This window comes from Melospiza melodia, chromosome 11 (genome assembly GCF_035770615.1).
Source record: "Melospiza melodia melodia isolate bMelMel2 chromosome 11, bMelMel2.pri, whole genome shotgun sequence".
Lineage (NCBI taxonomy): Eukaryota > Metazoa > Chordata > Aves > Passeriformes > Passerellidae > Melospiza > Melospiza melodia.
Genome location: NC_086204.1, coordinates 19,743,253 through 19,804,200, shown reverse-complemented (window position 1 = coordinate 19,804,200; position 60,948 = coordinate 19,743,253). Strand labels below are relative to the sequence as shown.

The 60,948-nt window shown below is 39.5% G+C and overlaps 1 protein-coding gene and 1 long non-coding RNA gene across 7 annotated transcripts; one reads left to right on the top strand and one right to left on the bottom strand.

The window, feature by feature from the left end:
• Positions 1-17,825: 17,825 nt before the first annotated feature.
• Positions 17,826-32,356, bottom strand: LOC134422796 (uncharacterized). The gene is made up of 4 exons (XR_010028944.1): positions 32,154-32,356; positions 23,127-23,253; positions 20,584-20,630; positions 17,826-17,873 (listed from the first exon to the last, which is right to left on the bottom strand). It is a non-coding gene; the product is annotated as an uncharacterized LOC134422796 (long non-coding RNA).
• Positions 32,357-36,198: 3,842 nt separating this feature from the next.
• PTGFR (prostaglandin F receptor) lies at positions 36,199-56,810 on the top strand. 6 transcript variants are annotated; one of them, XM_063165845.1, is made up of 3 exons: positions 36,199-36,295; positions 38,136-38,983; positions 54,578-56,810. In XM_063165845.1, exons 2-3 carry the CDS (start codon positions 38,195-38,197, stop codon positions 54,881-54,883), a joined length of 1,095 nt encoding a protein of 364 aa, XP_063021915.1. In that variant the 5' UTR covers positions 36,199-36,295; positions 38,136-38,194; the 3' UTR covers positions 54,884-56,810. The 6 variants fall into 6 exon arrangements, with proteins under 6 accessions (XP_063021915.1, XP_063021913.1, XP_063021911.1 ...); XM_063165843.1 differs by lacking the exon at positions 36,199-36,295 and adding an exon at positions 36,687-36,763; XM_063165841.1 differs by lacking the exon at positions 36,199-36,295 and adding an exon at positions 36,938-37,025.
• Positions 56,811-60,948: the final 4,138 nt, after the last annotated feature.

Below are 60,948 nucleotides of genomic sequence, written 5' to 3'. Positions count from 1 at the left end.
TTTTCTATACACATAACTCTGTGTTGTTCACTGAAGCTTTTTTTTAGTTGGTTTGGCAATTTCAAATCCACAATATCAAACATAAAGAAGTACAAAATCCTGAGCACTCTTTCCTTTATATTATTAAGCCATTCACCAAATTTTTAATGTGTTACTATGTCAAAGTTGCCCTTTTTATACAAAAAAGGAGCAAAAAATAATAATTTTGAAAATACTCAGTGATTTAAAAAATAAAATTAATTTTCCTAAACAATTTAAAGTAACATCCTGTAAGGATGATATTTTACATAAAATGCTAAAATTCTATGGATAAAACACTTCCAGCACCTTATGCTTAAATTTTTTTGGTCTGCTAATGGCTAAAATGTAAATAGTTGTTTGTAATTTTTGCATTTGAATACTCTTAAAATTCCTCTTTAAAAGAAGTATTCATCTTGCATAATTTATCATAACTAATATTTGCAAACTATGTCCTGAAATATCCACCCAGTTACCTTGAAAGGTGCATGATATATGTATATATAGATACATAGTGCATGTATATATATTTATAGGTGCTACAGCACAAGCCAGGAACCTCTTCAGTAGCAATTCTCTTCTGAGTGGAACCATAGATCAGCAGGTGAAGGCAGACACTGAGTGCAGCAGGGACTGAACCTGCTTTTATGGTCTGCACAGCACAAATAATATTTAGTGCTGGCAGATGGAATGGAGCGCTCAGGCCTCGGCAATAAGGAACAAGAGCACAGCAGATAAGGAAACCCTGAGTGTGGAGGGCATAACTCTGCAGCAGACACGGTGTTTGGATGAGGAGCAATATAACAAACCAATTATGTGCCAGTACAAACAGTCCTGGGCAGGAATGCTTTGAGCCAGGCTCTTGGAGCACGTGGCTCGTGCAGCCCAATTTACATCAGCTCGTTTCTGTGAGTGACTGACCACCTTACCCTGGAGCTGCTGAGCTCTGAGCATTTCTCAGACAGTCCCAAAAACTCACAGCTTGAAATGTTGTCACCTTTTCGACCTTTACAAAAGAGGACATTCCAAATTTGCTTTTGTCAGCTAATAGGAATATATTTATTACCAAGTAAAAATGGATGAAAATGAAACTGAAAGTTTTAGAGCAACCTCAAATTTTAAAATTTTATTCTGTGAAATAATACAATTGTTTTACCTCTCTGTCTCTATTAGAATACTTTAGCATGATTCATGTGATGGGAAATTACTTTTTTGGACAATAAGCAAATCATTGGTTTATCTTCACAAATTGGCATAAATATTTGTATTCTCTGGCTCTTGGAAATTTTCCCCAAGAAACTGCTCAATAAATCCTCATTTGAAGCTTCACCTCAGATTGTATTTTTTAATAATGTATTTTTTAATAATGTCTCATTACATGAACTTCCCTGTCTGCGCCTTTGAGTTCACTTAGACACACAGCAATTCTGTCCCTTTACTCTGCATTAACTCCTGTCACATAATGGTATGTTAGCTTTTTTTTTAAAAAAATATTATTTATTTTCTCTCCACTGGTATGTCATGTAAGAAATGACTGCAGAAACCAGGGAATTAAAACTGCCAAGATGTGGTTCCTCTGGTTGGAATTAAACAATTGAAAGAAAACGCATTCCTAAACAACAGTAAGAAAAAGAAATTCTCCAAACTTCAGGAATAGGATAAATGAGTAACTGGAGTTATGGCATATTTTAATGTGTACAGGAAGTTCTTTACTCATGAAGAAAAGAAATTTACTTTGTGATATCCCAAATGAGAGGTTTCATTAACCTGTACTTGAAACTGAATGAAAAATAGACTTTGAACTGTTGATTCAAGAAATCTATAACCTTTTTCAGTGTCTGAAGACTGCACAGGATTACTGGGTTCAATTTTTGTCTGCCACTGTGTATGTAATACCATATAATAACTATGTATATAATACCATATAATACCAAACTCTGAACCTATAGTAGCACAATAGGCAAATTTAAATTTCTATAGCTGTAGTTTTTTTCTGTACACTGTGGTTTTCTTATTGTGAAAATATGATAGTAAAAATAGCAAAAAAAATAAAATAATCGAAGAGAAGAAAAAAAATGCACTCTTTTAAATGCTATTTAATTTTCTGAATTCTGAATTTTGCCAGTGGCTCGAATGGGAGAGGACAGTCTGCCTCCTGCTGAAAAGGAGTAGGTTAAACTTTTATTGCAAGATTACCTTTAAATTTTATTGTGACTGAATTGTAGTCAGAAAATGTCCTGGTCAGTTTTTGTTTGTTCCAAAGTATCAGGCAGGTATTGGGGATATATCTCAGTAAGTGCTGAGACAGCTGAAAGGCTGCAAAGAAATTGGCTCTATAAATTCTGGCATTAGGGTCCCAGTGGGGTCCCTTGCTCTGAAAATAAGAGAGAGCTCACAGTGTGAGTGTTGTAAGTCAGAAGGTTCTTGTGGGTGTTTGGTGTGCTCCCTTTGTATTGTTTTACCTTCATGAAAGTACAACACATTGAAAAAGGATGGAAGAGACTGTACAACCTAACTGTGTTCCTGAGAATCCTCTACTTCCCATGTCCTTCCCTAACAGCTTGCTGCAGAAATGTTTGTTAATGTTTATTTCCAAACAGCTCGCCCTATATTGCCTTTAGAACCAGCAGATAGGGTGACACTCTCCAGGGGACAGGACATTTTGTGTGCTAAAGTAATTAAATTCAGACAGAAGTCATTCTTAAAACAAATAAATTCCACATTTAGAGCCATGTACTTGCCTCTGTGGGAGAAATTAAATAATGATGCATTGATGGGGGACCAGAGAGATTTAATGGAGCTATCTGCCAATAGTCCCTTTCCAGTTGCTGCCATTTCACTACAGGAATTTCAGGGTTTCTTCAACTGGGATTTTTTGGGTGCCCTTTAAAATCTTTTAGCTGAGATAACTAGAATATCCCTTTGGCTCTTAGTTTTTTGTAATAAAATATGAGAATGGAGGCCATGCTGTTTGAAGCAAGTAAGTAAGGAGAAAAGAAAATCAAAAGAAAAAAATGCAAAAATGTCACACAGTGAATCTTAGAGGATTCTTTCTTTTGTTGTTGAAATTTTGGTTTTGTTCAACAGTTTTAAATAGTTGCTTCATTTCCAGGCTTCAGAATCACAGAGAACAGTCAGTAAGATTTCTTGCATTTTCTATGTGGGAAATAATTACTTGCATATACACCACTTCCAGTGAACTCATATTTGTGGGTTGTCAGTGTCTCTTCTAAGGACTGGATGACTTTACATGCAGATTTTGAGAGTCTTCCAGTCTAGAGTATATTGCATTTTTTTAATGTGCATGTGTGTGACTAACTACAGTATCTATTGAGATTTTTGAATGTGATGCTTAAAGATTTCCAATAATCTCAGCAGGATTTACCAGGTCTAGAAACAGATCAGCACTATCTATGCAGAGCACTCCAAAATTCAGATACCCCAAGAATATGAGTTACTGAAGAGTTTCAGATTGGATATCAGGAAAAATGTCTTAACTGGAAGAGTTGTCAAGCATTGGAACAGGCTGCCTAGGAAGTGGTTTAGTCACCACCCTTGCAAGTTTTTATAAGATGTGTAGATTTGGCACTTTTAGTGGTGGATGTGGCAGTTCTCGGTTCATGATTGGACTCAATGATCTTACAGGTCTTTCCCAACTGAAATTATTTTATTATTCCTGCTGTCCTTTGCTGCCTGTTTTGTGTTGTGGTTTTTTTTTTCCAGATACTTAGCATGTTTATTCAAGACATCTCTACCTTGAAGTTTGTATCTCAGCTGAATTGAAATTTGATGGCTGAGGAGCTTAACTCAAAAAAAACCAAAAGAAACAAAAGATGCTAATTGTAGAAAAGGCTTGAAATCCAGCCTTGGTAGGGTGTGTTGCCCATTTTTTAGTAAGTAAAATGTTCTCTTTGTGGGTATCTTTGTTTACATAGGAAAGCAGCATTGCCAAAGGAAATGCAAAAGGATTTGTACAGAGAAAAAGCAGCTCTCTAACTGCTTATGAGTAGTAATTATGTGAATGGTTTAATGCAGAATGCAATTGTCTGGTGAAAGGTAAATGCATTGGAAAGGCTCAAGCTCAAGCAAAAGCCCAGTTCCCATTAAAATACATGTGAATGATACACCTAGAAACAAAAGAAACTGGTTTTGATGGTACAAAACTGGTAGCTGATAACAATGAAGGCATTTGGAGCTGCGCTTCTCACAAATCCCATCCCATTTCCCCTCCTGCCTGCTGCTTATCTCTAAGGCTGGGCTCCCACTCTGCATCATTACTGACTTCACCCAGAGTCCTGAACAATGGGAGAGCAGTGACAAAATATTCAGGCACTCACAGCAACTGCCAGAGTGGCAGCAGCAGAGGGAAGGGACCGAGCAGAGCAGGAGGAGCTGGTGCTGACAACAAGGACACATCTGACATCTCTCTGACATGGGCAGAGCCTGGCCAGGTCTGCCTGCCAGCACCGACTGTAAACTGGCACCCGTGCGCTGCAGAGAGGGGCAATAAATAAATAACATTGTTTTGTGCACAATGAGGATGAGTCAGGATGCTGATGAGGCAGGGGATGATTCATGGCCAGCCCTCAGAACTCCATCAGCTGGAAGCTATTTTGCTTGCCCTCAGGAATTCATTAACTGGGATGGGGAAAGAGATAGTTATTGCTGTGTTACTGTTGTGCTTGGCTACTATATGTTAATTTACAATTGTGCCATGTTCAAGGAAATTGCTGCTTATTCCTCAGGTGGCTGTAGCAAGGATACTGCGTGGAGTTGCATATTTTAGGATGTGTGTCCACTAGGTTGAATCCTTCTGCCATTACAAGCCATGGAAGTGAGCAACTAAAAACAAATTAACTGTAGTCTGACTTCTGCTCTGCCACAAGTGCTAATATTCCACAGTATTTCTGAGGAAATATTAACATGTTTTTTCTCAGTCCTGCACCTAATATTTTAATTCCTTTTACATAATTTAGTACCTTTTTCTTCCTAGAATGTGACAGAATGCCAAGGTCCCAAGCTACACTTGTCCTTCTCACTGCAAGAGATATGCAAAGCAAAAGTGTAGCTCAGTTTGAATTATAATTTCCTTAAGCTGTGCTTCTTCATGGCCATGAAAGAGCTCCATCCACTGCTGCATCCTGTTCTTGCACATGGATGGAGTTTGTTGGTCCTGTGCCTTTTCTTTGTTCATCAAGTGTAACTCTAAATAACACAAAAACTCATCAGATCTGTCACAAATGCCATGTGAGGGTGCTACAACTTGGGGAACAGAGGCACAAATTTAGAAACTAACTTGTGTGGTAGAAAAATTACGCAAGTGGTTATTCTGAGAGGCCACTAAAAACTCCAGGCTCATTTTCCTTACCTGGGAGGATTTGAAGGGAAGGTTCTAAAGGTAAAAGAAAATTCTTACGTGGCCATATGTATTGTTTAAAAGTTCTTATTTTTCTATCTTTGTTACAGCTTGACAACTGCGATTAGAAGCAAATGTCTAATTTGAGAAGGCAAATTGGGCAGTGTGGGATCCAGATGGATCTTTTTGCTGAGTCTGGGATTTTGTTTACAAATGTTCCACTCAAAAAAAACCTCAAAACAAAAAACAAAACAAAAAAAACCCCCAAACAAACAAAAAAACCCTTAAAAATTCCCTACATACAGTTAATATAGTCATTAAAAAATGCATTTGAATTTCATATATATTTAACACATGTCCTCAAGGTAGAGATGCTGAATTTTCCTGCTAGATTTTAACTTCATTTTAACCTTTTCTGTTCCTTGGTCTTATTTTCCCTTTGAATATGAATTTTATCATGCTGTCTGAGTATTTTTCTTCAGCTGAGCTTTTTTCCCATGTTTCCAAATGAAAAGAGCCTCCTTCTGCTTCACTAGTTGCATTTGTGTGTTACAACACGTCACTGCAGGAGGATTATGTTTGTCAAACAAAATTAAAGCATATTTAAAAAACAGACTTCTCCAGTGCTCTCTAGGCTCCTGGAATAAATTTTGTGACACAGGAGGCAAATTCAACATGCTTTTGACTGAATTTTAGACAGAAGATTTTTTTATATCTACTCAGGATGTTGCTCAGGATGGTGTGTCAGTGAACAAGTCTAATTTCTGTGGCAGTTTATTTTGTCCAAAAGTTTAATTTTAATAGATAGTGAAGTTTTTTATTCCCTTTCAAGTTGCATTTGATGCATAAGTTGTGTACTGCCTTACAGGTGGCATAACTTTTTTAGTAATGTATGGGAGAAAAAAGGCTGGTTAGTGGTAAAAAGAAGTTAAAAAAACATATATGGAAAATTATTTGAAAATTAATTATATGGAGGAGATTGCAAGAAAAAAACCTGGAGATTTGGTGGTCAGGACAGGGAGAAGGATTTGAGACAGAAACATGCAGAAGGAAATAGGTGTTAAAGTAACTTTACCTTTTACCTGTGTAATGCTAAATCCGAACAGGTGCACAATAATCTGGAATTTGGTATTTTAAAGATTGTGACATTTCTTTTCTTCATCTCTTTCTTTCCTAGATTAATGTCCATTGAGTCTGACCAACTTTGTGTGTTGGCTGCTTTTTTTGGGAGATTCCATTACTATTCATTAATCATATTTAGGCAGGATGAATTCCCATGTTCTTGCCTGAACAGTAAGTACATCCAAGGCTGATTGGACACCCCAATATAGCTCTCAAATTGTTTTGATCTGAGTTTTTCAATGAGTTTTTCAGTTTTTTGTATATTGTATGATTTGGGAGTTGATTGAGCAAGCCTGACTCAATGCTTATGTTTCAATTCTTGTCAGTGGAAAAAATGGAACAAATGATTCCTGATACAAACCAGAGTCTGCCTGGGGTCTAATTTTATATCACCATTATAAATGTTGCTCTTGCCAAGTCCCATGCACTCCCTAGAGTGGCCACTTGGTTTGCAATTTTGAGTTTATGCTTGTGCTGAAGGATTTCACTGTGTGCTTTATGGTGAGCCTCCAGCATTCCCATCTTTAAACTCCTTGCAGCAAACTCTCCCTTTGGAAAGCAGTGCCCATGCAGTGAGAGGTTAATCACCTCCTGCCACAACAGTTACCAAACTACAAGGTGGGAACATGCTCAGCAACTCTCTGTGTGCTGTAGGACAAAGGCAAACTGTTTCTGCAATGTTTGTTTATTTCTCCCGTGTCTGTTTAACAAATATTTTTGAAATATTTGTAGTCACCAGTTCTTCACGGTTATTGAGTGTGCTAACTCTGTGATTGGAGTCAGTTGATATTAGATTTCTCTGCACTGTGTTCCTTGTTCCCTTTTGGAATTCTGCAAGAATAATTCACACCTTCTGAACTGTCTGTAGATGCTACTTACTGAAATCCTCACAGGCAGGTTTCATGGTCAAAAGATATTTTCTGTGCTTTTTGGCTGATCCAGCCTACTGACCTGCAGGTAGCCCCTCCAAAAAGCCAGCTATGCTTATTACTCTGTCCAGATTTGGGGTAAATGGTCAGTACAGACATTAGGTATGCATGCCTGTTGGTTTTTTAGCAATGTATGACAAAGTTCTTGGTTTGATAATAGTTACTAGTGAGTGACTTCATAATTTAAATTTACTTAGATTTTTTATTTCCCCATTGATGTCTAATTGTTCAGTTGTTAATTGGTTGGGATATTATGTATCTTCATCTTGCTCTGACTCCATTTACACCTTGGCAGACAAGAGCACCACTAGTCCTCCTGGATCCCTGGGGTGCCATGGCATTGCTTTTAGGAGTTGGGGAAGGATTTTGTATATACAGAAGTAAATGGCATATGATCCCTGTCTTTTTTACTCAGCCTTCAAGGAAAGTGATGAACAAATGGTTGTATCTTGCAGGGAATGAGAGACCTTTTGCAGAAAATGGCTAGAGAAAGGTCAAATTTGTGACTATTGTATCTTGTGAAATATACATTGTGAAACTAATGAAAAACTTATGGAACTGGTTTTTACTGAGCAGAGGAAAAGCAGAATCAGGCCCACAGGGAGAAGCAATAAGTATGGAATACGAACAGTACAATAATTTTATTTACACAAAGACTTAGTAAAACAAGCTGTGTTATTTTAGCTGAGTCTGCCTGATTTGCTATCCAAACACAATATTAATGATACATAATTGGCACCCAACCAGTGCCACAGCAGAGGAATGCTGTTGTGCAATGTTCTGCTCTCAGACCAGCTCCATTTCACGGCGCGTTACCGGCAGGGGCTGCCACACAGCGCCGAGAGAGAGCAGCAGCCCCGCGTGTGCTTTTGGAAGATGTGTGGCAATCCTCTGCGAACATGACAAACCCAAGGTGTTTCAGGCTGCCTGTGCTCTGCTCCAGAGGCTGCTGCAGCCTTTGGTGTGAGGTGGATCAAGCACTGGATGCTTGCTCAGGTCCCAGATCCCCTCTGCCTTCTGCTGTGCTGGTTCCCATCCAAGAGCTCCAAGGAGCCCAATTCTGGCAAATGCCCCACAGTTCTGCAGGCACCACTGCAAAGGAGCACAGGAGATCTTGGTTTGCTCAGAAGCAAGTGGGAATAAATATGATCCTTTAATACTTCATTCTCTGACAGTAATTTTCTTCCATATTTCTTTGTTGATTTTTTTGCAGTTGTATTTCTTAATTTTCTTCCGTTTTTTTTTTTTGTACTCTTGTAATGCCATATTAATGGCATCCTTTAGAAACTGTGGTGTTCTCTGCAATATTTTGAGTTTTTCAGTACAGTCAGCTTCTATTAATATGTTACAAACACTGTGTTCACTCAAGATGATGGAAGGAACAACTCTGACTCTGTGAAAGGGCTGCATGCTGTGCTCACTAGCACTGATGGGGCATCATTCCTATTTTTACTGATATAACTGGAAACCAGTTATATCTGGAAAAAATAGGAATGATGCCCCATCAGTGCTAGTTATATACAGAGGCTGGCAAGCCTTCATCTTTTAAAAGACAGAGGTTTGAAAAAAAGGAGAGCTGCTTGCTAGAGGCAGGCTATAATTCTGCTCTTTATAGCTCAATAGTTCTGTTTAAAATATTTTAGAGTTAGCAAGTTCAGAACTTGCTAATTCTAGGCTGTGACTGGGACACCTTTAGGAAGCAGCTATTTGTGCTATGAGTCACTGCAGAGCTGGCAAACAGAGCAAAGGTCTAGACTGCTGCTTGTGGTCCTCCCAGGCTCCATTTTCTGTCATTTTCCTATTAGCTGAAACCTGACATATATTTCTGGGGGATACAGAACTGGGTTTTTTGGCACTTCCAACAGTTACAGAGGTTTGAATGTTCCTCTGCTCTCCTCCCTCCCACCCCCTGTATTTGGAACCTTTGCTTCAGTGTCAGCCACATTTGACAGTTGTTTCTTGCACTTCTCTGCAAGTACAGATGCATAACACTGCTGTCACCAGGAAAAATGTGGGGTTTCACTTGTGGTCAGAAAGAGCTTTGAAGTTCGCGTGATGCTTTTCTTTCCTGGAAATTTTTTTGTTCATACATCATTGTATATCACTGTGATTTTGTAGCACGGCTTGTGGTTTACTCTCAGGACACATTTCATATAGGAAAAGGTTTCCACAAAACTTAAGTGCTCTGAGGGACATAGATGGAGTAATTTCCATTTTCCTTTTAATTCTGGGTCACAATCAGGAGCAGTTTTGCTCTGCAGCTGTTGCTGGTTGGGTTAAATTCTGAAGCTGCTTCTTATGTGTATCATGTCAGTGGAAAGATACTGGAACTCCAGTATCCCACTCTACAAATAGTCAAACTTGTGCTTATTTTGGACTTTCTCTAAGAGAGAGCTTCTAGAGGAAACAAACTAAACAGGTTCAAATCCCTTTTGGAAAAGAAAATCTCTTTTAGATTACATGTAACAGATGACACTTGTATTTGCTCTGTTATAAATGTAGACAAATGAGCCAAAATCTTCAAGGGAACCTGTGCACTCTGGATGTAGAGGGAGAAAAGTAGGCTGGAAGGAGTTGAACTAGTGCTTATATGCCCCCTAAATAGATTATATTAGATCAGCCACTGGCAGCAAAGCCATGAGTAGCAGCTTACCAAATAAAAGCACTGTCACATAGAATAGTGCCTGTGTGCCTAGAGCTTTACTCGGTCTAGAGGATATGAATATGGGAAATATTGAGAAGGAAAATATTGTGTATTTTTGTAGTGCTCTTTGCTTTTATCTGTTTGTTTTGTATAGATCTAGGATATGCTTGGGAGCACCAGCCAGTCCTTTTGCACCACTGAGGTCTGGAACATTGACAAGTCCTCCCAACAGGGGTAACAGGTTGTTCACACAATAATACCAAAAATATTTTTCCTTAAACCATGTTTTTCCTGAACTCAGTCTTGGATCTGTGGGGAAGGGAGAGGAATGCAGCCGTCACTTCAAATCAGACTACATTAAAGATTTGAGAGCTGCAAATGGCTCTCCAGTTTCCCCATTTTATCCTAAGCTGTGTTCAGCATTTCCTGCACCTGAGGGTCTGGGTAGCTTTCCCTCACAGTAATGCCATCAATGTCAGCTGTCATTACTCAAAACTGTGGCCAAGCCTGCCCTGTTTGCAGACATGCCACAAAGCCACTCTGTTTTATTGACTCAGCCATTGATTATAGACCTAGGATGTTGTAGGCAATACTTGCATAGTTTAAAGTAGTGAAAATTGTATTATAAACCATCTCATTTCTAGTGTTCAGCACACATCAAACTTATTTCCATGCTGAGGGCATAGGCCATTGCACCAGCTGTGGCCAGTGAGTGCTGTGGGTGTGCACTACAAGGAAACCCACAACAAAATCTGCTAAATTCACACACACTCTTGTATTGAAGCAAACATGATCTCTGCCTGAGTAATGCTTTAAGTTAGATAATACTTCAATTTAAGTGCCACTTTGATATCAAAAGGCTTCTTTTCTATCACATGAAAATTCATAGAAGTCGTTCTTGAAATTAAAGAGGAAAATCATCAAAGCCTTCATTCCATATTGAGATAAATTCAACTCCTCATTCTTTAAGTTTGAAATGAACAGCAAGTCTGCTTTCTGCTTTTTCAATGCCATGCAGTATCATTTTGCATTTGACAGTGAGCCTGGACTGTTTATTCCACAATGTTATTGTGTAGCATCACAAGCTGCCATCTCCAAGTGCTGTTCTTCCATTGGTGGAACTTTTTTCAATGATGTAAATCACAATTACACCCTGGGAAGTGACACTGAAAGCTTCTCATGAAATACATTTGTTTCATGTCCTTGATCAGTGTACAACATATTTTGTCCAGTTCAAAGGGGCAAAGATGTTATTTTCTAAACAGCTGGTGTTGCTGCTGGGCATGAACATCTGGGTCTGGAGTTCTCTCCTGTTTGCAATTCATCAGCTGCCACCTTGGTCTGGCTGGGGCACATGGAGCCATTAAATGGGTCAGGTAGATGATGCATTTTAAATACATGAGTTCATATACACTGAAATAACTACAAGTAACACATTATAGAACTGTAATACACATTGCAAATATTTTCAGTCTGTGTCTTCCCAAGGGCATGTTGGCATTTTCTGTGCAGCACCTTTCTTTGAGTGAGTTCCATATCTCCACACAGGCTGGGATAGAGCAGTGCTTTGTATCTAGAGCCTGCTTCCTGCTAATTTTTTGGGATATTTAAAGGTCTTTTGCTGTGTTTTATTTTATTACTATTAAATTTATTACTAGAGAAAGCAATTACCTAGGAAGAAACATAATTTCTGAGCCCTGAAATTAAATGTCAGTTTTGGGAAAGCTTCCAGATAGATGTAAGAGAATTAATTGGAGATGGAAAAGACTTTTTATGTCTGTGCAAAATATTCCTCTGCCTCTTACCCTAATTCCTCCTGGTTATTTTCTGTACATTTGCTCCTATTGGCATTCAGAAGCTTTTCCACAGTTATTGCCATTTTATCTGTGCTTGTGTACCACTGACTGTAGCACTGTTTGTCATATCTGACCTGTGTGCAACAGGTTGCCCATTGGTGACATAAAGGTTTAGTTAATATAAATTTTATAGCTTCGTGAATGAAATAAACATGTCCTGATCAAGCAGACTGTAAGCCTGGCAGGATATAGGATGCAGGTAACGTGTGTTTATGCACCACCAAACAGAAGTATCTCTACAACTGATTGGATTAGTACCTTTGGGCACTAACTTAACATAAACATTTGATAAAAGTGATGAAACTAACTCCATCATATTCCAGCCACACTAAAAATGTAGCTTGGGAACACTTTTGGCATTGACCAGCTCTTTTGAACTGCTCCATAATGATATAAATGTTTTTCTGCACTGAATAGTGTTAACTTGTCCTGCTGGTTTTGGGTGCAAAAAGTGTCTCAGGTGGCCACAGGTGCCTACAGTTATCTGGGGCCATTGCTGTCTCAGCTGGGCTATAGGAACCAGATACACATCTTCACATCTTTCTGGATCAACCAGAGCTGCCTGCTGCCTGCATGCTTGACTATTACTGCTAAAGGCTAAGTGGGAAATATTCCACACCTTGAGCATGACAAATATGTTCTATCCCTCTGTTGTGAAATTCCAGCTGCAGATAGTGTGGACTTGAGGAATTACACACAACCTCAAGAAACCACAGCGTCATTGCAATATTTTATTTTATCTGTTCTGCTGTTTATCAAGTGGCTGCCAAGAAGTAGGAGGCTCTCATCTTGATTTCTCACTGAAATTAAGAGAAGTAGTTTGTGTACGTCTTCCTGAACACTTTCTGAAACATTCCAGCTGGCGTGATAATTTGTGAGCTATTCTAGCTTGCCTAAAATTCAGCTGCTAAATTGTTTGTCAACTGTATTCCTTCCATTCATTGTGCTCTGGTCTCCTAAATGAAACAGCTGTGGATGTATTTACAGTCTGAGAAGGCTGGAGCAGTGATGGAAGTCTGCAGTTTTAGTCATTGCTCATCAGCTGACGTAAAGGCAAAACCAACGGGGAGCATGTGCTTACATGCTCTCTAGTCTTTAATTATGCCCATGTGTTGCCATTTAATTTGGATGGCTCAGAGAAGTCATTATTCAAAACTTCTGATAATTCAGGTCTGTGGGGGCATATTAAATCCCAAAAATTATATGGAAAAATTGATAAAGTCTCCAGAAAGTACAGCTATGTATAATCATGGCTGTGGTGAAATTTAAATAACTTCTCAAACAAACAATGAAATTCAAAAACCAAAGATCACAAGTTATTTAATGATGTCTGTAATTAGAAAATCTAAAATATACTATTTTCAAGCATCCTGAAATTTTGTTGCCTCAAGCAGGCCTTCCCACAGATCCTTGTACAAATACACTTAAGTTGCTTCTGAAACTTTAGTGACGAAAGAGAAAATGTTCCCGGATTTGTATTTATCGAGAGAATTCACTTTATTACCACAAAGTCACAAATGTCTTTAGAATACTTTATTCTTGTGTTTGGTTTAGAAAAACAGCATGTAATTGACAGCAGTTATCTTAGAGCGTAACCAAAAGATGGCAGCAATCCAATATTTTTTTCTACCAAGCAGACAAGAGACAGTTTATTTACAGTTTTATGAACTCTGCTGTGTTATGGGAAGGGAAAGATGCTATCGATTGTATTTCCTATTGGAAAGGAAGTAATTAAAACAATTTGAGAGGTAAAATAATACTCTGTATTTTTTTAAAATTAATGTAAGGAAACAAAGCAGAGGATGAATGATATTGAGATGAAGAACTTGCTAGACTAAGAACAAATATCTTTTGTTTAAGTTCACCCTGGAATGACAAAAACCACAAAACCAGGCCCCCCTTGGATGTCCCTGGATGGAGGTGTGTGCTCAGCCTGGGCTCAGGGATGTCCCCAGGGGTGTCCCTGGATGGAGGTGTGTGCTCAGCCCTGAGTCAGGGATGTCCCCACGGGTGTCCCTGGATGGAGGTGTGTGCTCAGCCCTGAGTCAGGGATGTCACGGGTGGGTGTCCCTGGATGGAGGTGTGTGCTCAGCCTGAGCTCAGGGATGTCCCCAGGGGTGTTCCTGGATGGAGGTGTGTGCTCAGCCTGAGCTCAGGGATGTTCCCATGGGCTGTGCTCAGCTGGGGTGCAGGATGAGGAGCCATGCAGGGCATCCTCGCTGCCATTCCCACAGAAGTGTTTCATCTTGGTTAAGGAAACAGCATCCAATGACAGAATTATTATTATTATTATTATTATTGACAGAAAATCAATGCTGGAAAATATCACAATATTTGGAGTGGGTGTACAAGAGTGTGCCAGAGTGTGCCTGAGTGTGAGCAGGTGTGCAAGAGTGTGAGTGTGCGTGTTACCCTTTAACTGTGACCCTGCCGTGATTTCTTGAGTTAACCTTGCTATCTGTTCACTTTTCCTTTTGAGACATTCAGCACGGAAATGACTGGATTAATGAGCTGCTCTTCTCAGGCCTTCCTGCAACCCTGTGGGGTCAAGGAAAATGTTCCCAGTGACTCCACTTTTGTGTGAATCAGCTGCTGTCTGGTGGCATGCCAAAAGGGCCTGGAGTTGTGCAATGCACTAACATGCACCTTATGTTGAGTTTGGATTATCAGTTCAGTCAAGGAGGTGATAACAAAACAGAAGCTACAAAGAGAGTTTGGGGAGAAAATGGGGAATTAACTGTTTATTGGGTGTACAGTGCAGAAAAATTCCCAACCAACAAACCCTCAAATAATCAAGCTCTCAAACAAAGAGCCTTTACTCCCAGCCCCAAGGATTTTCAAGTTCAAACACCTCACAAATCATAGCGCATAACATCTTTCAAAACAGAAAATCCCTTAGGAAAAGGTTTCTCATAATTACAAATTTCCTTGCAGGAGATTGCTCAACAGCTCTTAAGCAACATTTCCATTATGTGCAAAGCCAACACAAAAGCTTGTAGTGTTCCAGAGTGCATTTCCTAGCTGGTGTAGCTGTGTGAGGTTACTGCTTTGTAGGGTCAATGTGAATTAGGGACACAATCCTGTGACTGATCCTCACACTTGTGAAGTGGCATTTTCACCTTATTAGGGGTTTTCATACATTTCAGCAGGACTAAGGCCCTGCTATCCAACTAGTGTGGTATCTCATTGCAGAAATACTTTGGGTAGTTGAAGGCTGTCCTGACCAGGGACCATCACTGATTTTAAATGATGAAAATCCCACTAACATTTTCCTTTGACTTAGTATTTATTTTGGTAGCTTAATGTCCCAGGCTGAATATGTGATATTCATATGTGCTATGGTTCCATGACATGTGATTCACACACTTTTTCTTCTGAACAGAAGTAGTTTGTTCAAAAGAAGGGTGAGTAGGACTTGCTTTTTCCTACATAAGGTTTTAAGAGAAAAACTACAGGAGCAAAGGGTCATAAAGACTTCAACAGCTGAAATGTAATGGAAAATTTGCCTGCTTTCAAAAACCTTAATCTTTTCTTTGTGACTTTTGACTTACCCTGATACTAGATAATTCTAATTATACAACTCTGAATTTGAATTGAACTCTGCTATTGAATTTTATTTCTGAAGGGAATTAATTCTGTTTAACCTCTTGCAGAAATTCAGGTTCTTTCCTTCATATCCCTGCTGTGTTTTATTTAGGCAGCTGCTACCTACAGCTGTGAAGGCACACCTTGTTTTGTTCACAGGCCTGCAATTTCCCAATCCTCCTTGCAATTACTGCAGTGCAATCAGTGTTGACCCAAATATTTACAAGCCAGGGGGGTTTGACATGAGCAGGAGCAGTCTCTGAAAGCACTGTGCAATGTGGCTCTAGAAGAGGAGCATGAATTCCTCAACCTCTTTGTTAAATAAACAAAATATTGATGCTTGTGGTGAGTTGAACATCTGCATTTCACTTCAAGCATTAAGTGAAAATTGAAAATGCAGTACCCTCTGTTTTTATTAAATTCAGCAGTTTGACAAAACTTGGCTGTCAAAAGTACTTTTGAAAGAAGTGACCAGTAAAGAATGGTGTCCTTTGTCACGTTGAAAAACCAGATGTACTGCATGTACCCCTCATGTGGATGGTGATTCCATCACTGCTCTTACTGAGTGTGTTACTTTTTGTCTATGTGGTAATTCATTTACTGGTTAAAATTCAAGGCTTTTCTTCTCAAGAAAAAGCTGCATAGGAAGAGGATCGTTCCCATAGTTCTCCTAAAGCCTAAAGATTGTTTATTTTTTTGGGAGGAGGTACAACATGAACAGACTTTTTCCCAAAAAAGCAGAAACATGAAAGTATTTAGAAATTTTTTATAACTTCTGGGAAGTCTGGACTATCGCATTGGTCTACACTAAACCCCAAAGGAGTTCAAGACATACAGGAATTTTTCTTTAATACCTTTGACCTACTGTTTTTAGGTGAACAATTTACTTCTCAAAGTACACTACTTCAGGCAATACAAGATTAAGAATATGTCATGGGACATGTGCTAACCAGGAGTTGCTCCCATGATGTCCCAACCTATTGCTCTGGTCTACTCATGGGATGGGTGAAATTTCCTCTAGGAGTGTGCAGGGCAGTGTTAATGCTCAAGTGACCCATAGTTTGGATGATTTTCCAACAGAAAAAGGTGAAACTTGTGAGTGGTGTTCCTCATTTCACTTGATCAAGGAGCAAAATGCTGCAACTCAGCAGCTGAGAAGAGGAAACTCTGAGAAGGTCACAGGCAGGAGGTGACAACAGCTCCCTGAGGCTGAGCATGTCACTTGTCCCTGATGCAGGCAGAGTGCTGGCCACAGCTGGCTCCTTTCCTCCAGAGAAGGGCTCAGAGGACACAGCAGCACGTTCCCACAAATCCCAGCCCTGCTGCTTTGCGTAGCCAGGGCTGGCACAGGAACGGTCCCTGCACTGCCTGCGGGCTCTCTGTGACCCGGGAGCCACGGGATCAGCACCTCTGCTACACAAAGGCTTTTTTTCTTAATGCTCTCTGACTCTGGCTGGCTGGTATTACTAAGTATGTCAGATTTATTTCTCTTTGAATGAAATGTTTTGTTTAATCTCAAATGATCTGTCTTAATTGGCTGAGTATGTGGAAACATTTCAGTTTGGGACAGACCCAAAACAAAAACCACTAACTTGTTCTTTTTGGTTGTTGTTGGTTTTGGGTTTTTTTTCTGTTGGCTACTGAACAACAAAAAAATATCAATTATTTGCATGTTTTCTGTTTAAACATCAGCTGCAGAAGAACTCAGTAGGATTATGCCTTTATCTGAACCTGAAAATCAATGTGAAATGTGATCAGAATCAAAGCAGACTTGGAGGAACAATTGGGATAGAGAAGACAGAGTACTTTGCTTTTTCAGGTGTATTTCTTTATGAAAAACTTGAATTCAAACTGAATTAATATTGGAATATCATTAAAGTTGATATTATTTGGGAATTCATAATTTCCTTTGATTGGGTATAGAAATAGAGCTACAGGTGATGCACTGTTCTGTTTCAGGATCGTGTTCACTTGTCACTATTTAATGTGAGCAGGTGGTTTAGATCAGGACATAATGACAGATTTCAAACCCGTTAAAATCAGTGGTTTTTCTGGACCAGGACTTCATATTTTATGTCATCATCAAAATTACAATTTCCAGACAGTATGAGCTTCAAAATCTTCCATTGGGATCTCCAGATCAGCTGCGTCTCAAGTGAAGGTAAAACACCATGTGGAGAAGCAGACAGCATATGAAAGACAGGGAAATAATTTTTCATGTTTGTCTTACAATAATGTGGTAAAGAATAGAAATGGAAATAATGTTGTTAGAAACTACCCAACACAAACAGGATTTAGAGAGATGACCTTTGGTTGCTGCAGAAAGGAGTCCAAGGTGGGATTGGAGGCCCATGCTGCCTCTCCTGTGGAGCAAAGCAAAGGCTGTGGTTTCTGCTGCATCTGCGTCAGTAGTGTTTGGCTCTCAGATGGAAAATAAGAATTAAAAAAATTCCATTCTTGTTTGTCCACACACAAATTAAATAACTCTAATTTTCTTTGTCTGCTGTGGCATTGGGGAAATGGAAATAGCTCACTTAGGTGCTGGCTATGAGGGCACTCTCCCTCTCTTCTTTCCCTTCCTCTTCAAGCACTTTGTCATTTCAAGCTGTCATTTGACATGCTGACCACCAAATTAAACACATACAACTACTATTATTTTGCATTGCTGTCACAGGAACAATGTTAAAGCAGTTACCCAGTAAACACAGCTTTGATTAGGTAAACAGAGCTGCCAAGAGTAGCTCATATGAAGAATGTGGTAAAGTTAGAAGGTGATGTTTTGGGTAGGCTAGGTATGTGATTAGGGTCAATTCAGGGGTTGCTTTTGGTAAATTAGCAAATTTTTTTTTTCCTTTACTCAATGCTGCATATCTTTGAAAAGGCTACACTGCAAAATGTAACTGTCTCAATTACACTTTGGAAGAGTTCCTGTCCGACCCACTCATGTCAGTCTCCAAGTACAGCGTGTCGGATCACACTGAGGTTTTCTGAACAGCAAATGGGGCTTGGAATGTCACTGAAGCAAAACAAAACTCAGCTCTGTGGAAAATAGCGAATAAGTGAGTTGCTGCACTTTCTGGGAAAGCTTTTGTAAATGAAAGAAGGAGAAACTAGTCAGCGAAAAGAATCTTATACTGTAAGGCAGTGAAATTTGTCTAAGCAGGTGTGTTTGTTGTGCTGGCTTTATGATCACACAGAAATGTTTGCAGGCACTGCTTGTGTCTGGTGTGTCCCCAGAGCAGGGGCACAGCACTGCCTGTCTGATGGCTCTGCTAATCTGGCTGCAGAGCTAAACTCTGGCAAGCCTTGGTTTCACAGCTCTAACTCTAGTTGTGTACACACTTGGTTTGTAAGAGAAGAGGCCCTGATGCAGCATTATCCACTGTTCCTCTGCCTTCCTATTCCCACAGCTTTGCTCAAAGTGGTGCTGTGACATTTACAACTACAACTGGCAAGGCAATGTAGTAATACCAATTTATCATCTCCTCCTTAGTTATGATTTCCTCAGTCCTACTTCTCAAACTTTCTATCCCCAAAGTAAATCCCACGATTAGTTTATTTATTTTTTCCCCTATGGTTATGCTACTGTAACTCAATAAGTCTATCAGTTTCTGCTTTATTTCCTATTTCCGCTTTTAGACAAAAGTGAAATCCTGACTAGGAGGCCAAACATGGTACAGAGGGAGTAAAAATATGATACTTTTTCCAATATATTTCCAATGTCTTCTCTTTAACTGGTCCAACTTCATTTTTCATAAAATGTCAATAGAATAATGTAACTATTCTACCATAACTAACTGAGATTTTTTTTCTCTCAGTGCCTGTAACAGGAAACAGTATAAATTTCTATCTTCCTACTTTGTCTAATTACGTGTTATCTAAACTAGGTAACAGCTTAAAGGGAAAGCAATATAAATAATTACCTAGGACTTTTAATTAAATTTGGACAGTTTATGATTTAATAGGACAGGGTGCTAGGCTATCTTGTCTACACTGTGTTTTGCCACAAAAAAGTTGGACCAGATGATCCTTAAAATCCCTTCCAGCCTGGTATTCTGTGATTGGAATATTGACCTTTGGTCTGAGTCATCACTTTCCACTATAATTGTGAACTCTGTTGGCAGTAACTGTATGTACAGCCTTTGGTACATGGCTAACAGATCTAACAGACAAAGAGGCTTTGAAGCTGGGATTAGAAATGTTAAAAACATCCCAAAAACTCATCATTCATGGACATGGACCAAAGTCTAGAATGGAACAAAGTATGTGTCTCTCAAGATTGGATCTCTGTTATGGAGCAATCACAAACTGGGCTGAGAGACTTCGAGCGCTTTTCAGCTGTGTTTAATTTTCCTTCATCTGTTAACCAGGAAACAGGTATTATTATTATTATTATTATTATTTCATTTTATACAGGGGGATCAAAACTAGAGAGAAATTTGTTTAAGGTCATTCAGGAAATCTACAGTAGAACAGAGGAGATCAGGAATTTCTGAGTTCCAGACCAGGACACTAACCATGGGACAGCTCATTTCCTCTCTGTAGGAGACTCTGCTGCCAAATTGCATTAGATGAGAACAAGTCCCTGTTTACATTTCTTTAAAACAAACCTTCATTAGGACTGGATTCAATACATCACAAATACATTATCAAGATTACCATGAACTGTTTAGAAATCTCTAAATCCAAAGGATAGGATTGGCTCGTGTAAATGAAAATGAGATCACAAGACTCAAGACAAAAGCAAGTAAGTTTTCTGAGGAGAAGAGTAAGGTTATTTGCTGATGTAAGGCAAATTAATTGAAAAAACTCAGAGAAGCTTTTCTCAATTGGGGAAAAAACTTGTTTGTGTGATTGAATATGTCAGAATAATTTAAAAGCCCATTTATTATGAAACCAAATCTGTTTGTTTGAATACTGCATCTCAACTAATCCCTCGAGGCTGTTTACATAAAAGCAAACAATCTGCTAATGTTAAAAATTTTACTCACTTCCCTCATTTCCCAGTTCTTTCTTAAGGAAAAAAAAAGGAAAAGAAAGAAAACCACTTTTCTGCAACATTCTTAAACTTACAGAGATTGTCCCTTTGCAAGAGCCAAGTGTCGCTGAGCTGCCATCATCTGCAAAAGATGTTGCTCAAGTAAGTAATGGAAAAAGCCTCTGCTTTAAAATCAAATAAAATGAAACTGTTTGTGCTTAGTATTATGGATCCTTACTGGATTGTAAGTATTGTTTAACACCTTGAATACGCTGTAGTGATTTCTTCATTTTTACAGTGACAGTGCATTCCTCACCTTGGTTCCAGGACCAACAGCTCCTGGACATAAGTCAGGATACATTTTCAGTACAGTGACTGTACAGACACAATTTGTCTTCGATCTTCTTTCAATTATTTTTATTTCTAGGTACTTATATACTTCAGTTACCATCAGATTAATTCCACAATAATTTCTGGGTTTTTCCTCACTTTTCAATGAAGGTTTTCTAAGCTGCACTAAATTTAGGCCTACATCTTGCCAGCATTATTCCTTCCATGCTCTGCTGCAGTGACAGACATACAGACTGCTCTGTGTTTTGCCTGTGGGTGAACAGCCATTCATTTATCTGCCTGAGTGCAATCCTGCTGAAGTCAATGGAGGTTCTGTCTATGATTTCCATGAGTCCTGACTTTCAGCCTGTGCCTCAAATAGGGTCAGAAAGTTCCCAGGGACAGCAGCTAAAGCCATGGATGTGACTAAATCAGTCTGCAAATCTGGCATTGCTGGTAACTCAGCCAGCTCTGCTTATGGGATGAGACAGGTGAATGTGTCTGAATGTGTCTTCTGGTGTCCAGTGGAAGCCACATCCACATGTCCAAACACAGGGCTGTCCATGAATTGACTACAATGGAAAATAATAATCTTCATCTAAACAATTTATAAATTTTTTGTTCAATTTTTTTTTGTGTTATTCTGCAGCCAAAATCTAGGCATAAAGAAACAGTTGGAAAAGTACTTTGCCTGGGCCCTTGTTGCTATTTCATAATCATGAAAACATGTGTTGTTTGAAAAATTAATGTCTGCATTCCTCTTGCTTCTCAAAAGAACATTAAATGCTTGTTTAATGTCTTTCAGGTAAATACAGATATTAAACTTCTTTTAGATTTTCATACATTCCTTTCTATTCAACATTGGAACATAGGGAAGAGTGAAGCTGGACTATTATTCCCATAATAGTCTTCATTATTGCCACCCATGTCCCTCCTTACCAAAATTCTGTAACCTTCCTGTCTCTGTTACTCTTCAGTTAAACACCACCTTGCATCACTCCTATCCTATTAATGTGGTCACTTGTCCTTCAATCCCTCTTCTCTTTCCTTTGGGAATGATTTTTTTTCTTTTTCAGATTTATCACTTCATAAAATTAAAAAAAAATGTATTTGAACAGAAATCAGAGAGGAACAGCTTTATCCTAAAGCAATTCTTACAAATCCTTTGAGAAAGGCAGGATGATGTATTTGGCCTAGGAATATACTGTTTTGTCTTCTGGCAGGTGAACAGTGATTATTCTAGGCTGGCTCTTTTCCCCATTTCCTTATCAACAGTTTTGCTACCTACACAATTTCTCTCTCCCAGCTCTTCAACAAAGCATAAGAATTCTTGATATGCATCATTTATCTCCAAGACTAATATAGGCTGCAATATCAGAATATTATTTCTCAATTTACCCATCATCTTCTTTTATATCAATCTTGCCAATAATTTACAGTGCTGCTGCATCTGTCAAGATGAGTCTTCTGCTGTGTTTAAAGGTGATATTTCTAATAATTCTTGAAAATGGCATGCATTTTTTGTTGGAAAAAAATAAACCCCAATCCTATGTCCATACCTGTTCTTTAATCAGATTTTTCTCTATATTTTTTGACAAGGTCAAAACAGGAGCTCATGATAAAGATTAATTATTAGCCAAGATACTGATGTTGTAATTGGATAGTCTGTTTTCAGCTGTGGCAGGAAATCTCAGCTCACACAAGGGCTCTGCTCTGCGGAACCTGCAAAGCAACACTGGCCCCAAACAGGTTGGGCTGGAATCCGAAAGGTGCAGTTTTTGTTGGCCAACAAAATCCTCCCAGCAGGGACCTCCCTCGTGCTCCTCAGCTCAGTGAGTTCCCACACAATGCACTGCAATTTGACTTCCCAGAACTGGGAACAGGGATAAAACAGTTTGCGCATATTGCAAACCCTGTTTTAGTAAATATACAGGATCTTTCTCCCTGGAATGGCTCTGGCAAATTACTAGCTTGTTTTTCAAGTGTTTCAATGATTTCACTGCTTTATTGCTATCAACTGTGATGAAAGCCAGGTCTTTGGTTTACTTGACCCCTTTTGAAAGTGAGACTACTTTCAATTTTTCTGGTAAGACTTCTTTGGAGATTTTGTGCCTATTGCTTGGTCCTGTGCTGCTAGTGGAGATTTGAGATTCTGCTCAGGTATAGTCAAAATAAGGTTGAGCTCATGCCTAATCTCTCAGAATTTTGTGGTGCTGTTTTCAGGTAGATAGTGAATAGTCAGTTTGGAGAATTTCCCCCTCAAAGAAAATAAATAAGGAATCTCTAAGTGATTGCCACAGAAACTCACAAGAAATCCACACCACAATCCAGGCAGTTTGATGTCTTGGTAGTTGTGTATTCTTGTGGGCTCTAAAGAACCTTCATGGGAAAAGAGGCTTCACTGAGGCTGTTATTAAGGATTTTATTCTCTCCTCCTTCAAAAAAAAAAAACCTTGGTCAGAAATAATTTCACAGAAGACGAACTTCTCATCAGCTCTCAGCAGAATTAAGTGCCACTTATGGAGACAGAGGAGTTAATGGAAGAATGAACTGCATTGTAAAAAAGGCTGCTGTAGCTCTTACATGTACCATTTCTTGATCATCCAAGAAATGATGGAGATTTCATTAGAAAGAAGAACATTTTTAGCTTTGGATAGGCAAACAATAAGAGACACACTTCTTTTAAAGAAACAATTGAATTTCCTTAAATTCAACCAGCTATTCTAGAGCCAGCTGTCACACTGATTACTTCAGTAGGCAGGTGATGATCAGAACTATTTAACATCCATTGAAATAAATACTGAGGTAGAATCAAAAATGCTTTCATGCCTCAACATTGCTTGTTACTGTTATCAAGAGGGGGTAATTTTTTAAGAAAAAAATCAGGTAAAGATGGATAGTGTGTTCAGTACTGAACTGCAACAAAGAAATAGTCAAGTAAATGAATTTGTTAAATAAGAAGTACAGTATTTATTCTGAGGCTGTCTCAATGACTATGTCTGAAGTGATCACAAGCAGGCAATCTGGACATTTAAACAAAATAAAAATGGCTGAGTCAGATGATCCATGGGAACTGTTTGCTCTCTTATTAGTTTGTGGCCAAGGCAAAGCATTGGATGTAACTTTTTCCCTGCAGAAAGGACAAAACCAGACAAGTGTCTGACCCAGATGACCTGCAGTTCTTTTGGCAGGAGGTTCAGAAGCAGGAGGTGAGCACTGTTTGCATTTATTGATGAAGGGTCCTGATCCTGCTTTCATGTCTCATGGTAAAGTGTTGGAGACAGCAAAATCTCAGCCTGCTGAGCTGTGAGCCCTGGTGGAGGTTAATTCTGTGCTCAGTGCAGAGCACCAGGCACAGTGCACTCTGTGACATTTCATCAGAATTCCAGGGAAAAGGAGGAGATGTAGACCACAGCTGCTCAAACCTGTTGGAATTACTCCTTTCCAAATGCAATCAGGCTCTCTGCTGAGAGTCTGATTCACAACATCCTCAATGTGATTCAAGTGTTTAGGGCTCTTGCATTCTAAGAATAAGGTTTTGTGTGAAGTACAAGAAGACAAGCAGCATGAAATATGAATGTCAGCTGTAACAGTGTCTGGCTGTAGAAAAAACTGATGCTGTGTTAGAATTTTAATTCCTTCCTGAGTGAATTACTCAGTCAGATTCAAGCCCACTGGAGAAAAGGCAGGAATCAAATTTCTGATGCAGATATGCTCCTGTCAACACCATACACATGGGAAAAATATGTAGTAGCATGACTTTGAGCTTTAATTAACTATATATCAGCATAATTGCAAATGTGAGCTGATTTAGGTATAATATTTAATGAAGAAATACCCCTTAAAGGTTACTAAAGCAAGTAATGTATTTTTGACCTCTATTTTTAGATCAGTTTTCTCAAAGGGGGAGGGGGTTTGGTGTATTGCTTGGTAGAAGTGATTTTTGGTGCTGCTTTTTTTTTCTTTCTCTCTCTCTCTCTCTTTTTTTTTTTTTTTTTTTTTTTATCTTGAAGCCTGAGTTCTCCTACAAAACAAAACCCCGATTGCTTCTTACTATTACAGTTTTCCCCAGATTTGTAACTTTTCTTTCTGCTATGTCTAACTGGTCACCAGGAGAACTTGAGCAGGGTCCTAAGTGGTCAAAAGTGCTTGACTTGAACATCCAGAGGGAGGGATCTAGAGGCAGCTCTGCTTTACAGCTGGATGTAACCTAGCTGATCTAAATGCTGAGTCTGCACAGAACCCTGTAGCACTGCTGACATTCAAATCAAGCACAAGGTGCAGTTCCCACACTTGTATCACTCCTGATTTTCTATTCCTGCACTCTCCCACCCTTTTGCTAAGAATTCTTATGCTGCAAAGCAGGTAGAAGGATTTTCTTATTTTCTGAGCCGAGAAGATTTAATTGAAGAAAATACTTTCATTAATAAATGAGAGTCACAGATGGTGCTGGAAATGGTGGTACTGAATGAGCACCTTTGGAATGGGTGAGGGAAACCCACCCAGTGCTGGGAGATGGATGCCAGCCCAGGGAAGGGGAAATTGAACTGCACAGCTGGAACACTTTCCTTGGGAAAAACCTGGTCCTAAATCTAGCCAAAAATGATATACTTCAATCTTGTAGTTTATAAAAAGTCACTAGCATATAGCCACCTCATTGTGATTATGTATGAAAGCATGAAAAATGTAACAAAATACTCTGCTACAGAATTGTTCTCATTAGCCCATATCCGTTAGCTTGGAGTATGATTTTTCTAGAGAATAGCTGATTAAGTTCTTGAATCCTGTACAGAAATATGTCAAGCAAGTTTTTTTCTTTCAACAATAGAGTGAAATACAGATTCTACATGCCCATAATTTCTCATTTAAATGAATATGACCCACAAGCTATAATAATTTTATTGCTGATTCGCTGCCTAAATTTCTGCTGTTAAAAAGTTGTTGTTGATGTCCTGCATTGTTAAACTAAATTATTTCTGTAGGCCCTATTTTATTGCCTGTATCCACACCTGAAATTCAGCAGCATGGCTGACTTTGCTCGTATTTCAATGAAGCAAGTTTTAATCATAGCTTCCCTCTTTTGCCTTTGCACCAGCAAGGCTCTTGGGTACAGCTTGTCCCCAGAAACATTCTAGGGAAATGTAACACGATTTTCCTCTGTTTTACTGAGGGCTTAATTGTGCAATGGTAAATAACTTAATTGCTCCTTTAGCAAATGGTGATGCTGCCTGCATGGTTAGATTCTGTGCTCCAATCTGTAACTCATTTTCCCTCTGACTCAGAAAACCACTAATTCTAAGGAAAATAGTTCTTTAACAGAATTTAGTATTTTTAATAGATTTTTTTTTCTGTTAGCAAGTCTGAACCTGCGGTGGTTAACCTGAAATTCTGACTCAGCTGTGTGACAGTGTGGCAGTCTGTGACAAGAGGGCTTTGCCATGCACAACAGAAGATTGTCACCACGTGTCCCAGCACCAATTCTGTCTGCAATTAGGGGTCCTCTTTATAGACAGTGCAGACTAATTTGATGTTTGCTCAAGATGATGAGGCATTAGCAGGACCATTTGTTTGGATCATTATGTTTTGGGTCATTGCTGAATTTTCAAAAAGAAGACAGTCCCACAACCTATTACTATTAGAGTGTTTATTTGATTTTATTTTTTTTAACGTTGGCTCAGTTAGGAAAACTTTTCTCTCTTCATGGATTCAGCTACAATTTATCTGCTCCCAAAAAAGATAACATACATTTTATGAAGGTGTTAACAACTCATGGATATTGATGCATTCCATTCACATGTGACTCTGAATATAGCTAAACTGCTACATAACTAATTGCTGAGGGCCTCAGCAATTTACCTCCACAATTTATTCTGTTGTCAATATGCCTCACCAAAACCAAGCACAGAGAACTTAAGCAAAACATTAAATATTACTTGCTGTAAACAGCTGACTAAAAGACCACAATGAATTTAATCAAAGAGGAGGTTCTGGTAAACAAAGGACACTGTGCTCAGTGATCTTACAAACCTCTGAGTCCCTTTGGCCTTTTCTCTTTTAATACTGTACATTGCTTATGATATCTGCTCCTCTTCCTGTGACTTTTACTGTACTGGCCTTGCTGGGATATTCTGCTTTCACATTCAAATTATCAAAATTTTTTTTTCAAAGCAAAACATGGAAATGTGATTTGAAAACAGCAACTTTTCCTGGCCTTTGATCATTGAAGGTATCATAAAAGAGTCAGTGGTTTCATGCAGCCATGTGTTTTCCATTTTTATTTATTTCATTCAAGTATGGAATTTTAAAAAGAATTATTACTCATTGATCTGTATGAAGTATGATGTTGTCATGGGATGTTCAGTCCCAGAGACTTAACAGTTCAGTTAAATTAAAGCCCCATGATTTCATTCATTGTGATCAATCAATCAACACATCTGAAAAACAGAGCTGCCAAGGAAAAATATTTCACAGTAATGTACTCAATGAACAACAAATAGCCAATTTAAAATAGATAAGCTCTTATAAAAAAATAGAAGTTCTGTAATCAATCTAAAAGTATAATATTGTTATGGGTGATTTTATATTTCTAATTTAGGATGTAGCTGTTTTTATTTAAGAAGTAGATTTAAAAAAAACTGCTAATGTTTGTTTTCAGAAAGTGGGAAACATTAGGTAAAAAATATTTTCTCTTAATTAAATAAACTGAAAAAAACCACTGAAATTAAATTTGAGCAGTTGAACTGGGCTGTCAGGTTTGGCTCTCCTGTTCAGTGTTGCATCAGCACCAGAATGCATCACAGCCGCCCACCTCTCATTTTACTGCATTCTTCTGATACTTCCTATTGCTCAATCTAGTCCAGTCAGCACCAGTTTTGTCTCCTTGGGCTTCACTCTTAACATTTTCTTTCTTATTTTGGTATTTCTGCTCATGTAGAATATAACTTCATCTCCCACTTAATTTCTGCTTAGCCAGGTCTGATTCATTTACAGCATTCCCTCCAAATTCATATTTTTCAGTCCAACCCCTTAATTCTTATCCTTACTTAATTCTTTTCAAATTCTTTATCTTCTGTGGTAGCAAGGCAGAGCTATCTAGATTTTTCTAGATGTGAGGAAACAGTAACATATTTTCCTAAATAATTCCTTATCAGCTTTTATCAGAGATAATGGAAGATCTTCAGAAGACCTCAGTAGGGAGGGGATAATGAGCTGTGAAAGCTAAGAAAAAATATAGGAAAAACTGATTTTCTTGAAAAATAAACCAAAGTCTGGGAAGTATTCAAAATGAAACAGGGAGGTTCACTGTCAGTTTTCACTCCTTGGTACAGCTCAGGTGCAGCAGGACCCACAGCAGTAAGGACTGAATGTTTCCCCTTCATCCTACAGGCTGAGTAACTCAGAAAGAAACAACTCTGATCTCACACTGGCAAATGAAAGTTAAAAAGGAAAGTAAAATCAAAGCTATTACTCAGGATGGGAGGAAATGTCCTCTTATAAAGGTCTGGATAATTGATTACTTTGGCAAATTTCAGCATTAATGGGACTTGTCCAGCAGCCTTACAGACTCATCCATTTAGGATCCATTTGGGTTACTTTTCTAACCCAAATCAGGCTATTCAATGGCTGTCTTGTTTCCACTGCAGTGCTGCACAGTGCTAGTATTATGGATTAATTCTGTACTTCTTTTTTCATTTTACTTGTTTTCATTTTACTTCTGGAAGGAAAATGGTTTTTACTGTTTTACATGTACTAAGTAACCAGCCCTGCCTAGCCCAGTTCCCTGAGCTAGAAAGTAGAAGTTTGATGCATAACTCCTTGGTTTACTATTAACCAGCTGTGACTTCAGGCAAGCAGAATGTTAAAATGCTATTAATTGTTTTGCTACTAATTGGAGATTTTAAATAAATAACCTCTTCTCTTTTATTTTTGCAACCTATAGTGTTACTCACAAGCTGCTGAAGAAGGCCAGTTACTAATTTAAAAGTCAGAAGCCAGACTCACACTTTCTGTGCTTGCTCTCACTTATACCTATGTACAAATTTGTGTTGCTGGCCTCTAAGAACCCTTAGGCCACTTTGTGTTCTGAGTCCATAAAGCCAAACTTTCTCATCAAGCACCTGTACCTGGAGAGAGTGGTCACAAATCTGGGGCTCACAGATGTTCGGTCTCTGCCCCTGGACCTTCAGAGGCACGTGGGCTCCACAATCATTACTAAATCCTTGCATCTGAAATTTGCTTGGTCAGTCCTGTTCTGTAGGGGTTCCTCACTGAACCTGAACACTTCCTTTGACTTAGAAATCTAGCCCTCTGCCCTTCAGGAAACAAAGCCAAAGAAAACCAGTGTGTTGACATGTACTGCATGTGAATTCCCCTTTGCTCTCAGGCTTTGACACTCTGGTTCCTCTCCAAGCACCTTCTTGTTCTTCTTTCTCCTCTCCAGTGAAACTCCACTATTGAAATTACTGAAAATATCATTATCTTCCATTAGCTCTCTGCTTATCAAATCCTGCTGTTTATCAAGAGTAACTGGCTTACTGAGATTTCACAGGTAGTTCTTCTGCTTGGCTCAAGCCTATATCTATACAGATTGTATTAATTTAGTAAGAGCTGAATGGTTACATGGCTGCCCATCATAATATTATATTCTAATTAAGGATATAAACTTGTTTACCAGATTTCTCTAGCACAGATATTACTTGTGGTAAGCCAGCACTGTGAGAACTACTTACAAAAAATTAGATCATTCTTAATTAAGTCTTTCCACAGAGATACCTCTCCACATCATAAATGAGTGTTCTTCCTTTTCATTAATGTGAATTTATTTCTTCATCAAAAAATTATCTTCTGCCAGGAAATTCGAACACTTTCACTTAGTTGAAAGCCTTGAGGCTGAATTCCTGCTTCTGGCTGTGGTTTGTTGTTGAGTCTAAAGCTCCTACTACGCTTTGAGATAAGTCTGATTCTAGGGAAAAAATAATGTTATGGAAACATGAAGCTTTTCTAAAATTAGATTTGCTTGCCTAAGTTGTTGTCTTACTCTAATTTCATTTAGTTTACTTTGGCATATCATAAAACTTATTTTTCCTCACTTTTAGATGATAAGACATTCAGGTAACTTTTTATTATTTATCTGGAGCAATGGTGTGTTTTTGTATCTGTATCAATCTCTAGCTGTGGTGGCATGGCTCAGGGAGAGAACTGTTTATTTGAAATGTACTCGTTGGCTATTCTGGGGCGGCTTTTTCTGCTAACCAGATGGTATTTACTTTGTTTGTAGCCTAAAACCTCTTGATGTTACTTAAAAGCTTCCCACTGCTTTGAAATGGACTTTAGATTTATATTTTATGGTACACTTTAAGAATAACAACGAAGTTGTTTTACTTTGGAGCATGAAAAATTATAAGAGGAGAATCAGAGGTCAAAAAACCATCAGAAAACCAAATGAACTTTCCCACTTATCAGGATATATCAGAACAGGACAGAATAGAATATTTCAGTAGAATAGAACAGAATGAAACAGAAACTGGAAGGGGCATAAAATGATCATACAGTCCAACTACCTGACCACTTCAGGACTGACCAAGTTCAAGCATCTTTTTAAGGACGTTTCCACATGATTTAGTTTTTGACAAATTTGGGGTATCAAGCATCGCTTGAGGAATAAATAAATAAAATAAGTTGGAATAATTTGAAGGAAATTATTTCTTTATTTAATTTTACTTGAGCAAACTGATCAAAAAGAATACTTGATGAAAGACTTCTTCATCAAGAAGTTTGTTTTTCCATGGTCTCCATCCTGGAGAATGGAAGAAGAGAAAAGGAGCTACTATGAAGTTAAAAGCAGTTAATTTAGTACAATTTGTAAGATGCTTGTTCTTATGTCCCCAAATACTAAAGAGGTAAGTGATAAAAGAGAAGATTCTGTCCCATATATTTAAAATAAGAGAAAATTACATTGTTATTTTTATGTATAGAACTGTACTTCCACTCCTGATTAAGCCCACTTACTACAAATTACCCCAGCCTGAACAGGCAAGATTCAGTCAGTAATGGCAATATCTGTCTCCTCTGGCCTTTTAAAAATTTGGGTCTATGGTAGTACAAAAAATGGATACTTTATATAATCATAAAGGAGATTCAGAACCCTTAGCTCTGAAACATCAAATTTAACTTTAAAACATATGTTTAAAAATGTTTAATCTGCTATTCATTATCCAGATAAATGGGTACAGAACTGCTACATGAAGCTTCCTATAAATCCTTGAAGGGAATGCTTTCACATTCATGGGTTTATAGGAAGAACATGCTCAGTGATACACTGCTCTATAATCACATTGCTATTATTCTGTTCATCTTCCCTCACTCCTAAGGGCTGTACTTGTACAAAGCAACACATAAAACTGCACATGAAAAAGAATCAACCCACACCCTGAAGGATCCTAATGATCTCCCATGTATGCCTTGTATTGTCATATCAAAAAACAAGGGTTCAAGAAAGTACAAGGTTTGCAAATGAGAAAAGGGAATTACTGCCCTGCAGTTCTTACTGATACAGCCAATTTAGTCACTATTTGTAGCAATCAGATAATTTTAGAGCAACAGTATGTGATTAAGATGAAAGTGTATCTCTAAGCAGGAATAAATGCAAATCAATAAACTGATGTAATGAAAGGTTTCAAAAGCCACTTCTAATATTTAGCATTTGTCATGATCCATTAGGGAATCATTTGACCAATATGAGGCATCTCAGTTTTTGTCCTAACGTAAATATTGCTCAGAACAAATGTGAATAAGGCAGTATAGAATTTTTTTTTTGTGGTTGTTTTGAATATCCTGGCAGATTGTAAATGTTCTTAGACTAGAAACTTCTGGGTTTAGTAATTTTTTTCCATTTGGAAATTTTGTCTGTCTTTGATAGCTGGATGATGGATACTTGAGCTCTCTCCTCCTCTGCTAACACAGTTTGGCAAGGATGACTTAGTCAGATGCAGTTGTTTCAGCAGTTTAGCACCTGAGTTTTGGGTTTGCTTATCAAGGAATTGCTTTGCAGGTCTGCTGGTATCTCAGAAACAATCTGCTTGGTATCAATAGTACGATGAGCCATTTGATGATCAATTCCTTGGTTAAAGGATTGCCTCTCAATGGTCTTCTTGGACCCTCTTTGTGAGATCACATTAAAACAGAAAATCTGTCTTCGCTCCTTCTAGTGAAAAGAACTATAATGCAAACATATTTCACAAATTGTAGCAAACCTCTGTGTCCCCTATCCCACCTCCAAACCTCACCAGGGAAATTGAGAATATTTCCTCCTTGTTCTGTCTACAGAAACTCTTACCTCATTTGCCAGGAGCTGTGTCTCATTATCAAGAAGCAAAGAATTTAACTTCCTTGCTGATAGGGATGTTTAGAAAATAAAACACCATTATTCACAGCTGTACTTCCAGTAAGAGTAAACAGTCCCTGTTCCAATATCAGCAGGTGGAAATCTCAGTAGAAAGATGCATGTTTGTTGTTATGATTCCTGATGACCTTTCTTGGTTTTATTTTGCTTTGATAGTGAATGCTTACTGGCATGTTGGTGGTTTTAACCTCCTGAACTGATCTGGGGCTGGTTGCAAAACACTATTAATTTATATTTAACTACCTAGGAATTTCCTCCTTTAGCTGCCTTGGCTGTGTCCCAATTCAGGCAGCACTTAAGCCACAATTTGTGACTGTTTTACAGCTTCATGGTGAGCTATGAAGGTCAGAGTGGTGGTTATCAGAATGACAAAGCCGTGGGTGAGTTGTCAGCTGCATTCTGCTGAACCACACTTCTTTTAACTTGGTGAATTGCCTTAACATATTTTAAAATGCGTATTTTGAATATGACAGGATGCAGCAAGTATTTTATGAACCCTCCTCAAGAATCAAGCAAACCCAGGATCCTGAGACACATCTTTAAGGAGACATATTCTGACCTCCATTTCTTGTTTCAGATACCTACATGGTCTGACTGCACACCAGGATGACTGTGCATGTGTTCTCAAAAAATCCATTTCCTAGCCTGGGCAGAAATTTACTGTTTTGTCTTAACACTATCAAGCCAGGATGTTGAGGATATGCTGCAGTCACATAACACTTAAAGGAAGCCTTATTTGCTAAATTTATATGATACTTTAAAAGGCTAGGAATTTGTGACATCCTTTATTGTGCACTTACTGCCATTTTACTATGTACATGATCACCTTCCACATTACTGACCTAATTTTCTGATTGCATTTTCTAGACAGGAGGCATAATTAATTTCTCAAGCAAAATTGGCCCTTATCAGTCTTATCTGCTTAATGAAATGAGATTGCAAATTGTCCTTCACTACTATACGATTTAAAATCAGTCTCTTTGAAAATCTGCTGTAAAATTAGGTTAACAATCTTAAAAAAGACATGGGAATAATTCCCCATTTCATAATGAGAATACTAAAAAAGACTACTAAAAATCCAAGAAGAATTAGTAATGCTGGTGTTCTTAACAAGTGACTCAGATTTTCCAAGACTATAATTTTTTTATCTCCATGTTTCTGCTGTCTGACTATTGCTAACTTCAGAACACAGCAAGCCTCTGCCCAACCTCTCAGCATTGCTTATTAACCTTTTGAAACTCATCATTTCCATGATTTTTCTTCTCAGCCATATAATACTTAGAATGGTATATATGCATAAAAATATGTGCAATCTTTCTGATGTAAATCCCACCTAGTCTAAATCTCCTTTGGTACCTTCAGCTGGATATCAGCTTTTTTTCTACATTTGAATAGCTCATTCATCACGTACAGCTGGACCTTTGATAGAAGCTGTTTTTTGGGTGGCAGGGCACTAATTCCAGAGGAGAAGGAAGTCCTGAAGGATTGCTGGTTTTGGAGAAATGGAAGTCAGTAACCCTAACCCTCTATGGGGATGGGTACTGTAGCATTCAGTGTCTGTGGCCTCAGAAGTCTCTTTTGTCTCAAACAATTAGGGGCTGAACAAGGTGGCATTTAACTGAAGGATTCTCACTGACAGCTTTATTTGACTGAGGTGCCCCAAATCTGATCCTATATTCACAGTTTCCCTCTAGAGTTATTTTGATTTACTACTTTTGTCTGTGAAATTTAAAGGCTTTTATATCACTGCTATTTCACTAAATGGAAAGATGACACTTAGCTCTTGTTATGCACAAAAAGGAAAAGGTTTCCAATGTTTTGCACCAAGAACTGTGAATATAATAAAAGTACATAGTAACTATCATTGAAGGCTGCATGAGGAATTTATGACTTGATGAAAAAGGATGAAGAGATATTGTTTTATTTGCATTCTACCAACTTTGTTGTTGCCACTGAAATGCCTACCTGTTCATTTACAGCAAGGTTCTTTGAAGCTGGTATTCAGTGAAAAATCAGTGCAACACTTGAGTAGGTTCCTGGATTTGCAGCAGGAGGCTTTGAGGACTTGATTACTGTACACTTCAGTTGCAAACCAGCAACATCCAAAAGTTCTCCATCCAGAAGATTTTGTCACATTTTCTTTCCACTCTCTGGTGACCAGTGTGTGGACTGCAATTATCACAGAACAAGAGATGTCTTTTTATCTCTGTATCTCTTTCTCTCTCTATATGTTAAACTACTCCTCTTGACTTAAACTCACTGAATGTGAGCAGGGAATTCTGTTTCCTTCATTCAAGTTGAAACCTGTGGCAAAAAGTGTATTTACCCTCCTGATTTTTGGAGTACACAGGAGTCAAGGGCTTTGGAACAAACACAAGCAGCCCAACACATCAAGAAGTGCTGAAGTCAGTGAGCTAAGCCAAGGCACCACCTCAGTTCTGCAGTCTTCGAATAGGTAGAACGAGAAAGGGTCAGGAAACACTCCACTGTGGCTCCTGCATCTACAGCATTTGTTCTCAGACATAAAAAGGAGTTGAATCAAACCCAGCTCCATAATGGTTGACTGTCAAATGGTTGAGAGGAAAAGCCACTGCCCTGCTGAAAATGACATTAATCCTTCCTCTCCTTTCCCTCAGCTCTTGGTCTGTGAAAGGACTGCTGGCCCCTAAGAAAGCAGTGGCTGCTCATTCACAACCCACAGCAGAGGCTGTGGTGGGACAACTTTGGTCACTCCTGTTTTCATTAGTAATAGGAGATGAAGGAGCTGACCATGGGTCAGTATGAAAAACAGTTCTGTTGGTGTCACTGCCAGTTTTCACCCCTCCAACACCTTCTGAAATCTCCATCCCACTTAGCCATAATCCTACAAACCCATTCCATTCCAGAGAAGTCACTATTTAAGTTATTCCTGTATCAGGAGCACACAGATGTGTACAGGGCTGAGCACCAGACATACCTGTCCTGCTTATGCCAATGCTTAACAAGCTGCTTGCTCACAGCACAAAACTGGGATGTGGCACTTTGTGCTCTTACAGCTGCACAGGCGCAGGAGCACTCTTCAATGCCTCTTGTCTGAAAAGCAAGTTGGAAGCTTGTATTTACTTTCCTAACACTATTTCTTGCCTTTTTTCTCCATCTCTGCAGCAACTGAAATACTGCCCCTCCTTTTGGCAGGCTACTGCTTTACCCAGGGTGTTTGCCTTTCCCTTACTACATTTTACAAGCACACTGAAACAGCTGTCTTGAGGTTTTTCTGTTCTTCCCTTTGTTTTGATCTACCCGATAATGCTGTTTCAGCTTCTACCACCCAGGCTGCAGTCTTGAAGTATGAACTTCATTGCTTCTTTTCAAGCAAAATTGCTCCCCATTTCAGGATCTTTGGGTGAAAAAATCTGGCTAGGGAAGAAAGGCATGGAGCTGTTTGTAGTTTGAGATCTCCATCTCCATTTATTCCTAGGCAGGGGAACATAAAATAAACTCTCCTTCTCTGATCTTTAATAGGTAACAATGTATTTTGAGATATTTTTATGTTTTACTGTTGTCTTAAAAAAGAACTTATGGGAATTTATAGGTCCCAATTAGACCAAACTGAGCATTTTTGCTCATTGTATGCTAAAATGCCAAAATCTGACAACAATTTTGAAGAAGGTCATCGTGTGGTGCTCTTAACTGTTTATGCAAGTGACTCTAAGTACTGTTTGAAGAAATAGATAAATCTAGCCAGTGTTTCCTCACTGGTGGATTACAGAAAGGCAACTTGTACCTGTACTATTCAAGATATGAAGGTAAGCAAAAACTAGTACATTTGAGAACGTTAATTTTTAAGTAATAGTCTTGTGGCACCAGGAACAGTACCACTCAAGACTGTGTGTCAATGAAAACAAATTTAAGTTCATCATTGTAGCCATGATAAATTCTGTAGTATTTTACAGTTTTGTTTCATAGTTTGACATTGATTTTATATTTTGGTTTACTTCTACAGTAAGAGTCGTGACTAAAATTCCCATTCAGGCCTGTTTGGTAGTCCTGGGCATTGATGGATGCAAGAACTTGAAAGTCATCTATAACTTCAACTGGTAAGAGCTTGAGCGCATGATGGGCAACAACCTCTGAATTTCCAGCCTATGGGTCATATCATTAATGCCTCATTTGGATGTGCTCTCACGGTGTTTCTCCAGTAGAGAAATGGTCCAAGGAGCACTGTTAGCTCTACTTGACCCGGGAGAACGAGGGCCGTGCGTCTGGGGCTGTGCCAGCCGCATCCCTGACAGCATTGCTGGGGCTGCCCCTTCCCGAGCTCCCTGCGCGCTGCTGACGGGCGCAGTTGGGAAGCAGCGTGCAGAAAGTGAAGAGGAGGTGAAGCGGTGCCTGAGGACAGATGTGGCCTCTCGGCTGCCCCTTGAGTTGCTCCGGCTGTGGCTGCAGCCCGGCGGGCGGGAACTCGCCCGTGGCTGTGATGTGACACGGCAGCGCGGCTCTCCTTGCGGGGACACCGCGGGCCGCAGGGACACCGCGGGCTGCGCCTCCCGGGACGGCGGGGCGAGGTGCGTGTGCCCGGGGCATCGGAACCGCGGCCCCGCCACGGAGCCGGAGCCCGTCCCGGGGGCGGCGGGCGGGAGGCCGGCTGGGGCGGCCGCGTGGGGAGGCCGTGTGGGGAGGCGGAGGCAGGGCGGGCGCGGGCGGCGCCGGCGGGAGGGGGCTCGGCAGCGCTGGCGGCCGGCGGAGCTCCGCGCTGCGCTTCTCTCCGGCCCCGCGGGGCGACGCGAACGTGAGCGGCGGCGGGGCCGGGCGGACACCGAGACCGGGGTAGGGAAGGAGCGGCGGCGCGGCGGGGCTGGCCCGGGCCGGCGGGCACCGGGGCACTTGTGCCCGGCGAGACGGGCTCGCTCCGCCCCCGGTGGCGGCAGCGCTTAAGGGAGAGCGGGGCGGGGGGCGGGAGCGCCGCCGCTCCGGCACCGGGGCTGCTGGCGGTGTGTGCCCGTCGGTGTGCGCCCGTCGGTGTGCGCCCCATGTGTGCCCGCGGTGCGGTTGCGGTGCGGTTCCGCTGCCCCGCTCCGTCGGAGGAGCTGGCCGGCCGCGCTCCGCTGAGCGCTCCCGAGCGGCAGAGCTGCCTGGTCCGGCTGCCCCGTTCCCGATGTAGCTCAGGAACCGAGGGGCTTCAGCGGCAGTTTGTAATACGGGCTGTTAGCGCCCGCTTTTTATTTTTTTCTCCCTACTTTTTTTTTTTTTTTTTTTTCCCCTACCTGGGGAGGTTTTGGTATTAGGAATGTCCTTGGAGTAGAGATGGGAGATAAAGCGTAAATAACTTCCAGAATTGGTTTCTGAATTACGGTGCGTCTGAAAACCAAGTTTGTGCTTCAGCGAGGGTACTGGGAACTTGAAGGCTTCAGTGCTGGTTAGGTTAAAGCTTTGAAACATGAATTTGTGGGAGGAGAATTGTTTAGAGGTACTAAGACATTGTTTTGAAAATAAATGTTTAAAAGTGGAGCGTGATTATGATCTCAAAATGCTTCAGTTTCAGTATTTCACTTTTGTGGTTGGGCTGGTTAAGTACTGTCATTCTTGGAGTTTGTTGCAAAAACATTTGTTTAGCTTAGTTTAACCAACAGAACTGTTTGTATTGTTTATCTTACTAGATGTACATAAACATGATATATTGTATACATTGTTTTGTATGTATTATGCATGCTGAAACTGAATTTCTTGTAGGCTATATTTGCATTGTGTAATGCATGCGGATAATTGTTTTACAATGTGAGTGATGAACTTAAAATGTGATGCCATATCATATCGCTCAGAAAAGTGGAAAATTAGATTTGTACCGCAGACTAATATTATGGAATTTCTGCTTGAAATGCCATTTGAACAGTGGTATGCCTTTTACAGCGTTGTGTATATTTGTTTTTATAATTGCAGATGCCTTTTGATTGCAAGACTGCTGAAATGCTTTGAGGGCTGCGTCTCCTTTCCTAACCATGAACAGTTCAAAATCACCGGGGCTGGCTGGATTTGGAGTCTTGAAAAACACAACGTGCCACACGGAGAAAAAGATTTCAGTTTTCTTCTCAATAATCTTCATGACGGCAGGAATTTTGTCCAACAGTCTTGCAATAGTAATTCTCATGAAGGCATACCAGAGGTTCAGACAGAAATCCAAAGCCTCCTTTTTGCTTCTTGCCAGTGGTTTGGTTGTCACAGATCTCTTCGGCCACCTCATCAATGGAGCCATTGCAGTGTTTGTGTATGCCTCAGATAAAGACTGGATTCGGTTTAACCAGTCCAACATTCTGTGCAGTGTTTTTGGCATCTGCATGGTTTTCTTTGGTTTGTGCCCACTCTTCCTGGGCAGTGTGATGGCTGTTGAACGGTGCATTGGAGTCACCAAGCCAATATTTCACTCTACAAAAATGACTTCTAGACATGTGAAAATGATGTTGACTATGGTATGTCTGTTTGCTGTTCTTATAGCTTTGCTGCCTATTCTTAGGTTTAGAGCCTACCAAATTCAAGCATCGAGGACCTGGTGCTTCTATAAAACAGAACATGTTGAGGACTGGGAAGACAGATTTTATCTCTTACTTTTTTCTTGCCTTGGGTTCCTGGCCCTTGCTATTTCATTCCTGTGCAATGCTGTCACAGGAATTACCCTCTTAAGAGTCAAATTTAAAAGTCAACAAAGACAAGGCAGATCTCATCATTTTGAAATGATCATTCAGCTCTTGGCTATAATGTGTGTTTCTTGCATTTGCTGGAGCCCATTCCTGGTAAGAGCATAATGTATTTGCCAATGTTTAATGCACATCACTGTATAAAAGTTACACTTTTTTGTCTCCAGGTTTTAAAGCACTTAAGTTGTGATAACAGCTCCACCCACTCAGTTGATATTCATTTTATAGCATATTGCCTATAATGTATGTACTTATGCATCTATAAAAAACTTGTAGTTATTCTCCACTTCTGATCAATAGCACAGTAAACTAAATACATAGTGATTGTCAGGACTGCATTTCCAGAGCTGTGGAGCAGACAGTGATAGAAGAATCACGGCTCGAATAATTGAGAAAACATTTTGAACTCTTCCAACAATTCAGTGACATCTAGGATTGGGAAGTCTTTTTACTCTGTACAGTGTAAATAATTCTTTTATTTATGGCAGTCTGTTTGCTGTTATTTCAACTGTTTACTGCTCCTTGTGAACTTTGTTAGGGCAGGTAACAGTTAAGAACCTAAAAATCCTCCCCTCCATTTTCAGGGTGTTAAGGGCTTAGCTTTAGGGTCGTATTGAAAACCAGTGGTTGGCAGTGGGTTGAAATCAACATTTGCTTTAGACCTAAGCAAGCTGGGTTTGTAATGCGGACAGAGGAGCAGCAGAGCTGGTATGGGACTGTCCCTGCTGTGAGATGGATCAGTGCTGGTAGTGCCTGCTCTCTCAGTGAGCAGGGTCCCAGGAGGTGGGATTGTGGTATGGGAAAGAATTTGACAGCTCCAACTCTATCATGGCATTAGAAAGCTGGTGTTAGCTTTTAGTGTAGCAAACTTGTCTGAAGAAATTTAGTTTTTTTGCTAGAGGGTTTAAATCGCAAGTAACATGGAACCTTAATTTCTTCCCTAGAGGCAGGGTCCTTTAGTTTTCCAATGATATAAATGAGGAATTCTGGATTGAACTAACAAATGCTGACATTTAAGTCTAAGATCTGTATCATATCCAGCTGTATTCCATCTGCTCACTGCCTATGGTACAGTCTGAAGTTACCTGAGTTAGTTAAAAATTAGATACTGACACTGGCCTGGCTGCAGCAGTTTGGTGTCTGGCAGGTAGCATTTAATTAATCCAGTATCATTGGCCTCAAGGTGAGTGTAGGTATGAATGTCTGCAATCACTGAAATGCACAAATACTCCTTCATTTTTGTTCAAATAATGGAGAATTTTTATAGTCTTGCTCTGCAGCATAGTTTAAATTCATGCTGGCTTCTGTCAGTGTTGTGGCTGTAGTGTGTGGAGCATAAACAAAGTTGTCAGAGCAGCAGAGCAAGTTTTGTAGGGAACTTTACAGTTATTTCAGACACCATCTGAAGTTTGGGGCATGCCACAGAACGGTTTTCAAAAAAGGATCTCATATGATGACTTTACTTTCCATGAAAAAGCAGCATTAGTATCTTCTGGTAACATTTATTTTCATTTAAATTAATTGTTCTTAAAAGCAGAGATTAATTTGGTTTTGAGAAACCCTTGAGTGTCAGAAGAGCTGTAAACTTTTTTAGTTCAAAAGAGACACTTCATTTATTCAACACATTGAGGAACACTAAATTGCAACTACTATGGTTGATTTTGTTATGCCATTCAGTTTTAATTATGATATTTATTAAAAGTATATAAAATTATAGTTTTAGAAATTGTGGCAATCTAATGAAATCGCAGCACTACTTTTGTTAAAATATTTAACTTCATCTAAGTGGTTGTTGAAGATGAATTATTCGTCTAGCAGGAATTTTTTTCTTCAGACCCTTTTTGGAGTTAGTGTTTGCATTAGGTGATGCAGGCCAGTGAACCAGGTCATGCTTAATTTTGGACTTGGTATTTTGTGGGACTGTCCTGCGGAGGGAAGTTGGTTCACAAGGAATTCTGATTCATTGGGTGGCAAATCTGATGATGCCTTTTGTGCCTGCTGGGCTTGTGATGCTGTGCCTCTGGATTTCTTTTGAAATGAGATGAGCCAAACTCAGCCTGGCATTATGAAAAATAGTTCTGCAATGTGCACAAACTTAGGTTAGAAAGGAAGGGTTTAAAAACAAAAAAAAAAGTAGATGTAGTGGGGGATTAGATTCTTGGAACGAAGTTTTAAGGAAGTGAACAGTCAGTGTTTTAGCCAGAGAGTTTCAGTGGGAAATGCAATGGGACAGGGTCCTCCGTGGGTATTTCCTTTTGTATATGTTAGGATCATAGAGTTTATACCAGTTAATTTGCTGATTTATTTACCCATTGCTTGTTTTGATAGCAACAGACTACAAACAGAATTACATGTGTGGTGTTAATTTAGCAAGTTTTTTGGCCTGCAGTAGAATAAAGTTTTGTCTGGAGCATACTGCTCATGTGCTACATTAAAGTGATTCAGGGTTTATCAAGTTACATGCTTTATGATTAACTGCTGATTCAAACCTTCTGATTGTGAAAGGTCTCAGGGCTTTTAATTTGTGAAAAGAGTGGTTTACATTCTATAATATAATCAGCATATACCAAAATAAGTATTTCTTGACATAAATATGAGTAGATGTTCATCGGTGAAATTCTCTGGAAGAGGGCATAAATACATGCTTGTTCTGTGATTTGCTTCTTTCATTTTCTTTCTCCAAGTTAAATCTAAAAGTCAGAATTTGAAGTCTAGCATTTGAATTGTGAATTCTACCTATGTTCTCTGTCCCAAAGAGTAAACAGAACAAAATGTTTCATGAGAGTCAATTGCCTCAAAGTAAACCAGAGTTACTAGAAACCAAACAAACTTCTGGAAGAGAAAGTGGAGGAAGGCAATGCGTTTTATAGCACATGTGGTTTGCAGATACAAGAGTTTGGATTCATTTGGTGTTGGGGGGGTTTAATTTATTTATTTCCCTTCTGTTTTCAATCTAGTCTGGTATGTCCATTGACATATGTGTAGGGCTACCATAGCCGAGTCTGTCCAATGCTGTAATCCAACTGCAGATTTACTTCACTATTAGATTTTAAATTAATTTTATTTTTTTTCCAAGTGGAGTTAATATTCAGACATTGTCACTCTCCTGTGATAAAATCATTTTCAGATGACGAGACCCTGGATTATTCTTTATGGTGTCTGATGTGGAGCTGAACTTGACTTCTGCATCTGCTCAGTGATAGTGAAGTTGTTTTGATGCCTATTTATGTATGTGTGTAAATGTTTCAATAGCTAACACTTAATATTATAAATAATAATATGTACTATTCTAATCAATCACCACCTCTGTCTTAAGATTCCTGAAGACATGGATGGAGCATTTTTCAAAAGCAGAGCCCATGGCATGGTGATGTGGAGCTCTCCCCATGGTTCTTGGACAGGGACCTCCTTCTGATTTCTTTTTTTTCCTTTGGATTTCTTTCCCAAAACTCCATCTCATCTGTTTTTCAAAATAAGCAGCTTTTTCACATTTTCTGCCACTTTGAGAGAATCTCCCCCTAATGAAGTATGAGAGGTACTCCCTGCTTCTTCCCTTATGGGGGAGCATTGATGCCTTTTGAGGAGTTGACAGCAGGAGAAAATTCACCAAAAAAATACCAAAAAGTGAAATTCATATGTTTTATAATAATATATGTAATCAGTGGTTTGCAGAGGCACATTTTTTCTGACAGTCCAAATAATTTTGTTTTGTGATGGGTAATTCCAGGTAAATATGTTCTGAATGTACCAACTTCAACTTCTCAGCTTTCTTCATTCATTTGCTAAGGGTATGCCAATTTTGCTGGATGAATTTGGTCCCTAGGGGTTGGATTCCCAAAGCAAATAGCTGGCAGGAGCATTTTGTGACTACACCTCTGATGAAATACATTGTTATATAAAGCTGTTTATTGGCTGTCACTTGACGTCTGGCGTGTCATGAAACAGCTTGGTTTGGAGCTGTGCTTGTATGAGCAAATTCTGACATCCCTGTGTCGTATTCTGTGGGGCTCAAGGGATAAACCTATTATAAAATTTGTTTTTTTGGAGTAGCAAAGAGAACTGTCTGTAACTATGGACAGGAGAGATTTATTTCAGAGTGAATTTATTTACAGAGTGAATTTATTGTGATACAGAGAAATTTCTAATCTTTTTCATGTGTGAAACACAGCCTGAGAAAAGTACTTTTACATTCAAATTATTCTTGTTAAAATCTTTTTTCCATGCAGTTAACTGATTAATTTCATTCCAGTTTTACCTCCCCTCTACTGCTGGAAATAGCCATTCCTGTTTTTATTGGAAAGAACTGTGTTTATTTCATAGGAATAAATCAACTGTTATTCAGTTGCTTTTTTTACTGCGGAGATTAATTTTTATCAGCCCCTTCCCATGTAATCTCTTCTCCTTCCAATTTGTTATGCTAATTGTGTCTCCCTGAACTCGCTCTGACTTTTTCTTGCTCTCAGACTGTCTCACGCAGTGGGGCTTGATGGCTGCTTTTTGTGCACCTAGGGCTGTGTTCAGCTTGTGGTTTATTGAATCACTGCAGCTCAGAGGCTGCAGGAGCTGCTCTGAGTGGTGCTGTCAGACAATGTGCTCTGGAGCTGGTGAGAAGCTGATGTGCTAGCAGGGAGGCTTTCACTGGAATGCCCTTACCCCATCCCAGCCTGGCTGCCCCACCAGCTGTTTGGGTGCAGGGCCAGGCTCAGGGCTGCAATCTGCTGAGGGAGGTCAGTTTGTTGCAGGTTTTACACTAAGTAACTCCTGGGCCACGTCCTTGTGTCCATTATAAGGTAGTTGGTTGAACAAGGCAATCCTCTACATCTCCTTTGTTTTTGCATGTATAGCCTTGTATACACTTTGTCAGGTGTTCATACCTGTGTTACTCTTGAAGTCTCTCCCTCATTCCTGTTTTCTGTCTTCTTTATTAAGGTGACCGTTTAATTTCTGTTGCAGTACCTTATATGTGCAGTGGACATCATATATATGAGCTGGTGGCTTTATTATTGCTGTTTGTATGCCTTCATTGCTGTTGTGTTGTCCCTACAGCTTAAGAGTTACTAAAAATTTATCCCTTGTGCTCTTGTAACTGGTGATTTCTCAGAATCAAAAAGTGCAGCTGAGGAGAAGCAGGGAGATGTCCCAAGATGCAGGTCCATGTGAGGATTCACTTCTCATGTGGGGCTGCTCTGCAGAAGTGTATTACGTTCCTGTTTATTAGTCAAAGCTGTAGAAGTGTGTTATTACCTTACTATTTATTAGTCAAAGCTATAGCTGTAGCTGTAAGCTTGTTGTGCCTGCACAGGCACTGTCAACAGGGAGAGTGATCTTTTCTTTTGAAAAAGAATAAATTAGGCTTTCAATTTCCACAGGTGTGTTTCTGAAAAGTGAAGGAGATACACTAAATATGTTCAGCTAACCTTGCAGCTTTCAGTGCCGTTTCAAGACTTTCAGAGGGGAAAACAACACTTACCTGTCCTTTTCAGGGCTCAGATTTTAAAGAAGATAATCAGTGATAATTACTATGCTTGTGCTGGCTTTTGTCATTGAGTTCTTGCTGGGAGGTTTGTGTGCTGACACCACACAAAGACAGGATGCCTTGTCAGCAGGAGAGGTTGATGTGGGGTGTGGGAACATCTCTCACCTGCCTGGGGTAGGGCAGGTCTCCCGTGGGAGAGAGAACTCTTGGGCACTGTCACTGCATCTCTGAGGCTGGGTGCAGGCCCATGTCAGGAGCCCACTGCTGTCACAATGCTTTAAATAAATGAACCAGTGTCATGGAGAAAGGAAAAACAGCTTTTGGCCAGCAGCAGGCCTGCTGGATCCACCTCCTTAGCTCTGCCTGCAGCACTGATGCAGGGATAGCTGTTGCTGACTGTAGGTGGTTATTTCTCTTCCAGACCTTGCTGTGTCGGAGGAGATCAGGAGGGCCAGTTTGAATGAATAAAATGCTCCCTAAGTTCCTCCAAGAAAGAATTCCTGAGTTTGATTGTCTTGTTGAGCCAAATTAGAGGAAGGGCTCCCACTCCTATCATGGTCCTTTGATTGCTTGCTGAGTTTCTCAATAGATCCGTTAACTCTGCAAATTCAATTGCTGTTCTTGCTTGAGTTTCTCCTAGCATCTGATAACTCAAGGTTGAATTGCTGAAAACTATCATTATCTTTGCTAATATTATGACCCAAACGGTATTTTGAAATACATAACTCATTTTACAGGTTAAGAGGAAAGAGAACACTCATTTTGATGGAAGTTTTTGTTAGTCTCAAGACAGAAGTTTCTTTCCAGCTTAGTTTCCCATGGAATAAGATTTATTCAGCAGCTCAGACAATTTGAGTGTGCTGTTTTTCCCCAAGAAAATAGTCCTGGAAAGAATTTGCATGTGTTGTCAGAGAGAATAACAAAGTTTAATACAATGTGTTTGAAAGTCCAACCCACCTGTTCAGATGTGTTTCTATGAAACCTTTGGGTAAGATGTTCTTAGTATTGATGATAGAGAACTTTCTTTAATTTTGTATTCTTAAATGGCACAGCTGTCTAATTCCACCAGGTTACATGAGAAGTGGAGTGACATTAATTTTAGACGATACCTACCTAAATTTATGCTGAATTTTAAAAGTGCTATTTTGGTGTTCAGAATTGGTCTCTTCCTATTGTCATCTTTTTACAGTACATAGAGATCTTACAGACCTTCTCCTTTCTGAGAAACATGAATCATTTTAACAAAAATGTTTACAAGCGTGGGCCAGCACATCACAGAGTGCTTAGAAAGTCTATAGTAATTGTGGCTATATTTGTAATTCAAGTGTTTACCTCCCTCTCACAGAAATCAGGGAGCTGAGATACTCTCAACAGGAAAGTGCTGGAGAAGAAATGGGCAGTAGTGGTAGGAACCAGGGAAGGAAGGAGGGCTGAGATTGACATATTGCCCTTTACCAGAGGCTTCAGGGGAAGCATAAATAGAGTTTTTGTTATCTATGTTTACTTGTGCTGTTTGGAAAAATTTGCGTAAAGGCTTTTCTAATAATGCAGTGCCATCAGAAGACAATGAAATTGTTTGTTTTGGAGAGAAAAAGTAAGGAAGGCAGGTTTCCAGTCATGTGAGAAAATGGCATTTTCAGAATAATGTGCTTCTGGTTTTCTGTCATAATTATTTGCTTCTTGATTTTTAAATTTAGATGTTACATACAGAATCAAACTATGAAACAAGTATTTTGTTTCAAATAGGTATCAGTGACTTTCACAGAAAATGTGGATTTGTTTTATTTTTTTCAATTTTGAAGTTGCCATCTCAAGAAATCAAATTCTGAAAACCTCACCAAAATAAACTTGCCATTCATAATCTTTCCTTGTTTATTTCACGTGGTTAAGTTTTTACATTCTGTGTTTGATATTAAAAAGTAAGTCAGTTTGACATTCATTCTATTGTTTGAGATAAGGGAATTCTTCCTGTTTCCTAGATATGACACTTGTTCAGGTATTTCTTACTTGAAAATATCATACACTGCATAACCATCTTTGGAAAATGTCATACATGGCATAGCCATTTTTGGATGGTTATTTTAGGAAAGCTGTCTTTCCTGGCTATCTAAACACTTTAAATGGTAAAGTTGTTGCTGAAAAATCTCAGGGAGTAATACACTCACATGGAAAAACTCCAGAAGGTCCTTCATCCTCCCCAGTTTCAATGACAGACATCAGGGTGTAACACACATTCATGTATTCTGTGAGAGAATGTTTATTATTATAATTGTTATGGTGTTAATTCACAATCTGCTTTGTGGCATGGTGCTTTCTAGCACAAGTTGCTTGTGTCTCTGGTGCTGTGGGATTGGTTGATGTGTGAGAGGAATTGCTGAGTTGCAGTTTGGGTTGAGGCTCCCTGAGGATGGAGGCTCCCTGTGTGCCCACAGTGCAGCGCCCAGCACAGGTTCTGTGGGTGTGCTTTTGGAAACAGCAGAGCTCAGGGAGCAGAGCTCCCTCTTTCTTAGGGATTCATTTTGGAATCGGGTGAGGTGAAATAGAGGAACAGTGGAATGAACTGGAGATGCTTTGGAGGTTCTGCGCCACCTCCTGCTGTCCTGGAGCTGCGTGCTGCCCCTCAGGAGGTTTGGGCTCCCAAAGTTACAGGGGTGGGGTAGGATGGAAAGGATGGGGTGAATCTGCTCAGGGGTTACCTGGTGATGACTGAAATCAGGACATGAGTATGAGGGGAGGAAGACTCTTGTGCTGGAGAGATGTGGCCAGCTGTATTCCCATCTGCTTCACTGCATGGAAAGAGAGAAAGAGAAGCAGGAAGGAGTAAGTGGTAGCAGTTTCTTTTAGGATTTAAAGTTCATTAGTGAATTGGAAATAAAATTGAATCCACCTTTTACCAGAGGTGTGCATTTGCAGAAGTAATGAGAAATAAAATGGAGACTTGATTTTTTCTTCCATCTTCCTCCTGAAAGGTGGTTGAACACAATAGCCCTTGCAGTTTATTTGCCAACATAAAAGAAAAAGGTAATTGCAAATTATATATTTCTATTTGGTAGATATATTGCGAATTCATTAGTTTTGATATTTCTGATCATAGCTGTTTAGTTTACTCCTTCAGAGTGATACACAGAATAAGTCACTTTAACAAAGGTGATATAAAAAGAATGACACAAAAGCAATGCATTGTGTCTTCTTTTGCCTCCAGTCAGATTCCTTCAGACACTGCAGATCAGACAGTACTGAGTGATTGGGTGACTGTGACTCCAGTCCATCTCCAACAAGGACAGGATCACCAGTGGAGGTTTAAATAGAAATTAGGAACACATCTCTTCATTGAGAGGGTGATGAGGCACTGGAATAGGCTGCCCAGGGAAGTGCTGGAATCTCCATCCCTGGAAGTGTTCAAAAGCCATGTGGATGTGGTACTTGGGCATATGGAAAAAGTTTCGTGGTGGGTGTGGTCGTGCTGGGGTAATGGTTGGAACTGATGATTGTAGAGGTCTCTTCCAACTTTTCCAGCCTGTTCTATGGCTATGGACCTCTGCAGCTCCTCTTCCCCCAGGCTGTCTGTACATTGTCACTTTTTTATTCATTCAGACAGTTCTCTTCCTCCCCAGTATCGTGTGTTATTTGTGATTCTTTCTTGGGATATTTGTAGGGTATTAGTGGGAGAAGTTCTGTCACTCCTAAACAAATTAAAATATTTATTTAACATTAAAAATATGATTTTTTCCCAAATGATTGTGAAAACCTGGAAAAGCAAAGTGACAACAGAGAAGTAATAGATAATTTCTAGGGTTTGAAGCTTTGTCCAACTGACACTAATGGAAGAATAAATAAACCCCAAATACTTACAGATCTTGCCTTCCTAAATGCTTAAGGATGGTCCTTATTATAGATACTAGAAATACTCTGTTGTTTTCTAGCCCTTAAAATTGTCTTGTAAAGCTTCTCTAGCATTGCTGGGTAAAGAATATTTTTATTCTATCTATAATTTTTTTTGTGCAAGAGGTTTTTTGATATAGGCTTTGTTCTTGGGCAGGAATACATTCCTCCTGCTGTGGAAACAGCCTTTCTTGCAGCTTTAAAGCATGTAGCTCAGGAAACAGGTTGTTTATTTGACTGTGGTATGGACGCTATGTCTTTTCGTTATGAAGTGAGTCATCTTGTGTTTCCAATGCTAGAATCTTTTCTATCCATACCCACAATGCTTTCCTTTCAAATGAGTTATCAATTAAGCTGTGAGAGTAATTGCATTGCTAGCTGGTTGAACTGAAGTATTTCTTACTTTGATGGCAGGGAAAGGAAATAAAGGTAGAGGATTGTTAATCCAAGATAGAAATATTTGGATTATTTAGGAGAAACAAAGAGGTGACCCTGAATGCTTTATTCAAGCCCAACATGAATTTATCCTCCTGAAAAACTGATGCAAGATAGGTAATGTCTAAGGGGAAAGTTGACAGAAAGTAAAAACTTCACTTTCACTTAATGTTTGCAAGTTCATGCACACAGACCTGCCCCTGCCCTCTGGTTATGAGGCTTACTTCATAATTTCTTTCCTGTCAACTTCAGTGAGAAATTGCCTGGTCACAGACTAGGCTGTGTCTGAGAAAGGAATATGAGAACGTTTTAATTTGCTTTGTGAAAACTTTTGTGATTTCCCATTTTCTCTCTGCTTTTTGGACTTTTCCCACCTCTTTCACACCTCTATAGGTTAACAATACCTTCCAAATATTTATGCAGTTCCTTTTTAAGGGGGGCAAATAGTGAGCCAGTGGATCCATTCTAAATTTTTAGTGGCATTATTATTTTATCACAGAGATATACATGAGAGAAAAGGAGACTCCCTTTTTCTCCTGCTACTCTTCTCAAGAGCTGATCCTGCTGAATTGTACGTAAGGAATTACTACATATGCTCTTAAAAGTACCCTCTGGGCTTTAATGTGGTGGAAAGCTGGCTCATATGTTTTGTTGTCTACCTTTTTAATTTGGCTTTTTTTAAGACAAATCATTATGCTCAGTTAGAATTTAATTGCTAAGCTAAGTGATCATCTGGTATATGAAAGTTGAAGATATAGTTAATGTTTTTCTTTCAGAAAGGGAAAGGAAAACTCTAGGGAAAAACCATGCAGATCTAGAACATAAAAAGCATTATGTGGCATAAGTAGAACAGTGTGTGTACTAATATTTTGATGGCAGAAGTGGTGCACTGCATATTGTTCTTGGAAGCTCTTGTTTTTAAACTGACTTGCAGAATCACATAAGAAATAAAACGAAGCATGCTCAGCTTTGTTGCAACAAATGCTTGGCTTGCATACTGCAAGATCAGTGTAGCAATGGTGCAGGCAATTTGCTGGCAGTGTTTCTTTTTTACCAGCACTGCTTGAGAGATATAAAATGGTACATAAAACATGAAGATATATGCCTTTTTATTTCTTTTTCACACTATTTTGTAAATTAATTTTCTTAAGGTCTGTGTTATAGAGTACTACAAAATGTCAACCTGTAAGATCCCTTGCCTGTTAGACTGAAGCTGCTTTTGTAAAATGAAAAGTTAAAAAAACTCTAGGAATTCAAAATAAGTGTATATTTTTTGTTTCAGTGGATTGGGACATAATCAGTAAAGTTCTGCCTTGAAACTTCTGTGGTTTAGAAAAAGGGGATTTGCACCTCAGGGTTTGACATTGACAATAGTGACAAAATAGAAGTGTTCTGCAAATACTGAAAAATCCATGGACTTCCTTCCGTTAATGGAAATCCTCAGAATGGCTTGTAAGGAAATCCCAAGGAAGAGGCTTGGGAGGGTCTGCAGGGTTCCCACAGGGGAGTCTGAGGGCTGAGCTGCAGAAGACAAGAATTTCCGATATTTGTCTGTTCTGCTTTCCATGTCAATCTCTTGGTGACTGGGATTTACCCAGTTTCCTGAAGTCAAGGATAGAACCTGGATTTAGAGCCTGTGAGGAGAAATGCATCAAAGTCTCATTTTTGTCGTATTTCTTAACTAGCTCTAAAGTCAGCTGCTTGTTTTGACTGGCTGTCCTTGGGTACTGACAGGAATGTGACTAAGCAGCACAGCCTTTGAGCCTATTGGTTGTTCTCGTGTAGATCCAATTGGAAGGAAAATTAAATTAGTGCTGTTTATGTCTGGAGAGTGGTGTGAAGCCTTGAAGCAATTTTTTTGTTTATTGCCCTGAGCTTTGCCCTTAAGGGAAATGGGAATTCTCTGATGCTGTCTGCTAGGTACGGAATTGAAGAAGTCAACAATTTCAAAATGTTTAAAAAAATTTTCCATCAGACTTTCTGGATCTTGCAAAGTGAGCTTTGGTTTTAATGAAGTTTACAATTGGACAAAAAGGATGTAGAAGTTTAATGTGTTGTGCCAAGTCCTTCCTTAACACAAATCTGATTTTCTGTATTTTTAGGAACACTGAATTCTCAGGTCCTTTCTTAAACCATTAAGGACTGGTATGAATCAGAATAACTTTATATCTTTCAAGCAGGTACCCTTGGTTTAAAAAATTGCTTTTAAAGTTGTACTTTTTTTAGTACCTTTTATAAAGAAAGTTTGAATTGTCATAGTTACATCATGTGATTTTTTTTTTTTTTTTGCAAACCAGGGAGACATACTACAGCTGTCCTCATATAAACAGTGTATAAATCAGCAGAGTGCTACTTGGACTCTTACATTTCTAAATATGTTAGAAAATGCCATGAGTTACGTGTATTATTTACCAGCTGGGGATTAATTTTTTGAGTCATGCTGCTGAATCTGCATGAATGTTAACTTCAGTTGTGGAGATCAGAGGTGATTAGATATGATGCAATGGTGTTGCCTCTTCCCCACTTGGGTGCTGCTGCCTACAGAGAACAGAATTCCTTTGTCATACCAGCCTCGTGGACCTGCAGGGAAAGGAAAAAAGGGTTTGAATTGGTTCCCTGACTTTGAACCAATTATTGACCTCTAATACTCAAATAAGAATAATTGAAATGTTCTTTTTGTGCCCATGGAGGTGGTCCCACTTTCAAAAGTCCACTTGGCACTGCACCAAGTTCTAGTGGCAATTTCGGAGCTGATGACTTTGAACCATTTCAGTGACAAGAGTTTCTCACACCCAGGGAGAAAATCCAGACTGTCTGCGTGTTTTGCTTCAACGAAATCCTTTATTAAACAGCTGGTAGTGTATTTTCCTTTTTATCAGCTATGGTTTCAAACTTGACTTTGGAACAGTATTTCAAGAATTCAAATTTAAATAAATAGACTGTGAAAATGTGAGAGAAATACTAATTTATATTAACTTCATTCCATTCCACCCCTCTTCTGCTGAACTTTAAGTCTTGTTCTGGAAATCAGTGGATGATTTTAGAAATCCAGAACAAAATCTCCTCTTTGCACGGGTGCTTGCAGTTTTCTTACATGATTTTTCTGAAGATGTGATGAGCCCCCAGAACAGGGCAGTCTTTTTGGAGGAGTGAGAATCTCTCTCAATTCATACTCACTGATGGCTACATGTCCTGCTGCTCTGCCACAAGTGCTTAAACATAAAAATGCTTCTACTCAGGGCTGCAGTGAGATTCTCTGTCTTATTCCATTTCTTATGGAAATCTTGGCCTCTCAAAACTTCAAAAAGCTTTTATATTAGTTTTAGAGATATAAGAAAGAAAATATTTTTTTTAATTTCTGCGTAATACTCCCAAATAGTGTTAGCAATATGGTTAGGAAAATCTTATAAAACAAAATTTGTAGATAATTAGATTTTATCTTATTATTTCTAATCCAGGGACCTACAGCTGAGTTGTTTAAACAAGTGTCTGTGTACATAAGCTCTACTTGCTCTTGTGAATTTAAATGGATTATTTTTTGTATGTTTGATGTTCAGAAGAGGCAACTGAAATATTCTGGATGAAGCTTCTCCAAGTCAGAATCCATAGTTATGTATCAGTTTTCTTTGTTGTCCTGATTTACTTCCTGCAAATCCATTATCAAAGCAGAAGTCGTTTATTTTGAACAGCAAATTAATAGGTTCACTTAAAGGTGATTACTTCTAAATGCAGATTACTTCTAAATGCAGACACTTCTCACAAGTGTTCTTGGTGTCATGAGAACATAAGTTTTACAAAGTCTGGATGGAGCTATTTTTCCTTATTCGCAACATTTAGTGCTTTTTTGTCTGGACATGAAATTGCATTGGATTTGGCATTTATTGACTTCAGAGAATGTGAGAGAGGAGCAACAAATGAATTTTAAGTACATCAGATTAGTGGCTTGTGTGTCTGTATTAAGTCAGACATGCTGAGTGGGATAAGGACATTGGTCTGTGAGCTCTCTTGAGCTGTCATTTCTGCCCAGTCCTGTTTGCAGAGTAAGGAGTATTCTGTCTGAGTTTGCCTTGTGGTATTGGACCTCTAATAAATAAAATGTAGACTGTCCTGAACAAACATCCCATGTGAAGCCAGGGGAGCTGCTTGAGTTTGGGTGGGCTGCTGATGTCAGAGAGGAATGTGCCCAGTGGTTGTGGGTGAGCAGCAGATTCAGGGAACTGGCTTGTGTTTGTGTTGGCCTGGTGCTCAGACATTCCTCCTGCTCCCCACACCAGCTCCCAGCTGTGTTCCTGCCAGTCCTACCAGCTTCCCCAGCGGTGTTCCTGGGGGCTTCCTTTGCTGCTCCCATGGAAGCCACGCGGAAACACTCCATCAGATGCTTCATCAAACAAGTTCAGTGTCCTTTTATGTGTTCACTTTGTGCCATTCAAGCTTATACTCAGATGTGGTGACCTGCAAGCTATAGGAAATATAGCTGTAGGTCTGCAAATAGAGAGAAGCATTTAAAAGAAGTAAAATAGGTTTGCTGGCATGTTGAGCTTTAGGTTTCTCTCTTCATTCATTATTATTTTTTAGTTTTTCTGTTGAGTCTCTTTTCAGTACATCTTTTTGAAATTACAACCCTGCGCATGGACAGCCTGACCCTACTTCTCATTGCCCAATAAATTAGTGTACTCAGAGCATCAGTTGTAAAATATCCTGTTTCTTAGTTAAATAACTGCCGTGCTTTAAAGGCTTTGGAACAAAGAGCCTTACAGTGTTTCATCGTTCTACCAAAAAAGTCTTCGTGTGGTTTTAACATTACTAAGAGGGAGAGATAATTTACCACCTTCTGGCAGATTCCTGGCTTGGCAGATCAGGCTTTCCTCACGCAGGAACTCAGGTTACAAACGCCCAGGGCAGCCAGCCTGTAAAGGAGGTGTCTGCAGGGCAGGAGTCCCAGTGGCCTGGGTTTCCCTGGGGCTGTGTCCCTGCAGAACAGAGGGGCCAGAGCCACACCTTGCTGGGCTGGTGGCCCTTGGGTATCCTCTGCTGGATGCTGCCCTGCTGAGCTGGTCTGGAATTCCTCCATGTGGAATTATTGGCTCTGGTAGTGTTGTTGCTGGTGGAGGTCTGTCCATGTGTAGCATTTCCAGAGGAGAATGAAACCTCCTGTGTCTCCACTGACAAGTGGCTTTTGTCACCATGGCTTAAATTTTCCTGCAGACCTCTAAATCCTCTGGTGTCAATAAATTGTGTTCTGCTGCAGCATAAAAAATGTTCTGTCACTCCTAAACAAATTAAAACATTTATTTAACATTAAAAATATTATTTTTCCCCAAATGATTGTGAAAACCTGGAAAAGTTGTGAATCTTTTGAAAACCTGTGAAAAATGTGAATCTTCTTGTTGAAGTCAAGGTACTGTGTTCCTTATGCAGCCTTTAATTAGGAAGATGTGAAAAAATAAATAGCTGTTACAAAAATGTGCTGACCTACAAGTGGATTCTGTCCTTGAGAAAATCCATTTCTGGAACAGTCTTGGCATGCTTTGTTAGATCACATTCTGGATTAAGGTTTTGCTTGTTGCTTAGATCAGTCCCTTGTTTTCAAGGGTGTTCCCTGGCAGGTTGCCATCCTCTGCTTAAAGTTCAGCAGAAGTAATTCAGGAGAGGCACGTGTATGTCCTTTGTGAAACATTAGAGGATTTCTAGGATGATGAATCCTGTATAGCTGAAAGTATTTACGTTGCAGTTTGGGATGCACTGATGCTGTGAAGATTAGAGACAGTGCTGAAATAATTTTGCTCGTTTACACACTCTCTTTGTTTTTTAACGTACAGTTTTAAAATACTCAATTTTTCAGGTTGTTTAAATGTGTGTTTTTTGATGCATAATTGTGAACCCCTGCCCTTTGCCAGGTGGCCATGGCCAGGATCGGGCTCAGGGAGGGCCGCTCGGAGGACGCGTGCGAGACGCTGCTGTTCGCGCTGCGCATGGCCACGTGGAACCAGATCCTGGACCCCTGGGTGTACATCCTGCTGCGCAAGGCTGTCCTCAGGAACCTCTACAGGATCACCAGCGGCTGCTGCGGCGGGCGCGGCGTGAACCTGCACATGTGGGAGCTCAGCTCCATCAAGAATTCTCTGAAGGTCGCGGCGATATCCGAGTCACCGGGAAGTTCCAAACAGATAAACCTCCGGCCTCTCAGCTCCATGGGACAATGAAGTTGAACTGAAAGTTAAACTAAAGTTTTAATTATGAAGAGATGATGGAGGCAACGCTCCTACATGGGCAGTACCTTAAAATGAGTTCCAAGGCTCAGTGGTTTGGCATATGTTTTAAATTGTCAGTGGTTTGCTGTTGTTGCTCACCAGTTTGATATTGCTACTCCAAAAGATGCCCTTGAATGTTTTAATTCACTTCAGTGAACGGAAGGGAAAAATATAGATGATTTAACATTCCAGTACCAGATTTGGAAGGGATGTATTCTAAAGTGAAGAGGGCTCCTTGTAACACTCCCCACCAAGCCTTTCACTTTAACAGGCTTTTTAAAAGGGCAGAAGTGATCTCCAGGGTGATTTTTAAAAGGGGTAGATTTTTTCCTACCAGAGATACCCTCAAATCCCTTGCAGAGTCACTTTTTTCTAGAATGAAGTCAAGCATCCTTTACATAAGGGTATTCTGTGCTTCTAGGCGTTGAATTTACCAATTGTATATATGAAAGACATGTTGCTTATGCCCAGTTTATTAAATGATCCACTGTGCTTGGTTCATTGACTTGATCTCTTAATTATTTACTGTTCCATGAGTTTTTGGGAGAGCTGTGAACTCTGCATCAGTGTTAGTGTTCCTTTCAAATCACTGACAAAACCTGAGGTTCCCTTTGGGAGCAGAGAAGCAGATGAGCTCAGCTTCCTTACAGTTATGTTCTGGGGTGTATTGGTGAGCTTTTAGTCCTTTCAGCAATTCTGTTGAAACTAACAGGCATAAAGCAGTGGTTAGTCTGTGAAAACTGTGGTTTCCCCCTCCCTCCCAAACTGAAGGATGATTCTGGCAGCGTTCCCCTGGTGCGTGTACTGAAATACCCATGCGGTACATCTGCTTCATCTGTCAAAGGTCACACGTGTGCCGTGAACATGTGTGTGACCAAATGAGCACCTCTGCAGGGAACTGCTTTGGGCGCAGGGTTTAGTTTGTGAGAGCAAACTGAATGCTCAGTTTTTGCAGGGTCTGTGTCTGAAGAGCTGAGAGCATTCAATAACTTGAAGGTTCCGGAAAATTTTCAGGACAGCTTCACACAGAAGGCCCTTCACCTTTAATGCTGCTAAAAGAAGCTTTGGTTTTTGTGACTGTATGCTGTTCAGAAGCCAAAAATGAGAGATATTGTTTTAAGATAGGTCTGTGTTATTTTTACCTACTTAACTTCAAATAACTACGTTAGTGAAGTGTTGGTATATTTGAACAAAGTAGTTAAAAACAGATTCACTAAGAAGACAGTCTGAGGGACCAAAACTATTCACAAAGTACAAATTCATATTGTATGTGAGAATAGTTTGCAAGTCAGAAAATAAAAACCCAAAAGGTTTAAATGTTTCTTTTTTTTTATATATTTTTTAAAGCTATTTCCTTTTTGTTTTAAAAAGGTTGAAAAATAAGTGGGTTAAATAACCCTGTACTAAAGTGGCTTTATTTACCCTAAAAAATTTCTGTATGTGATTTTTTTTCTGAGTCATAGGGCTGATAAATGGTGGACTGATTTGATGCTGGTGTAAGTTCTGCACTATTGCTTCATGTGAGTTCTGCTGAAATCTGGAAGCATTCAGTCAGTGCTCAACGTGGCTTTTTTATTTCATAGAATGTGATGTCAGTGTATCTGTTGACATAAATTATTTGTTCCCTATGGAAGATTGTTGTTTTAGCAGCTGCAAAATAATGTTGGTCTGTAAATTGTTGAGATATTTCGTTGGTGAATGAAGCTTGAAAATGTTCCATTTTGTTGTGTGAACAAATAAATGTAGCTTGTGTTGTTCACTCTGGTTGGCTTGTAAAACAACAGAGCAAAGTTTATATGTATATGTGATTTCTTATATTTTGTGTACTGATACACATTGAATGTAAATTGCAAAGCCTCATTAAAGTTACCATACTGTATCCTGAGAGTTAAGGTGTTTTTTGTGTAACCAAAAAGATGATCCTGAGTTATCAAAAATAATGCTTATGACAAAAAACATCACACTGGACTCAAGCCAACCACTACCATTCCTGTGTGTGAAGGCAGAGAGGGACCAGTGGGAATTCAGGTGAGAGGTACCAGTGCTTGCACATGGCCAGGGCAGGGTGGTCTAAGGCAGTTCTGATGACCCATGCTTAGAAAATGCAAATAAAAGTGGAACTGAGGCAGTTTGGTGCTTGGGATGTAAGTGGTTTTATCCAAGTATCTGCCTGTGTTTCACATACACTATGAAAAAAGTGAGTTTTGCTATTGCTATTTTGCCTTGCTCAGTGATGTGGTGGCCTGCAGAGGCAGCTCAGGATACAGTCACCCAAGGACCTGTTACCCTGAAAGTGATTGGATTGTCATTGCATTTCATTTCATCTCACAGAACAGCCAGCAACGTGCTGTGCTGTATGATTAGCGAGTTATCTGTTTTATGGAATATGAGATTATTAAAAAGCCAGTGGGATGGCTTCACATTAGGATGTGAGCATTGCCCAGGCAGGGAGCAAAGGACAGTGTGCTCAGGGTGTGCTGAGGTCTCTTCAGAAGCTGGCTAACGATGCGAGCAGTGGTGAGCTGCCCCTTTAGTGCTGGCAGTAATTAGTGCCTCCAGAGCAGGCAGGGGCAATAAGTGCTCTGTTGGGAAGAAAGTGAATCTCATTTGTGGCTAATGACCGAGGAAATCCTCAGGGTGGGAGAATATTTTAATCTAATTGGGATGTTAAGCAACAGCAGGCTATATAAGGGAGCACTTTATCCTGAAATGAAGTCCTAGCCTGGGCTGAGCCAATGTGCTGAGGAAAGAAACCATCAGTAACTAGTTGCTCATCACAGGGATTATGCAAATACCTGTAGTTTGTTACCTGGATACAAAGATGGAGAGCAAGGTTCAAGGTCTTTAGATGTGATTCTTGAGACAAAGGGTTCACCTTGTGGGTTTATTATCAGATTTCTGTGTATTAAGTGTTCCCATTAGTTCAGTCTGATATGTGAGCAACAATTTCAGGAATAACAATATGTACCAGTTCTGTAGCCATGGTAATCCTTTAGGACAAGATGTTGGGACCTTTCAGATGTGCCTTACCTGCAGTGCACTGCTCCAGGATGTTACAGGTAACTCAGCACTTCACTGAATTACAGCATAGATTGGAATGAGATTTAATTTTCTTGGGAAAATGCTCAAATGCCAAGGGAATTTACAATGCCTCTGGTGACTTTTATTGCTTCCATAAAAAAATCAGCTGCTTTTCAGTTTTAACTTCTGCAATCTGCCACCTTAAAAAATGGCAAAACTGGTCTTCCATTTCAGGCAAACAACTTTCTATTAAGGGTTGCTGCATTATATTGAGGAAAGTATTTTCTCTTTTAACAGATAATGTTTTCCTGCTGAATGTCAGTTAATTTTGATACTTACTAGGAAATTTTTAAATACTAATAGTATAATGCTGTTTCAATAGTGAGATAATAGAGGGGCTGTTGAAAGTGCATTGTGTGTTCTTGAGATAACCTCAAGTTTACTGCCATGGTGAGGAATAGCTGCAAGGAGAAAACCCAGTCATGAGTTCCAATACCCCGTGGCCATCAGCTTGTATTGAGGGTGTATTTCAGGTGGAAAATATTGCCCATTAAAGCTGTGCTGATTTGTTCAGTAACAACATGCTTTTTATTCTCATAAAAGTGACTGTTTATAGGTGTGTTTCTCCTTACCAGTGGCTGCAGCAGTGTGGTGAGTGGTGGTGGCAGGTATTGTGTGTCTCACAGGTTGTTGTCTTGGACATGAGCTGGGCAAACAGTGGTTGAAATATCACATTTGCTTCTCTGCATGGAACAGCCACTATTACAACTTGCTTTCTAGTGGCCACTAATACATCCAGTTGGATAATTTGGAGGGAGACCTTCTTATGCTTTAAACAGAACAATTCAAATTATCAAGTAACCTGCTCTCCCTACACCAAAATGTTTGCTGTTGGTTTTGGGACCCCATGCCCTTGGTGTGAGGAGGTCAGGCTGGTGAGCAGGACCTACACTTGCTTGTCATTAGAGACCCTTGATTGTAACTCGCAGATTGCTTAACTCATATTTTCTTTAGGCTTTTCCAAGCTTTCCTGGTTATTTCATTAGGTCTCAATTTTTTTTGGTGAAGGCTGAAAAGCAATGACACTTGCATGTCTTTACCATCTGTTATTGGTAAGTAGTAATCCATAATTTTTCTGTTTTCCAGTTCACTTTAACAGCGTCTGGGCAATCAAAGCACGTTTGCAGTCTGACCCTTTTGTAGCTGATGCTCAGCTTTTGTGCAGATGGATGCGATACACATATGTGGTCCACAATTTCTGGCTCAAGTATCTTGAATGCCAACTCTGAGTTTGTTGGTTTGGGGTTTTTTTTTGTTCCTTAAAGTGTTGCCATAGGAAAGAGTTCCATCTGGCTCTGGGGAAATGCTGAAGTGGTTTATGTTTAGAAGAGGTAGGCAGTGCAGTCGAGGAACAGATCTGCTGGTGCAAACAGGGATTTGAGCAGAGCCTGAAAATTGCACAAGCCCTAAACCATTAGGTCTTACTCAGTAAAATTTATTCATAAGAAACAGAAAACAAACATAATATTTGCAGCAAGTTACAGGAAGAATTAATAACAAAAATGCCAAAGGTTGAGTCAATGACAATTGCTTGCTGTAATAGATCCGACCCTCCTCGTGTGGGGAAAAGCTTCCTGTAAACACTTCAGGAACTCCAAGTGATGATGCTTTAAGAACAAACCCACTTGTCCCTTTCTACTGCCTCCTGTAAACAAAATGACGTCTGAAGTGATTGGACAATGGTTAAATATTCAAAATATAATTAATGCAATTTAAAAAATTGTTTATAATTAGGATAAGTTAAAGAGTGACAGATCTATGAAAGACTTGGTTTCTTAGCAACACATTCATGGAGTCTTTAAAAAAAGTTCAATGTCTGCAGGAATATAAACATGTATCTATCTAGCTGTTTAATTTCAGCACCATGGTTGCAAAATAAATACTTTCTACAGAAGTTTACAAAAATAAATCCATTTCAGTTTTTTTTTTTAAACTACCTTACTTTCAGTTGGAGGTTAGCAATTTAAAATACTTGAGGCAAAAAATTGTTACAGTATAACATCTCTAGGAAGCAGCTACCCTTCCCAGGGACATTTATGTGTGTGTATCTAATTTCTTCTGAAGGCAGCAGCAGAAAAATACTTTGAATTCTGTTGTAATTCATAAAAAAGATGTTTGTAATCTGAATCAATTTATTTTTTGGATTGCATCTTTCAGTCCTATTTTCACTTCATACATGCTGAAGGCAGAGCTGTGTGAAGTGAGGGCTCCAGCTGGGGAATGTGGAGCAGTCCATGCCAAAGCAGCCTGGTAGCCTGGAGTGGAGCCTTTGCAATGACACTTGGACAAGTGAGAAAGTCTTTAATTTCAAGATTCAGATTTATTTTTATAATTCCTGAAAAGCAGAGACTTCTGATAATTTCTAGGATACCTTTTATGCATGAAGTTCCCCAGATGCCTGAAACATTACATGCTGTCTGCTCCTGGTCTGTGTGACACAGGCTCAAGAGGAAGATGAAGAAGACAGAACTTTAATCCAAGATTGCCTGGAACAATTCAACCCCTGCTTTCTAAAATGGTAATTTGACATTTTTAATCTCTGTTGAAGATACTCTGTTTTGTCTTTAAACTGAAAGAGGGAAGATTTAGATTAGATATTGGGAAGAAATTCTTTCCTGTGAGGGTGGTGAGGAACTAGCACAGTTCCCAAGGAAAATGTGGGTGCCCCATTCCTGGAAGTGTTCAAGATCAGATTGGGTAGGATTCTGAGCCACTTGGTGTGGTGGAAAGTTGTTTTCTGTTTCTTGCGCGAATTCTCAGCCGTGCATCCGAAATCAGACTTGTCATCAGTGCAGCTAATTCCAATCTGTGCTTGTGGCAGGTATAACAGAATTTATTGTTGCTGTGCTTACTTGTTGACTTATTGTTGAAGTGCTTACTTTTCTTACTTGTGCCTTCTGACAAAATCTTTGGTGCACTCTATATTTCTGATAAGC

Excerpts from the sequence above, each read along its gene's own strand:
- PTGFR (XM_063165845.1), top strand. The coding sequence starts at position 38,195 with ATGAACAGTTCAAAATCACCGGGGCTGGCTGGATTTGGAGTCTTGAAA. Across the intron at positions 38,984-54,577 it reads TTTGCTGGAGCCCATTCCTG|GTGGCCATGGCCAGGATCGG; the intron begins GTAAGAGCATAA and ends GCCCTTTGCCAG.